Genomic DNA, 72,089 nt, shown 5'->3' with positions numbered 1-72,089 from the left:
CATCGATTCATGTATACCTGCCATTTGAAGGCTACATACAGTACCAGTCAAACATTTGACCTTCAACGGGCAGGCATAGATAAATCACTGTGAATGGGAAAGTGTGTCCAAACAAGAAATGGTGGGTAGACATATAGCAGCATGTCTTATTGAAACTAATAATTAAAATATGCTCTTATCTAGAACAAATTATAGTTAGTGCATACATTTTAAGAGAAAAGGTGGAACAACCACACAACTCAGTAGAAGTACAGCAAGTACACTCTACTTACAGTGGATATAAAAAGTCTACACACCCCTGTTAAAATGCCAGGTTTTTGTAATGTAAAAGAATAAGACAAAGATTAATCACGTCAGAACATTTTCCACCTTTAATGTGACCTATAACGTGAACAATTCAATTGAGAAACAAACTGAAATCTTTGAGGAAAAAATTATAAAAACTCACAATAACATGGCTGCATAAGTGTGCACACCCTTAAACTAATACTTTGTTGAAGCACCTTTTGATTTTATTACAGCACTCAGTCTTTTTGGGAAGAAGTCTATTAGCATGGCACCTCTTGACGTGGCAATATTTGCCCACTCTTCTTTGCAAAAGCGCTCCAAAGCTGTCAGATTGCGAGGACATCTCCTGTGCACAGCCATCTTCAGATCACCCAACAGGTGTTCAATTGGATTCAGGTCTGTGCTCTGCCTGGGCCATTCCAAAACATTAATCTTCTTCTAGTGAAACCATGCTTTTGTGGATTTAGATGTGTGCTTTTGGTCGTTGTTGTGCTGAAAGGTGAACTTTCTCTTGATCTTCAGCTTTCTAACCGATGCCTGAAGGTTTTGTGTCAAAATTGCCTGGTATTTGGTTGTTCATAATTCCCTCCACCCTGACTAAGGCCCCAGTTCCAGCTGAAGAAAAAACACCCCAAAGCATGATGCTGCCACCACCATGCTTCACTGTGGGTATGGTGTGCTTTGGGTGATGTGGAGTGTTGTTTTTGCACCAAACATACCTTTTAGAATTATGGCCAAAAAGTTCAACCTTGGTTTCATCAGACCATAACAAATTTTCCCACATGCTTTTGGGGGACTTCATGTTTGTTTTTGCAAACTTCAGCTGGGCGTGGATGTGTTTCTTTGTTAAGAAAAGGGTTCCGTCTTGCCACCCTATCCCATAGCCCATTCATATGAAGAATACGGGAGATTGTTGTCACATGTAGCACACAGCCAGTACTTGCCAGAAATTCCTGCAGTTCCTTTAATGTTGCTGTAGGCCTCTTGGAAGCCTCCCTGACCAGTTTTCTTCTTGTCTTTTAATCAATTTTGGAGGGACGTCCAGTTCTTGGTAATGTCACTGCTGTGCCATATTTTCTCCACTTGATGATGACTGTCTTCACTGTGTTCTATGGCATATCAAATTATTTGGAAATTATGGCATGTGTGTAATGACTTCTATTTAACATGAGTTTGAATGTGATTGGTTATTTTTGAACACAGCCACATCCCCAGTTATAAGAGGGTGTGCACACTTATGCAACCAGGTTATTGTAAGGTTTTTATTTTCATTTTCCCCCCTTGAAGATTTCAGTTTGTTTTTCTATTGAATTGTTCAATTTATAGGTCACATTAAGAGTGGAAAAATTTCTGACATTATTTATCTTTGTCTCATTCTTTTACGTCACAAAAACCTAGCATTTTCACAGAGGTGTGTAGACTTCTATCCACTGTAGCTAATAGTTATTGGCAGAAGCCAGTGCTGGGAAGAAGGCAATACAAATAATAAACATAGCATTCCTTTAACAAGGCAACAGAGGGAGTGGCTGAAGTGTTCTTTTAGGTTCGCTTTGATAGAGATTAAGGTATTTTCTGAAAAAGGGCAGAGACTCTTCCATCCTAGTCTCAAGGTGAGGTTCAAGAACAGAGAATACTTTTGAATTGGCAAATCGGGAGCTGGATGGCTACAAGCCCAGATGTGGCAAAACAAAGAGCCCAGATTGGAACGTAGGGTTTGAGTATTGCCTGAAGTTAAGGAGGGGAGCTCCTCTTGCTGCTCTGTAGGCAAAACCCATGGCCTTGAATCAGATGCAGTCTTCAACTGAAAGCCAGTGGAGTGAGAGTACGAGCTGGGTGACATGTGATAACTTGGGAAGTTCAATTTCTAGATGTGTGCGGAGAGCAAAAAGTTGTTGTCTTGCCAAAGTTCTTTGCACACTTGGAGGGGGACACTAGAGGTGACAACAATGATGGACATGTTGGGAAGTAGGAATGCCTTTCCGCTGAAAAAGAAAAGCTCTGTCTTGTCGAGTTGAGCTTGAGGTGCTGGGCCTTCATCCAAGTAGAGGCAAAATCTTTTTCATCTTTTACAATGGTTCTTTAATCCAGTGGCTGTAAATGTTATTAAAGAAAAAGCTGTACCCTTAGACTTCAAGTCTTGCTTGGTTGGAAATCCCTGTTTATAATGAAACTGAGCTAGCAATAATAGCAATAATAAATCACATCAGTTGGCATACCTAATAAGCAATGTTCAGCGCAAAACAAAACCGCAATAACTTAGCTTGCTTTCAACTCAAAATCAGCTAGCACATGTGAAAGATAGAGTGTGATAATTTTCTTTTCTTACTGCACTGATATTTGCACCCTCTGTTGTCATGTGAATTCCTCATGCATTCTAGCTACAGATGTTTCTACAGCACTACCCACATTTACTTTTGACCCCTAATTCCTTTCCAGAACTGTTAGCCAACTTTAGTGATTACAGCAAAATATTGCCAAGAGAGGCAAAATACTGTCAGCAAAGTACTGGAAACACACAAAATACTATAAATAATACACTTCATTAATAACAAAGTACTGTTATATACAATATGCTTATATCTAATTTTAAAAGGACCATTTGAGCATTATCATTTCTTGAGATACTACGCAATGGCACAGACAATTCAACCTAAATTAACTGGAAGCAATTTGTATAGGAATGGTAAAATAGCATGCAAAAAGTCTTGAGTGTGCATATGAGAAACAATCAATTAGTTAGCTAACATCTTTGCAAATATTTACAATTTACACTGTCTCTAGTGGTTCACGGCAAACAATATGGTAAAAGTCACTGCAGAGCTCACTCAGGTGCTACGCATAATGTGCGACAAATCTTGGCCCTGCTCTACTTCACCCTCTCTTCTAAAATATCAGAATCGGGTAGCCTCTATTCGCTACCTTTACACATACCCAACGCTTTACTTGGTTTAATGGTGCTGCTAGTAGTAGACAACATTCACTTTTGGCCGTTGTCATGTTGAAAGATTAATCTTGACCCCACCCACTGACTTCCCATAGCACAATGCTACATGTTAGGAATGGTGTTCTTAGGATGACATGCATGTCAGGATTGCACCAAACAAAGTGCTTGACATTGATGCCAGAACAGCTCTATTTTGGTCTCATCTGGCCGTAGAATTCCCTGGAATTGTTCTAATCCTACCCCTGTTTGGTGCTTTTGAATAACATAGTTCCGTATTGGTTTAGAATTTTCTTTTTACTTTGTGTAGTTTTTGTTAGGAACTGCACTAACCAACTATGGGACCAACTTTGGAAATGAAAGAGAGGAATGCTTCCACTCTACTCTTGACAATCATATATATTTTTTACATATCTGATTAGGAGCATTTGTGGTTTTATGAACTGTGTGGGTTCCCCACCTCCAGCTGCAACGTTTCTAATCCCATGTCTTCTGCCTGCCCAGCTCATGGAATTTCTGGTCTCTATTCATCTCTATTCATGCTGGATGTCAGTCCACCATGGCTAGTACATTTTGCAGAAAGGACAAAATTTGACTGCTTTAGAAGCTCTGCCTAGGTTAAAACAACTGAAGTAGCACACCTATGTCACTAATTAAGGGCTTAATGTTACAGCTCTAAAGTCTACCTTAAATGTTCTTCAAATGGTTCTTTGAGAAACCCTATTTTTAGAGTCTAGCTCTGGAATAGTTCCAGTACTTGGACCAGCTTGGTGTCCCAGGTGAATGGTTTGAGAACATCTGCTGTAGATGCTTTTCCTGGCTAAGTCATGCAATGAATTGCACGTGCAGTTCTGCATTAGAAACCTAATTGTTAAGATAACAGCAGATGCAATCACTTTCAGCTTCAATTACATCTTGTGCAAGTTAACAAACACATACTTAGATAGTTATCACCTACATCACAGGAATGATTATATAAATGCTAGCAAGCCAGTGAGCCAAGGTAAAACATAATAAAATAGAGCTAGATAAAGCCTTAAGAATAACTTGTTGAACAAAGCTAAAGCCCTCAGTCTTGCATGTTGTCATTGTATCACTCATTCACTGTAAAGTCTGTCAAGGTCCCAACATCAATGTTAGTTATCCAGGTATGGAGATTTCTGAGGCTGTGATGCATGTGGTGTTCGTTGCTTGAATGTGATGCTTGTTTACAGACAAAGAAATGGCTTGATATACTAGACAAGACTTGACATACTGCCATTTAAGTAGTTCTGTACATTAGAAACATTACTATTTTTGGAAGGCTGGGTTATGCGCTGTAGTTTTTGCGATGTTGAATAAGGTCGTCTATGCCAATTTGTCTGTATCTTTCTCTGTCAACTTTGTCATTGAATGCCACCAAGTGACCAAGGTAAAAAGTTGATTACCTTTCATCGTGGTACAGGACATGTTTGCTTGTGGCACTTCTTTTGATTGGGTACAATCTAATAATCACATAAATGTCATATAGTCCATAATCATTTCATACTATGGAACTAAGCCTATTTGCCATGTAACTTTGATGAACTATTACCTTCTATTACCTATTACTACCTTACTTACACTACTCAGGATATGGAAAAACATTCACTTCAGAAGACGCCTGTTGACTACCAACACATACACTCTCAAAATAATTCCAGTATCCCTCTGTGCACCTTCAATTTGATTAATGGAAATATACAGGGACAATTTGGAAGTAGTGAATCCAGAAGTATTTACATTGAGGTAGAAAGTTATCAATAACCGCACCACTACGGACATGGGATCTTTATCGCGACTGACTTAAGAGTTGTAATGTCAAGATGGAATTCTTTGAAATGCTTGATGACAGGAGACCGCTGACTGATTCTAGGAATGGATGACTTATGTTCGGTAATGCATTGGCGACAGCAAGTTTCCACTTAGTTTTCCCACATAGCCCAAAAAGACATTGTAATAAATTAATAACATGCAGTTAAGAAAAGGTGGATCTGCATCCAGCATTGACAGTTTTGGCCGTTTTGGCCGTTTTCATGCCTGTGTCATGAAAGTGAATACAGTTGTAGGGAGGTGTTCAACAGTGAGGGCGCCTCAGTCCCTGTCAATGGAGAATAGACACTATTCTCAAGCGTTAACAACTGCGCTGAGTTAAACTGAAAGAATACACAGATGCTGAAAGTGTGCAAATCTCTTAGATGAAAATATATTTGTGCTCAGGTCCATAAACAATGGTGTAAGATCACAACTGGGTTTACTCAGGAAGTCAGATACTGTTGCATACGCTTCTATATCCGAAAAGGAGAGAATATGTCAATGTACAGTATGTTATTATGGTGTAGACATACAGGTTTGGCTCTGTCAGAAAACAATGCCTTAACTTCCACAACTAACGGAGTGGCCAGCACAGTCACCGGATTTCAACCCTATTGAGTTGTGGGAGCAGCTTGGCCGTATGGTACGTAAGAAGTGCCCATCAAGCCAATCCAACTTGTGGGAGGTGCTTCAGGAAGCATGGGGTGAAATCTCTTCAGATTACATGAAGAAACTGAAAACTAGAATGTCAAAGGTGTGCAAGGCTGTAGTTGCTGCAAATGGAGGATTCTTTGATGAAAGCAAGGTTTGAAGGACACAATGATTATTTCAATGATTATTTAATATTATTATTATTATTTCATTTTGCTATATTTCCTATTGAAACTAATTTCATGTATGTTTTCATGGAAAACAAGGACATTTCTACGTGACCCCAAACTTTTGAACGGTAGTGTACTTTGAGACATCCTTGTGCAATATGCTGTGATTGTATAAGTTACTTATGTAGGAACTTTTACCAGACCTCTCAGTAACAATTTCGTTTTTATAATAATGTCCTAATGGTGTGTATGTCTGCTTGACTGTTCACTGTTAATGTCTCCCTGTCAGAAAACATTTTTCTTTCACCGTAGGAGTACAATCACACATGATGTCATTTTTAAAAATAAAGTGAGGTCTGGATGTTTTTTTGTAGAAAACAGATCCAGTAAGAAATAAATTGGCGGCAGGTCCTAAATCTTTTGGACCTGAGCTTGACCTGTGACAATCTCATGGTAGGAAAAATTACTTAGACTTAATAAATTTAAAGGGTAATCTCTCTGGATGTTTGACTATTTGAAAATAACATTAACAGAAATATATGTGTGTCCAGGCATAAATCATATTGTCGAAATTATTTGATTCTTTTGAAGTATCAATTTATCATTTAGGACCTAAAACATGTCAGACAGAAACTCCTGTCAAACCAATATTACATTATGTTTTAGTCCTTTAACAGGTGCTCCAATCCAGACTGACATACACGAGAAATTAGGGTGCAAACTGGGTCACAACTCTATCAGTTTACCAGAATATTAACCCCTTTATTTGATAACTTACGGAAACCTCAGGAAGCAACACACTGGGTTAAGCTGCACGAATACATCAACACTTGCATAAAGTGCTCAAATGCATAAACAATAGTATGAAATCGAAACTAGGTTTGCTCAGGAAGTTTGATACACAAGCCAAAGATCCTGGATATACAATGTACATCAGTGCCAGTAAAAGTGGGAGCACTACTGGCTGGTGTTCTGCTGTATCACAGCTCCACACTTCTAACACTTTGTTTCACAGTACACATCACGCATGTTTCAGACACAGCTGTTTATTGTTTGCAGTACAGTATTTTGTTTTGTCTGCTGGCAGAATGTGTTGATGTCTTTCAGAGGTCAACTGGGTGTCTTGCTGCTGTAGTGTAAGCATAGGTGGCTATGTATATGCACTAATTACACTTCACTGGCACATCACTGGCACTATTTTAGTACATTACTCACTGTACTAGCAGTGAACTGAAACAGAGTCACTTCCCTGCCATTCAGACTGATCAGTTTAAGAATAAGATGTGGGTTGGCTTTGGATTCAAAACTCTGGGTAAACGTACTGGGGTGGGTAGGGGGGATCCACAACGAGCATCCAGCTTTTTACAGCTGTCGTCCCTAGACTCACGTCTGGTGGCGTGGCTTCGGAGTGGTGCGTTCAGGATATTGGAAGCTGTGTAAACGGCCGGGTACCGTTTACTGAGAAAATACCATTTATTTTTGGATTCATTATGTTGGGTATAGTGTTCTCAGGACACAGGAGGCCAGGAACATAACCCCATCTCTCTCTTTTTGTTTCATGTGGTCTTGTCTGTCTTTTCCCTACAGCAGTGGGGTGTCCCTTTAGAGGGGTGGGTGGAGTAGGGCAGGGCCAAGGGTTGGTTCCCATTGTGTGTCACCTCAGGATAGTGGTGGTGTTTTACACCATACTATTTGTAGTATTCCCCATCAAATTAATTGTTGTGTTTTATATCTAACCATTTGTAGTGTTTTGCCTTGGATTATTTGCCCTGTCATTAATATATGATTTAGTGTGGAGTGATATTGTCAAAATAATTTGTCCTGCAGAGGGTGAGGGAGCTCATTAATGGAGAGTCTCTTCTGTGGCCATGTAGAGCAGTGAGATCTGAGTGTAGCTGTGGGTGGGAAGGAAATGGAATGTGTTTTATGAGTTTTATAGTGTCATTATTGAATTCAACTTTGTAATAAAACCTACCTGTGTGTACTTACCTGTCCTGGTTGCCTGTGCTGGGGTTGTGTGCAGGAGATTGCTGTGGTCTGTAGTGGTGGAGTAGTCAAGGCTTGTCCTATTAGTGGGCAGGCCTCTGACAGCAACATTTCAAGCTAGCGGTGAAGTGACCATAATGTATGTTCTGAACTCCATTACACCAAGTTGGAACAAAGTAACAGGGTTCCCTACTGCTGTCCTGCAGCAAAGGGAGAATCCTGATATGCAGTCTGTCTGGTCTAGATGAATAGGATCAACAGGAAAGGTCTCCCTTAATTTCACATTGACATACACCCACTGTGATTACAAACAACGGAAGGCTGAGTCATGACGATTGTATACGTTTTCGAACCTATCTGAACATTATCTTCTCTCATAATGGTATACCAAGGTATCAAGTCAGAATACAATTAATTGTTATATGACACAGACGCACATGCTCAAACCTGCAGGTAACTCTGTCAATTATAAAGGCATGTTATTTCTAGTCACTGGGCCAACACGTTACTGTGACCTGATTCTGGTTATTTACAGAAGGTCAAGACATGAGTGAGTTATAATGTGTCACTGCAGATGGAGCCACAGTGATCTGTACTTATCCTGGCTATGCTCTTATGTTAACAACCCCCTAGCTTTTTGTTTAAGAACTGGATATGCAGTAGGGCCCCCAGTCTCTTTTGTCCTACATTCATATGGCAGATTCATATGTTGTGGCCTGCTGTTGCCAAGCACCAGTATACAAGGCAATTTCTACATAAGAATAGGGGTTATTATAATGAGGGTTATTATAATGAGGTTTATTATAATGAGGGTAATAATGAGGGTTCATAGGGTGTCTGTAGTCAGAGTCTGCAGCATAATTGAAGTCCTGTATGGGGTGTAAAGTTGGCAAGTTATGCCTGGGTAAAATGTGAGGACATGGAACAAAGATTCTATGCTCTTAATAAAAGACCAATGTCTGGTAAGTAAATTGGGGAAATACTGTTTGATATTATAGAAGTCTATAACATTTTGGCAGCTGTCTCCCTTAAAGCAGACTGAAGATCTTATAGTTTACACAGTGACAGTGGCGCCTCCCCCATGACCATGCAACACATTATTCAACTTGCACTCACACTATAGGGAATCAGTAGAGGACACTTAGCCATTTTTAAAGCCAATTAAGTCTTGGCCATAGAAGAGTGACAGTTCATCAATTTTAGGTCCATTTTTATGTTTTGTCTCAGGGTGCACTGTGACAAGAAAATGTTATGCAGAAGAAAGCAGAATGTACTACATTCAGGAGCCAGAGGAACAAACTGTCAACACAGAGGGAAAAACAAAGAAGGATGTTTGTTTGAGGAAGATCACAGTATTTTTCACAGAAAGTTCAAAGCTGCAGGGGATGTGGAACTCACACTTTATCACAGCCCTGGGGTGGCATACCGTTATGTAACACGTTGGGTATGTTCCAAATAACAACATATTTCCTTATATAGTGTTCCTCTGACCCAATCAGAGTGGTGGTTTGGTAACAACACCGGTGCTACTGTAGTTCCCACAATGGTGCAACAACATCCGTGACATGGCTGCCATCCCATAATACAAACAAGAGGAGGTGGAGAGAGACGGGGGAGTAGGGGATGTGACTGCCGCTGTCCGGAGTGGTGGTCATGTACACAGCCGACCATGAGATGAGATGGCAATCTGGTCTCCCTCAGGCAAAGCAGATTAGAGCAGACACACAAGGGGACACACACACATGCGTGCACATAGCTACATACACATACACACACACAGACATCCATTCTAACCTTGTTGGGACAAAACCGATATTCCTACTTTCTCTAATGTTTCCTAACCCTTAACCTAAACTTAATCCCCGAAACATAACCCTAATGCCAGTCTTAACCCAAAACACCTAATATTACCTGTAACTCCTAGCACTTACACCATAAACGTCACACAGGGTCAAGTATTCCTGGGTTTACTGTTCTCAGGGGGATTTTTGTTCCCCACAAGTGAAAGTTAAAAAAAACAGACACGCTCACACACACGCTATCTCACAGACAGACACAGATCTCCATCTCTCTGTCCCCTCTAATCCTGTTTAGGTTGGTTCTTAGTTGTCATCCTCTGTTCAGCAGCGTCTTGGTCATAGCCAGGCCACAGGCCAGGGAAAGTGTACTTGCTGTTATCCTGTCCATCTACAGCGGATTTCCTGGGAGTCCAAGGGTAGGATCAGGGCAGGCAAAATGTGTTTGTCCTCTGGAGTCAGATCCAGTTCTGTTTGTGTATGCATGCACACGTATCATCGGGATCAGCCTGTTCATGAAATGGACACTTTCAGGAAACTAATACAATATATCGAAATAAAACTGCTTAGACGGTACACAGAGTGTGTCATATACATGTTTTAATTTCAGGTAGAGGTACTTGTATATTACAAATATAAGCATACAAGCAAACACATGAATGAAGTCTAGCATTTTTGATTATTTTTCAAATTAATTATGCATTTTCACTTTCAGTATTGTTGGTTACAGTGTTTTTGAGGTTAAAAAACAGGTGACATGACATAACCTTTCTTGATTCCAGTCTGTGCATAAAACAAAGAGTCATTTTGAAAAAAACATTTTGGTAACTATTGATATCCACTGTAAATAATCTGTAAGGTCATGTTATGTTGTGAAACGGGGTTGGAATTTCTGTCACTAACAAAAACACAACATCATTTGCAATGACTAAAAATATGAGATAAACTCCACTATTAAGAACGCCAGCATGCTGATGGCTGCTGTTATTCCTTGGGCAGTCCTATGCTCTCCCCTGTGTCAGCTCCAAAATGAGCTGTAGACCTCAGGGTGTCCGGCCCAAGGGTGCTTAAATAGGGCACAGACAAGGAAGCAGTTAATTGAAAACAGGTGAATTCAATTCTCCTCTTCTCTAGTCACTCGTCAGCCCGGGTTCTACGTGTCCCTAGGTTGTTGTCCCTTCAAAGAATCTAGACAATTTGTAAAGCCATATTAGAATGAAGTAAATACTTTGTAAAGTCAGGGTTATAACTATGTAAATAACATGTTTGAATCAAGATTTGAGTGGGATATCCATATTCATTTGATTTGTTTAGTACAGGAATAGGCTTCATCTGTGTCTGTGAAACTGGCTCATGGTTCTAAAGTTTGTATTGTTCCCTTTAAAGTCTGACAAATGGACAGAAATGTCTATTCATTGCCCATAATTTGTAATCCACAAGAAAATACATTTTTTCATTGCTGCAGGCCTTTTCTATTTTCCATATTCTATTTTGTGTGAACCTGGTTGAATTGAATCTATACATATCTAACCCTAACACCAGTCTATTTTAAGCCTTATTTTTTACAAGTTACCTTTACTGAGACTCTACTCTCAAACAGAAATGACTGGGATAATTGCAGAGAAGTCAGAAAGGGTCAATGAGGTCAATAAGTGGCTTGGCTAGGGCCCATCTGGAGCTTGTCATCTTCAACTTACAGGTGCAGAGTCAGTCAGTCAGTCAGTCAATTGGAAGTAGTAACCTGTCTGTCCCTCACCATCTCTCAATACTGTTTACCAACTCCAGGATTTCCATGTGAGTAGGAGACATCCTGCTTTGGCATAGACAAAGTTTTGCCTTGTCTGCCAGGGTCCAGACTCCTAAAATGATAGGGTTGTCAGACCAGCACACAGCTGTGATAGAAGACCACAGAAGAACTATAACGGCAACACAAGAATATTGTGGTAGTTAATAATTGAAAAATGTATCACGCTGACAATAACGTAGACCAGACAGAGACGAAGGAATGGAAGGAAACCTGTTCTCTTTTGCCTCTGGCTGGTCAAAACCTACAAATGATGGTTAAAACAAAGAATATAGATTACATATTTTACCACATCCATGTTTTGGCTGAGAGCCTTACTTGGCCTTCAGTGGACAGGCAGCAAGAATTGGGTGCTTGAGACTTGAGTCCCGTAGTTCACCCTGTTCCAAAATGTGCACTACCTCTCAGCAGGACCAAAATGGCTTTGGTCAAAATTAATACACTAGATACGGAATAGGTTTCCATTTGGGACTCCAGGAAACTGAGACCGGCTGGAGACGGAGAGACACACAATCCCTCCCATAGCCCACAGAAGAGACTGTAAAGCAGCTTTAGTTCAGAAGAGAGGTATTACCGGAGTAGAGGTTTTAGATGAGAGGTATTACCATACTCAACCAGTGGCCTCTAATTAGGACCCTCTCACTGCAAGGCAGTCATTGTCCCCGTATTTGGCATCTCAGTAACTCAGACAGTAGGGATTGGCTGGCTGAAGGGCCCATCAAGCTAACGATGGTGGCAGCCAAATTTAATTAGGCTTTAGCCCCTCCAAGCAAGGTATTAGAAAATGGTAATCAATGTCATTGGCAGACATAGAATGCTTACATTTTAATTGATAATTTTTTTGCTGCGGTAAATCCCATTCATTCACAAATCTCTGTGGGAGAATAAGATCATTGAATAAGAACTATTAATTATTTGAACAGTGTATTAATTACTAGTTAATGGTATCACGTTCATACTATCTGCTCAGCACACGTGGAAAAAATTTCACCATTTTATATTTTTACGACCCCTATAATCTCTTGATTAAATTTTTGTTTAGTCTGGAAAATACTGACTATTGAAACTGAAACAAATGAATTAATATGTATCTTGGCAAATAGGCTAATATTAGAAACATGATAGTCCACTTTGTGTGATATGTAACTGTCATACATCTCCAACCTGAGGTCAAAGGTTTGTATGTCTCCCAGTTCCACTATGGATGTTGTACCGATAGAATTAGGTAATGGCAACTTAAAGCGAGCACTCTATAGATGTGTAGATGAATGGATTAATTAGTTAATGGCAACTTAAAGCAAGCATTCTATAGATGTGTAGATGTATGCATTAATTAGTTAATGGTAACTTAAAGCGAGCATTCTATAGATGTGTAGATGTATGGATTAATTAGTTAATGGTAACTTAAAGCGAGCATTCTATAGATGGGTAGATGTATGGATTAATTAGTTAATGGTAACTTAAAGCGAGCATTCTATAGATGTGTAGATGTATGGATTAATTAGTTAATGGCAACTTAAAGCGAGCATTCTATAGATGTGCACTGTCACTTGCTGAGATTCAACCATCGCAGAATCAGAGAGCTAATCCTCCCTAACTTCTAACTGGCTCATTGAACCCTAATTCTCTACCCTTAGATATACAGCTCTGGAAAAAGTGAAGAGACCACTGCACCTTTTTCTTTCCTTTCCAAAAAAGTTGAAAAGGAAAGATTTGAGTGAGGAAAATAACCGTTCAATTTGCAGTGGTCTCTTAATATTAACCCTTCTGTTCCTCACTCAAAACCTTAATTTACAACTTTTTTTGGAAAGGAAAGAAAAAGGTGCAGTGGTCTACATTTTTTCCGGAGCTGTATGTTGCTAGCTAAGTGGGTGTCTGCTGTCCCCTGGTGGTAACTTAAAGAATAGAACTGGCAGATATGCTACTCTGCAGACATTTTACGTGGTGAGAGTACATTTGATTTGCATATACATTTTTGGTATGTGTATGGGATCTCTAAGGAAATTCCACCTCCAACTTTAGACTTCATATGCCTAGCTATAACCCAGTGGTTTTGAAAGCGTATGGGGGAAGATGATTCATTCCAACTAATTTCTGAACAAACAAGTCTTTGGTCAGGAAAAGGGACATTTCAATGGCCATCCCTTGGCCATTCTTCAAGAATTTCTAACTATTTAAGCTAATTTCCTGCACATTCTATACATTTTTCTCATGGGGCAGACAAAACACTTTTTGGAGGGGCCCCTGAGTGGAACTGTTTTCGCGGTAACTGCCTCACAGTAAAGCTGTGACATTGCAAGGTGTTATAATTTGGCCAAACAATGCCAGAGGGGCAAGATGTGCTTTGAAGGAAACCTGTTTCAATCCAGACTCTCTGGGCAAAAATATTTTTTTAGGGGAATACAAGCTATATTACGTTGTAAACTTGATTGTTGGAGAACTGCAGATAGCATCAGCTGTGCTGATTAATGCTGTTAAAATATATTGTATTACGGCCTGTAAACTTGCCATGGATCCCTTGCAAGGCCGTAATAACGCCAGTGCTTGCAGGAAGCGCTCATGGGGCCCAAGAGGCATAGAAACATTTTATATTAAATGATTTAGGAACCAGGAAGTTAGCTATTAGGGCATCACACCATTGCGACCATAGACATACAATATAATAATAAAAGATCGCTTCCAAAAGGGATGTGGAACCAATCTGACCGTTAAACACATGGGTGCACTATACATTTTAGAAAAGAAAGCCTATGGACTATGATTTCTTAATGTAGACCTAATGCATTGGCCAAGATCAGTTCATCTTGACCATATTAAATCTGTTGTGGGTATGGTTTGAAAAATACATATCAGACAGCTGACTCCTGCATTCCCTCCGAGAACCTCGAGAGATCTTAGAACTATCATAGAACTATCGATCTAACCAACCGAGTCACACAACCACAGAGGACCAGACACACACACACAAGACAGGCAGTACACTAACATGGAGAACTCAAATTAAAACACTCCAGAAATTTGAAAGGAAGGACTAATTCAAAGCTGTATTCAAAGTTTCAAAGATATAAAAACAAAGTTCACTTAAGAGTTACAAGTTGACTGAATTTTATTGGGGGAGGGGGAAACAAACTTTGCTGTGTTAACAAAAATTCACATAATTGCAACAACGCACTGAGCTAAATAAATAACGGTGCTCGGTATTTAATTTGAAACCATACATACCCCCTGGAATACACTGTTGTGAGTAACACTAGGCACCATTGCCTTTTTGCTCACAAATTGCCCTATTTTTCAATAGATGCTTGGGCTTTAGTTCGGCTAAAGCCGTAAGCATCCACTGCTGCCTCAGCAACATCACTCTTCAATGGAAATGCAAATAGAAACAGATGCAAAGCAAAACCTTTAGCTAATTACACAGCAACACTACTTACAGTGTCTGTGTCCCCAAGCGGTGGAGAAATTGTAGAGCACAGCATGTGCTGTTATACTTTCCAGACATAGCAAGTATTACAGCTGCCCGATTAGGCGGATGTCATTAAAAAAAGTGAGTATACATGTTTCTTGCAATCCAGGGATACCGTAGTCTTTCAACTTTCTACTTATAGAAAAAAAGGTTTGGCAATCTTTTTAGTCATCTTGAAGGACACTGCAGAAACATAGGTGAACAGGCAGACACATTGAAAAGTACAACATACCACTTAGTAGTGGATCTCTGGTACATTTACATATGGGCTGACTAGGTTATCATCCAAAGAGGTAAAATTGTGACAATGTCACGGGATTTTTTTTTAATAAATGCAAACAGGAATAAAAAGAAATTTGTAATCTGATTAATCTGTTAAAAAATTTAAATATAGAACATAACTAAGAGCAACTTTCTACAATAATTACAGTGAAGTGGATCATGATTCAACCCAATCAATAAGGCAAAATCCTGTTTCAGGTCTCTAAACATCAGCGTAGTAGAAATACGCTGTGTTGTTTGGCCCTCAGTGGTCTGACAATGTATTCAACTGAAAGCTCAAAGAGTGTTGTACTGTGTGTGTTCAAGACTGACTACATTGCAGAAACGCTTAAATCATTAATTTGGGCAAACTCAGTCGTCCTTCTTGTCAGAGGTGCTTTCTTCCTGGTTGTCTTTTGAATTAATGTGATTAGTGGAGGAGAGTTCTGACTCCACCCCCTGGAAGGCCTGGTACCGCTGAAGCTCCAGGTATGTAGTGAACAACTTTGCATACTCTGGGTGGTTCAGGGCAAAGGCCTGGAATTCCACTGAAGATGGAAAGGGAGAGAATTAGGATCAAAGACCAGAACTGACAGTATTTTGGAAATATTATCAATGCCCACTATAGGAGAGAGTGATATGGAGGACAGAATTAGAAATATATTGCAGTTTTTAGTAACAAGAAAAGCAATTCTGTAACATAAGAAAATGTTACATTTTCAAAATATAAATGTTACAGAAAATGTTACATAAGAAAATGACATTAATTATAATAAATATGAATTTAGAACTGATCTTTGAATTCTTTTAGTTAATATAATTACAATATTGAATGTAATTAAGTGCTTTATAATCAAATCCAAACATTAAACAAACAAGGATAATTGCAGGAATGAGGACCAAAAGCGACACCATGTTCAGCCTGCAACTTCACCACACACTAGCATCAATGAATGCCTATACCCACTATTTTGTAGTGGGCCACAGTGTTCATCAAGGTTTTCAATGAAGGGCCATTCCTGCCATTCCTAAGGTTTTGATTATTGGTTAAGTGAGTCAATGTTATAGAAGGTGGTTATGAAATGAATTATGGAGGGGTGGTATGAGACAGGAATCTGCCTGATATGACATGTGTGGATGGGCATGCTTCATGTATACACCACTGGCCAGATGCTTTCAAAACCTGGGTGAATGACTTCTTGGCAAAGAGATTTGGCCTTTTCGAAATAACATGGAATAACCAGATGGTGGCACTTCAGCAAACGATTTAAATGGCAAACTGTGCAAGGTCCATCTGACATAAAGTCAAGAAATTTGGTACAAAGTTCCTTCTCCTAAAAAGGAGCATATCTCCCTCAATTATCCATAATGCAATTTTCAATTAATATAGAAAGGTTGCTTAAATCAAACATTTTCAGAATACCTAAAACTGCATGATTGAGAATCAATCATTCACATGGGCCAATAAACTTTTACATGCACATGGTTGGGCCAATGCATATAAATCAGTTAAAGATTTTCCTATTTTAATAGAATTCGATACAGGTTGTGACCACACAGTGGTGCTATACAACACGTTTATCTAATCTGTTTGACTCGGATCTGAATGTTCGTAATCCATATTATATTACAGACACTAGTGGACATATTTTGACTAAATTTGGGTGGATTATGTGTCTTGCCATTGAGATCTGGCATTTACAAAAGTAACAATAATTGGTCTATTTTAATAAATTACACAATATCTCATTTGACAAAAGTTGGGCACTCCATCATTAGTGGGGGATGACATGTTTTCAATTGCCTTGTACCAAATAACAGTTAAAAAATAATAGCATAAAGAGGCTCCCAAGCAAGACACGTGTAAATTAAATCAAACATTGCAGCCTGTTCAGTGGTGTTGAATTAAGGGAAGCAGTCAATTGCCTGTTCATTCTGCTGGGGCTCCCTAGATTTTACTTTCATTAGGGCTGGTGTACTCACAGAAGGTTATGTAATCAGAGCTGTCTGTGTCAATCTCCTTGAACAATTTGGAAACATTGAGGTCACACACGCCCAGAGCAGAGCGAAGCAAGGAAGAGAACTCTTCAAGGGTGATTCGCTGGTCATTATCTATGTCAAACAACTGAAAAGAGAAAGAAACAGAATGTAGGAGTAAATAGAAATGTATTGATTAATGCCAATTTTAAATAATTCTGCCCTACAAAAACATTGCCCTATGAACATATGGCATCCCTAGCCCTAGACAACCACGAAATGCCGCTACAATGTTTCTATTCAAATCCAGTGTGTGTACACCCCACACATATGTGACAGGGTAGAATATGGAACAGGCAACTCATTCATTGTTCAAACCTGGAAAGCGGTACGGAGGACCTCCTCTGTGTTGGCTGGTCGACACAATATGGTCACACCGATTACATACTCTCTGAAGTCAATGGTGCCATCCCCATTCTAGAAAGAGACAGAGTGGCAGAGCAGTGTCAGGAAACCCGGCACATAGGAGGAAACAAACAACATTCGGTGCTGCACTATACATACGCTAAATGTCTTTTCAAGAAAACAAATATTTTTTGTACCCAATCTACGAACATATTGAACATTACGCTAAATAAATGCCTACGCAGCCAGTTTCAGTCACAGGTTTGAGTGTCGGAGAGTACAGACTGGACAATAGCTGTGGTCTTATTCACGAGCCGTCTCCAGAATAGCTCCCCTTGTGGAATTAAAAGGAATGGAACAGTATAAGTATAAGGAAGTCCTCCAGCCAAGCACGCACCAGTTCAAATGCTTCTAAACAGAGTAGGAGAGACCGAGTGCACTCTTCCGAGTTAACATTAGAGAGTCTGAACATAAGAAATAAGGGAGACTGAACCAAACTATATGTGACCGACTCTCACCCTGTCAAAGAGAGTAAAAAGCTCCTGCAGGGCGGGGTTGACTGGCAGCTTGAGGAAGCTGGCAAATTCCTGGATGTTGATGTGGCCTCCTTTACAGGAGCAGGCCATGGCTGCAAAGCCGTCCAGCTCCTTCTTCACGTTGTCCCACTTCAGGCTAAGAAAGACCGGGTAGTGAGGATGAAGGGCGTGACACAAGGACATACTCAGGGGAGGGGAGTGGGTATATTCACCAACTATTACCAATAGCCAAGAGTTGGTCAAAAAAAAAGTTGTAAAGCACAAATTACATCAGTTTGGGGTTTGGTCAGTGGATCCGACCGAACATCGCCAACAAATCAGAGCAGCAGAAGGAACCAGTCCTTACTTCAGTTTGTGGCTGATCTTAGTGAACTCCACGAGGCCAGCCTCCATGGGTAGAGTGAGCTCTCCAGCTGAGATCATCAACCGACAGTCCTCATATGTGTGGTCTGTCACAGGCACACCCAGGGACCTGAAGAGATGAGGAAGAATATTCCCTACTACAAAGCATAAATACAGACAGAAATCGTATAGGTACACATCAGACAGGACAAATACGAGGCGCTCACGTTTTGCCCTTTTCCAAACACACGCAAGTGCTGCGGTACCACAGTGTGTTGGTGGCGAATGTACATTTGTTTTTCAAATCATACCCTGAGGTAGCCTCTGACAGTGGGCTCACAGCTAGGGATTACATGTACTGTACCTCTAGAAACATACAGACATTAGAAGGTATTATTAAATGTTGTAACCTGCACACACTTACTGAGCCATAACATCTCGCACTGCCCTGGCAAAGAGCATGGGTCTTTTCCTCTCCTCCTCAGTGGGGACAATTGGAGGAAGGAACTGGAGCAGAGGGAAAATGTCAAAACAGTGAAAAACAAGGAAATGCTAATTATTTGGAAGGCCATTTAGTATAAAGGTGTTCATAACATTCCCATGAGACATAACACTTAGAGCATATACACACTCACCATACATAACACACTGGTACTGCTTATAAATGTGCTATGAAGACATTATGTCGGAGGCCTTCAAGTGTTTTTCTGTGTTGTCTGTTAATACTGACCTCAATCTCCACAGTGGTGTAGAGCTGACACAGAGTGAGCAGCAACAGAGTTCTCCTGAAACCCCCACACCACAAAACAACGTCAGATGAAGTCAAAGTGAAAAACACGGCTGCAATGTATAGCTGCTAAACTGAAAAACAAGTAATCGCTTAATGGTGATAATCTCTTTTCCCCAGAGTTTCAGGCAGATTATTGAGTAATAGGCGCAGCACACAGCTCCCTTAAATGTGGGCCATTTTCAGGTGCCTGACTATAAACCCATTAGGAGTAAACAACAGGAGAATGGGCACTGACTGTTGTAAACCATTGAGTGTACTGCTGACTTACGAGCCAAAGCCCTGCCATGTCCAGGTCACAGTGTCCAGTCTGTTGGGATATCTCATGACCACAGGCTGCACTGGGACCCCAGGGACAAAGGCACCTGGTGAGGGAGAGAGGGACAGAGTAAGAACCTACTGAACTCCAACACCAGCACTGACTAACAGTCTCACTTATTGAGAGCATCCTCACAACCCCTGTCTGTGAACAGACAGAACATACTAAACACAATGTTTTCAAATATCTCTGAAACTCTGCCACCAGACGGACAGCAAAATATTAACTTCTAACGTGTTGACTGAGTAATATAAATGTGTAAAAAAACTAAAATGACAGGTTATTGCTAAAACCCTCACATTAAATGAAATACCGGTGGTATTTACTCAGATAATGTTTTATAGCTGTCATTCTAGCTTTAAAAATAATATAATTTACATGTCATGAGGCCAGCAATAAATAAAGGCACAGGAAATAAGTAAAAATAACCATAGAAGTGTTGTTGCTTATAGTAGATTAATTTAGCTTCAGCCATTTCCGTTTGAAGTTCATTATCACAACGTGCGATCTATTCCATTCCACTACTGACACTGTTCTATTACAGGAAACCATAGCTACACAAAGGCCCCTGCACTCTGGATGCCATTGTAGTTTGCATCAGTCAACTGATAACACAAAGTACCTCATAGCATGCAAAATATTGTATGTACAATGACAGAATGAGGAGGTGGTGTCAAAAACAGAACCCCATAAAAGAATGAACACCATTCTCTCTGTTATTTATTAGGAACACCATACTAATACTGTGTTTGACCCCCTTTCGCCTTCAGAACTGCCTTAATTCTACGTGGCATTGATTCAACAAGGTGCTGAAAGCATTCTATAGAAATGTTGGCCCTTATTGATAGGATAGCATCTTGCAGTTGATGGAGATTTGTGGGATGCACATACAAGGCACGAAGCTCCCGTTCCACCACATCCCAAAGATGCTCTATTGGGTTGAGATCTGGTGACTGTGGGGACCATTTCAGTACAGTGAACTCATTGTCATGTTCAAGAAAGCAATTTGAAATGATTTGAGCTTTGTGACATGGTGTATTATCCTGCTGGAAGTAGCCATCAGAGGATGGGTACATGGTGGTCATAAAGGGATGGACATGGTCAGAAACAATGCTCAGGTAGGCCGTGGCATTTAAACGATGCCCAATTGGCACTAAGGGGCCTAAAGTGTGCCAAGAACATCCCCCACACCATTACACCAGCAGCCTGCACAGTGGTAACAAGGCATGATGGATCCATGTTCTCATTCTGTTCACGCCAAATTCTGACTCTACCATCTGAATGTCTCAACAGAAATCGAGACTCATCAGACCAGGCAACATTCTTCCAGTCTTCAACTGTCCAATTTTGGTGAGCTCGTGCAAATTGTAGCCTCTTTTTCCTATTTGTAGTGGAGATGAGTGGTACCCGGTGGGGTCTTCTACTGTTGTAGCCCATCCGCCTCAAGGTTGTGCGTGTTGTGGCTTCACAAATGCTTTGCTGCATACCTCGGTTGTAACGAGTGGTTATTTCAGTCAAAGTTGCTCTTCTATCAGCTTGAATCAGTCGGCCCATTCTCCTCTGACCTCTAGCATCAACAAGGCATTTTCGCCCACAGGACTGCCGCATACTGGATGTTTTTCCCTTTTCACACCATTCTTTGTAAACCCTAGAAATGGTTGTGTGTGAAAATCCCAGTAACTGAGCAGATTGTGAAATACTCAGACCGGCCCGTCTGGCACCAACAACCATGCCACGCTCAGAATTGCTTAAATCACCTTTCTTTCCCATTCTGACATTCAGTTTGGAGTTCAGGAGATTGTCTTGACCAGGACCACACCCCTAAATGCATTGACGCAACTGCCATGTGATTGGTTGATTAGATAATTGCATTAATGAGAAATTGAACAGGTGTTCCTAATAATCCTTTAGGTGAGTATAACATCTCCCTAAATAGGATATAATTTGTGTTAGGATTTTATTTTTTTCCCTGCCTTGCGTTCTGCTGAACAGTAGTAAGCCATTGGCTAAGCGTGAATGTGGGGCTAGTCCTTCCCTCACAATGCAATGTACATTGTACGTGTGAAAATATTAATACGCATGCTCAGAGTGTAATCAATGTAAATCACATGAATTTGATGCCAAGAGGGGCTGACAGCCAGTAGCCCCACTACAGTGTCATTTCGTATTTCAGACCTGATTGGCTGTACGGCTGTCTGACGCCAACATTAGTCGGCAAGAAGAGCGAGGACGGTAGATTGTCTTAGCTAGCTTGTTAGCTTCACAAACGCCAGATAACTTGAGAAAAGGAATAAAGTGGATTTCATACTCGAGCACCGGTTTAAACCCTTCATTTGGAGGAGAAACTTTAAGTAAAGCGACTTGGTGCCCATCAGCCACGGGATATTGTCATCACTCAAACTGCTGGTAAAAGTACTTTCAGGTTTAACGTGGAGTGGTTTTGGAAGAAAAAGTGGCTAATGGTTAGCATACAAAAGAATGCACTCTTCTGTTTTCTATGTCTGCTATTTGGTGGAGATGGTACTTGGTCGAGGACGGGTTATATAGATTTATATAGATTTATAACATCTTTCTGAGAGGATTGCAAAACATGAGAGCAACGGGGGTCATCTGGACAATGCTGTGAAATTGGGCTTACTTGGAAGGGTAAATGTCACAGCCCAAGTTGTCAGTGCATACAGACGCTCCATTGAGCAGCATTACAAACAGGTGGAGGAAAACAGGTACGTTCTCAGTCGGATCATAACATGTATTAAACTGTGTGGAAAATGTGAAACCGCACTGTGGGGGCACAACGAGTAGGTGGACTCCCTGAATCCTGGAATATTCAGATGCATTTGAGACTATGTGTGAGGGCGATTCGAGACTTCAGAGGCACTTTGATGCTCAGCCCATCTAGCACTGTACAAAACGAACTGTTAGACTGTATGAAGTGTACAGGGAGGAGATAGCCAAGCAAGTGGACGAGACATCATTTGTTGCCATACAGGCAGATGAGACAACTGATGTCTCCTGTAAATCACAAACGGTGGTTGTGTTGCGATACATGTTGCCTGACAATACAGTGACAGAGAGGTTTTTGGAGTTTGTGGAAGTCAAAGAAAAAACTGTACTCTGCCTCTCTAATAGCATCAAGGGTGTGCTGGAAACACTGAAGCAGGGAGAAAAGCTGATCACTCAGACTTATGATGGTGCGGCTGTAATGAGTGGAAACGTCTGAGTGGTACAGACGCTAATGGAAGAGACATACCCACATGCCCAATTTGTTCACAGCTGTGCTCACCAGCTGAACCTGAACTTGCAGCAACTTTGTTCAGCAAGGACAAGCATTCTGAAGGTGTTTTTTGCAGATTTAACTGCTTTTGCCACCTTTTTCTCTGGTGCTCCAAAAAGTGTTGCAGCACTTGCTGAGGCAACACAGAGACACATTCCAAGGCCACTCGCTGTACGATAGAACTTCAAAAGTAGAACTGTCAATGATGTATATGTGTATGGAGGACATATGCACACAACCAGGATGGGATGAGGCCACCATAAGTGAGGCATATGGCCGGTCAAAAAAACTCTGGGACTGTGCCTTTCCGCAGCTGCTGGAATTCTTTTTCTTCCTTATGCCAGAAGTTTATGTTTTATACAACACTCTGGAAAAAAGGAGCATCGATGCATCTGGGATTAGCAGTGCGCTCACCAGTTTCAAGGAGAATGTCCAGAATATGCGGAAGCAAACTGACGGACTGCCACGGCTTACGATGGAACAGACAAGCCAGGTTGATGAGTAACCAACACAGCGCCGGTGATGAAGGAGGCATGCGACACAGTCATCTCCCAGGGGGAGCAGAGGTTCACAAAGTGACCACCTGATTGCTGCCAAGCTGGTCGATAGCTCGCTCTTCCCACAATTTGTCCTGTCATTCCCTTCATCTGAGCTTGACTGTGTGGTGAAACTATGGCCTCTAGGAAACGAGGAAAAGCTGAAGTCTGAGCTGACCACTCTGTCCCGCCACATTGAGCTTCACACTGGTAAGACGGCCCTGTCTCTGTTAAGATCCATCCATGAGAACAACCTAGAGGAGGCTTTTGCTGAGGCCGTCACTCTGATAAAAAATTATGACGACATCTGAGTCAGAGAGGAACTTTTCCACCTTGAAGAGGGTAAAAACCTTCACTAGCAATACCATGGGACAGCCGCGACTCAACGCATTGGCCATGTTGTCCAATCGAAAGCCAGCTGATTCAACAGCTACATGACTTCATTCCCAAAGTCATCAAAAAGTTTGCCCAGAGGAAGAACCGCTGTGCCACTTTTCTCTTCAAGTGAGCCCTCAGCCTTGGTGAGTGAAAGCATATTTTATCATCCTGCCTTTGTGGTGCTGGTCCGTGCATTGGTCATATTTTTGTGCTGGATGGATTGATATAGATGGTGACGAGTGTCAGTGTGTCCATGCTTATCTATTAAGGTTGTTGTCTTAGAATGGATCTGTATCCCTAAAAAGTTGTCTTTCCACTTCGTTGTGGCCTTCAGTGGTGTTGAGCTCATTGCGGTTCGTGTATGGCCCTGTAGGCACATTTGTTCTGAGCTTGGTTGCATTCCTAATTTAGGTTTGTTAATGTGACAGTGGTAATTTTACATGTGTGAGAGAGAGGAGAGCAATGAAACAAAATGGTCTCTCCCTCCCTCTCTCCAGTATGTGTCTTTAAGTGTTTTGTGGAGCCACGCTGTTTGTTGAAGTGTTAAATAAACACATCAGTAGCAAGAGGGAGTTTGGTAGCTTTACTGGTATGTATCCTATATTTTGAAATGGTTTGTGCCCCACCAACCTTTTACATATTAAAACGTCCATACTGTCCATAAAAGACAGTATGGACATGGTGTACACATGACTGATCCCACAAGATTTCCATACCCTATCAACAGTACACTGTTGTTTGGTGTCAGTTGATACTTTGACTAAAGCACAATACAAGTGTCTTTACTTAAAAACAAACAACATATACAGGAAGTAAACATACCTTGTTTGAAAGTGATGAGGCAGGACCGATTAGTACAAGTTCCTTCAGGGAACACTAGAAGCTGGAATGCAAATTATTTAATTCAAATGTTTTGCTATGGCCCTACCACTCCATAGGAAACAAAGAAAAAAAACTAAAAGTCAAATATTATTATACATTTTTGTGACGTTTTTCATTACTCTGAAGAAAGCACTCAGACCTCATGCAAGACATGCAAGACAAGTTTTACATTAAGTGTTACCAATTAATTAACTCCATTTTCAGATTTTCTACATCTCCAGATACTTCATTGGTAAAATAATCTAGCAACGAATTAAGTTCAATCACAACACATCAAACACTTCCCCGGTCAAATTTTGCTTCTTGTGCGTACTTTCATTTCTGAGCAGTGCGCACAACCATCAATGCACGCTTCACTCGCCCCTATCAAAAATTAGGAATTATAACAATAGAAGATCCAAGTGGGTAATTTTGGCAGAAGCTTAAGTTAAAGTTGAAATATAAAAATGTTTAACATCCTTGACTCTTCCTAAAAAACGGTTTTAAAAGAGTTCGATTTTTTTTATTCTATTCTAAACAGGTTCATGAGGCCTTATCAGACTAGGGCTCAGGCTAGGTGATAGGGAACAGGGACGTCTGGGTTGCCATCCCCTCTAGAGAAACAAAAGTGTGTGTGTGATTGTGTTTTGACCGACCTGTGGCCAGCGGCCTCCTGACTTGGCTCTGCTTTCGATTTCCATTATTGTGTTCTTACGGGAGTCTGGGTCCTGTCTGGAGACCAACACCGGCTGGAGGCACCGTAAAAACCCTGAATAGAGGGAAAAGAAGCACATTAGATTTACGCTATAACCGATATTATATTTGCAAACCTCAGTAAGCATAAATACACACACAGAATCTAACAAACACATATTGGCCGTCCAGAAACATGTGGACTACGCCTAGCGAACTCAACAATAACCAGTGCGGAAACAGCCACTAGTAAAACTGGGAGTGGGAACTTTGCAAAGCAAGTGTTTCCAGGGGTTACAGTACCTAACCCCAGGTAACAAATGCCAGCTAGCTAAAGTAGCTGATGACAGCTGATGATAAACTCTAGGCTAATTGAGAATACATCCCTAAATTGTGAGATTTCTAATCTCAAAATTTGTTTGGATTTATAGCTAAATAACAAGCCTACATGCTTGGTGATGTACAGCCTTTTGTTTAAGTTCCATCCTCAATTAAATAGTTAGATCCCCGAAAGTGCCTAAAGTTAACTTGGTGCCACTCTGATCAAGTCGTAATTGGATGACAACCTTGGAGTGTTCATGGAGTGTATTTAGCACTTCAACAATATAAAAATGTCACTATCAAATACTTAAACTTCAGTACTTGGAATCATATTTGTATACTTTCACTTCCACTCATTTTCGAACTGGACATGAGTGGAAGTTAAAGAAGTTGTAACAATAACACAAATGATACTTACTGCCAAATATAGGAGTGTCGAGGTTCTCAGTGCGAGACACAGTGGAGGGGAGGCCTGCTACAATGCAGACTATTCCATCAAAGAAGGTGGAGTGTGGGGCCACAACCAGAATGGGGGCCTCTGCACTACTTGCCTGCTGGCCCTTCACCACCACCCTGAAGCCCATGAAGAAGTAGTAGGTCCTACCCAGAAATGCCATCACAGTCCTACACAGGAACCTATGGAAACAACAAACCAGATAAACAGGTTGATCTGCAGTATATTTGACTACATTGGGAATAGAAAGTCTCCACCACCTTTCAAAATGTTTTGTTGCCTTAAAGCCTGATATGATTGAAGTTATAGATATGAAGTGTGCAGTAGAGTCCTCTATGAACAACTGCTTTTATTAAGAACTAATGAAAATCACTACAATTGATCACAGAGTGAAGCCAATTTGCTTGATTTGTGATCTGGAAGGTTGTTGGTTATACTTCAGCAAGTTTGCAACTGCAATTCTAAGGGGGGTGTCCACTTATCCATACAGGGAATTTTACTGTTTGAATTTTAAAAAAGAGAATTTTCCTCCACCAGCTCAAGAAATCTGTCATTTACATTTACCAAGTTCTGCAGATCTGAAGACCATCAAGAGCATAACAGGTTTATTATGATTATTATTTTTCCGGCTGTATCACCACCGGGTGTGCCATCGTCTCCTTACAGCAATTATATGGCTCCCAAAGGGGTAGTGAGGTTAGCAAAAAGCACCACAGGGCTTTCCCCTCCAGGACATTTACTTCACATGGTAAAAAGCCATTCAAAAGCATCACCTCAGCAGCCACTTGAGCCATGGATTGTTCATACAGCAGACAGAGCTGGAAGGAGAATCCTCACCAGGATAGAGAGTAAAAAGAAAACTTTATACCCGGGACATCTGACTGTTTAACTATTATCTTCCCTTGACTCTGACACGCACCGTCAAAACCCTCACACAGACACTCATATACTTAAGACCTAGAAAATCTGTTAAAATGTCTGCCCAATTCCGTTTTTTCTTTCAGATTTTTTTTTTTTGGTGTTTCCGTTTTTAATATCACACCTCCACAAAAACCCCCAAGGAAGTAGCAGTAGGCATTAACCTAGAAAAATTACCTAGAATAATAAACTAGAATAACCTAGAATATTATTAACTTTGAAATCTGTGAAATTGTTAAAATTTACATTTTTTGTTATACATTTTTACCCTGGAAGTATGAGAATTGCAACTCATGTTTTATCACTCCAAAATGGTGGGGGTTTTTTTTGACAATGTCTCAAAACTGATTTATTGTTGATATTACTACAATGGAAATTACTGAGATAATTCAACAATGATCACAAATGGAACAATACCTAAAAAATATAGTTATCTTTGTATAAATGCAGCCTATCTATACTTAGATTTTTTTTTTACATACAGAGAGCTTTTGCAGAAACTTACAGCATATCTCACATCACTGAAGAAAGTTAAAACAATTCATTAAAGCAAGAAAGCAAAGGATTGGCTAGTACTTCATACACCAAGTGTACCTCATGAACTAGGCAGAACGCCTTACATTTTCTTGCCCCTCAGAATTGGAATAAGCAAACTGAGCTCAGGCTCAAATACCTTTAGCTCTTGAATATATTTAGAGCACTGGAGGTTTTGCTTGAAAAATCATGCGCTGACAACAACCTGGCACTAAACGCAAAGAAAACCAAGGAGCTCAATGTGGATTAGAGGAAGTCGAAAAGCTGCAGTCATGCCCCAGTTCTTATCAATGGCACAGAGGTGGAGTGTATGCCCAGCTTCAAATTCTTGGGTGTCCACATTTCCGAGGACCTCTCTTGGACCCTCAACACCTCAACCCTGGTCAAAACGGTGCAGCATCTTTATGAACTTTTTCCGCTGCACATTCAAGAGCATTCTGACAAACTGGGAAAATCACATTGTGGTCAGTGGCTGACCAGAAGGCCCTGAAACGGGTGGTGAAAACCACCCAGCACATCACTGGTGCCCAGCTTCCAGCCATCATAAACCTCTAGTGTAAGCGGTGTCTGCGCAGGGCACAGGGTCATCATGGACCCTTCACACCCATGCCACCAACAGTTTGACCTTCTACCATCAGGCAGGTGGTACAGGTCTCTTCGTTCCTGCAACAGCAGGCTCAGGAACAGTTTCTTTCCAGCTACTGTAACCCAGCTGAACTCTGTGACCCAACACTAAGCATACCTGCCCACCCACCACTTAGTACTGCCTCTCAGGGACCTTGTTGCACTACTCTCTTTGTATTACTGGACTCTGACAATGCTTTGCAAAGTTATTATTATCATCTCGGGAACCTCATTGCTGTTACCCCTGCATTTCAGTTGCACATGCTACCTTGCAACTTCAGTTTGCCTTCATTGCACATTTAGAATTTACATTTGTACTTGCATTTGCCTTCATTGCACATTTATACATCCCACTTATAACTTACATTGTTCTTAATTGTTTCACTTGTAAATTTACTGCACTTTTCTATTTGCACTTCTGGTAAGATGCTAACTGCATTTAATTGTAATGTACTTGTACAATGACAATAAAGTTGAATCTAATCTAATCTAATCTTGAAGAAAAAGGCATCTGGTTGTGAAGTAAGGATTGTGTTTTTTGCTTCATTGTTTATTGTGTTGCTATATAAAGTATTTAATTGATTTATTGAATAATGTATAAAATATTCTGTTTTATGTATATTGTGTACATGTCGTTATTAATAAAAGATTACTTGTTCTTAACATGTCTGTCTAAACTGATGCATATGCATTATAGAATCCACATACTGTATACTCCAGTTAGCTAAGTTGGTGCTGCATGTCATCAGCGGGTTACTGCTGACATCAATCAAGTAGAGCTACGTGTAAATATGAGACAGACTCAGCAGCTACAGTAGATATAGACTCCTACCCAAAGTGTGCTGTAATAAAATCAAAAGGTGCTTCAACAAAGTATTAGTTTAAGGGTGTGCACACTGATGCAACCAGGTTATTGTGAGTATTTCTTTTTTTTTCCTCAAAGATTTGTTTGTTTGTTTTTCAATTGAATTGTTCACGTTATAGGTCACATTAAAGGTGGGAAAGGTTCTGACATGATCTATCTTTGTCTCGTTCTTTTACATCACAAGAACCTGGCATTTTGACAGGGGTGTGTTTAGCTGTGGCTGGCTCATATTAACACAATCAAAATATGCAAAACATGGGGAGAAAAAGAGAGACAGGAAGAGAGTGATAGATAGTGAGGTGAGTTTGAGTCACAGTAAATGTGGTTTATTAGGTTTATGTATTGCTTCAAGCCTTGTGTAACTTATCTCTATGAAACCCTCTCTTCTAAGAAAACTATGATGAGATATTGTTTTTTTAGTCCAAAGCACTATTATAATACTACTTAGAAAACTACATAGGAAATCAGTGATGTAATAAGTCAAGGGGGAAGAAGACTTGTGTTTCCTGGTTGGTAGACCAATCTCCTTCCTGCATTTCACAGCATTTGAAAATTCTGCAGAAATATTGTTGGAACTTGTAATCACATATTAAACACATTCAAGATGTGTAATGAATGTATTATGGGTGTGTATGAAAAAACAGTTAGTAAACGAATGGTCAAAGGAGACAAATAGGTGAAACATTATTTTACATGGCAGATATGTCAGGAGTGACATGATGGTGTTTTACAGAGTATTTACCGTCTCCATCCAGTCATGGGCTCCACTGCTCCTTTGAGAGGGTGCATGAATGTTGTTATAACAGCTACACACCATGTAACCAAAACAACCAGAGTCAGAAAAATGGCACGGATAGGCACCAGGAAGATTCCCAAGAGTACACACTGTGAAGACAAAATACGAAAAGTAACACATTACACACAATATTGCTGGCTTATTCCAAATCTGTCAGATCACATCTATCTTACCAGCTACATCAAATGTGTTTACTCATAAATTTGTGATACACTGTCAATACCCATTGAGTTTTTTAGAACAAAACTTAAAAGCCTCATGAGCACACTTAATTGTTATTGCAAGGGTGGCAGATAAGCTGAGTGGTTAGAATGCTGGCCCAATGGCCAAAAGGTTGTTGGTTCAAATCCAATAGCGGTAAAAAGGTTGCTGGACAACAGCATCTGCTTAATTACTTGAATTCCTGCTATACGGTGCCATTTGGAACTCATAAATATTGGCAAAAAAGTATGTATTTTTGTGTTGACATGCTATCATAAAAAGTATATGTTTGACTGTCAGAAAAAACATATTGGTCAAACTCAGGCACTTAATCCAAATAATTAGATGTGGACTGTTCATACATGAACCATGCTGATAATTCCACCCTGTTAGGGACATACACATAACTTTCTGAAAGTGCTGACAAGGCATGTAAATGTGATTGGTTAATTCTGAACACAGCCACATCCCCAGTTATAAGAGGTTGTGCACACTTATGCCACCAGGTTATTGTAAGGATTTTATTTTTCATTTTCCCCCCTCAAAGATTTCAGTTGTTTTTCAATTGAATTGTTCACGTTACAGGTCACATTAAAGGTGGAAAACGTTCTGACATGATTTATCTTTGTCTCATTGTTTTACATCACAAGAACCTGACATTTTAACAGGGGTGTGTAGACTTTTTATATCTACTGTATATATTTTCAGATTTTTCTAGACATCAAGGTTCCCTTACTCTAACACATATTTATTTTGTTACAAAGAATTATGATACAAAGAATATTGAGTTAAATGAACCTGAACCTTATTTTTCCTGATAGAAGCGCAAAAAACTGAATTGGTCAAAGGAAATGGCATATGAAACAGACCCACTCTATTTCTACAAGTTACCATAAATATATCTATTAAACTTTTGTAGCAGTGTTAAAATATGCTTTAAAAAATACCAACCTGACAGGGTGAAATGAATCGTAACAGGGTGGAAAACAATAACAAGGTGGAAGTAAGACCAATAATGAAGAAAAGATTTAAACAATGCAATATATTTTATTAACTTTGAAATCTGTGAACTGGTTAAAGAAAAATATATCTAATAAGGATATCTTTCTCTATATATTTCATTTTATTTTTTTACATTTTTACAGTGGGTTTTTAAAATATAATGAAAACATGAGTCAAAGGTGAAACAACCTTGCTAGATGTTAAAATAAATTGAATTGGATTTGAGCAGCAGCACTCATTGGCGGTGCCATTCCCTGACACATGCATGTAACAATTAATATATTTGTTTTATATATTGATGCTATCTATTTACATTACAATCATAAATTATAAATATAACCAACGATCCTAACCTGATCCCTAACCCAACTAATTAGCATGAAACATGCATCTAAATATGTAAAATGTTGCAGCAGTTACATCAAAATATTAACGTTGTACACCTATGTTAACAATATATGTAGGCTTTAAGACACGGTGGAAACTATAACGTTGATATCGTTGTTTGCCTCTGAATATTGCAACTCTGAATATTAGAGCAGTTCCTTTCTTTAACAAACGACGCAACAACGATTGAAGGGATAAGTACATGATCGACTTTTCATTCTAGAAATCCACATGGTTTGGGGGAATTTCTAGAGGGTTAACAAATGCCTTCATTGTTTGTGTAGCACAATAACAAAGCATTACAAAAGGATTGCCAGGGTTTTCAAAGGCTTAGATTAGCTATGTACCTGTAGAAGGCTACAATCACACACACCACCAGACACGCATTGATCTGCAGAGCTAGGGGGGAAACTTAAAGCAGCGCGCTCTGGTAGGTTTAAATACCAGTACAGTTCAGGAACCGGTAAACTGCTTCATTAATAAATTAATTTAACATTTTATACTCACTTTGATAATATCAGGCTTGGTCAATTTCACCTCCTGTACAAAAGGATTAATGACAGCCGGGAGAAACAGGGACTGCTGTCTGGGAAGCGCAGATACTCTCTGGGAAGGCATTCTTCTCCGCGCGCGTCAAAAGCCTCAGAATTGTGGATCTTTCTCAATTACAAATTCGCCCACTTGAATATTGCAAATCCGGTTCCCATATTGCTCTCCGAATGCTGCAATAACATCATTCATGAAAACGGAAGACAGACAGCACCAGCGATCTCGCACTGCCTATCACTTTTAGGCCCCACCTACTGCACCGGCCGCACTCGAATGTTATAAGCCAATTGAGCAGCCGCGCACCTCAAAATCCTTAGGTAAAATTAAATGAAAAAACGATTTCGTAAACAAATCTACAACACTACATCAGAAAGGGTCCCGTTCAATATTGTAGTTAAAAACACGCATAGAAGATATATCAAATAACCTATACCTTCAGATTTTCATCCATGTCATTTTGGGAAGTTTGTCAGTTTTAAGGGATAAATCTCTTAGCTGGCAGGTTTTATCGTTAGCTATTTGAAATCGGATGTCTTAGGAAATGGTGTCTGCTTTTATAAACGGAAGTTGAAAAAGCTATAGGTTGTATTTAAAAAAAGCAGAAATGATTTTAAAGAACAAACAGTATAACACTACAACATAGCAGAAGGACTGCCAAGGTTTCACTGGCTTAGATTAGCTATGTACCAGTAGTCGGCCCTAATCACACACACCAGACGTGCGCTTAACTACAGAGCCAGAAAAAAAAAACACACCAGTGAGCTTGTTGGTTTGAGTATAAGTACCGTTACACATTTTATGCTGTCCCCAATGACACTCAAACCCACATCCTCTAGCTTTGTATGCCTCATGCTTTTACCAACAGAGTTAGAGTTGATTGGTCCTAAATATACAGATTTGATTATAATTAAATAACCAAGTTTCTGTCAGCCACCAGCAAAATCCATGCCCCCTTTTAAATGATAGGGACTGTTCCAAAAATGTCTAAATGTATAATGTTATTGTGTGTGTCTCTCTTTCACCAAAACATAGAATAGGTTTATTTAATTCTGGAGTAGATTTATATTCAATAAACAAGGGGATACAGTTTCTGTCAGCCATCCCCGAGATCTGTGCCCCCCTAGCAATTGAGAGGGATTGGTCCAAAACATGCTAAATTTAGGATGTGTTGTGTCTCTCACCAACACATTCAATAGGATCATTTAATTCTGGAGATCATGCTCATTAAAAAAACGAGCAGATACCATTTCTGTCAACCACAGGCAAAATCTTTGCCCCCTGGTAATTCAAAATGGAATAAAAAAGGGGACGTCATGTCTGTCAACAGCCGCCTAAAACCCTGCTGCCCAGTCAATCGAGAGTTATTTCTGTCATTGATCAATTAATTTAAAATGTTATACTCACTTTGACGATCTCAGGCATGGTCAATTTCACATCTTGTACAAAAGGATTAATGACTGCAAGGAGAAACAGGAATTGCTGTCTGCAAAATGCAAACACTCTCTGGGGAGGCATTCTTCTCACTCCACTCGCATCAAAAACTGTTGGAATTGTGGTTCTATCTCAATTACAACTTCGCTGATAAGAATATTGCACCATTTCTGTCAACCTCCTGCTAAATCTGTGCCCCCCACAAGGGATTGTTTAAAGAATTTTTACAATTACACTTGTATTGTGTCTCTCTCTCATCCAAGCATTCAATAGCTTTAATTCCTTCTGGAATACATTTTCAATCAATAAATAAGGGAGATTACATTTGCATGAATTAATAAAGTAATTATGCCTTGCTGATAAACTGTTATACTGTACAAAAACTCAAACCAAACATGCAAGGTCTTGGTCTCTAGTTTCATGAGCTAAAATGAAAGATTCCAGAAATGTTCCATTATACACTAAATGTTTTATTTTCACAGGCATTTCTACAGTATCTTTACATCCCTGTTAGTGAGCATTTCTCCTTTGCCAATGTAATCCATCCACCTGACAGCTCTGGTATACCTGCAGGATCGTCTAGGACTGACCACCCAAACAGGTGTTGAAATTGTAGGTCCACAAAACAAAAGTGAATCTGGATGTTTGTCCTTCTTACCAGGGTCTTGACCTGATGCCAGTTTGGCATCAACTTCCAGTTTTACCTCTGGCAAGCAGATGGCAGACAATGTCTTTGGCATTGTGTTGGCGATGCATTTTGCAGAAGTTATGGTTATCATATGGGCATTTATTTAATGGGTGGGAAAAAGCTACACAAAGAATACATTTAAATTTTATTGATGACAATTTAAATGCACAGAAATGCCGTGAGGAGATCCTGAGACCCATTGTCATGCTGTTCATCCACTGCTGTCGCCTCATGTTTCAACATGATAACGCAAGACTCCATCTACAGTTGTGCTCAAAGGTGTGCATACCTTTGGAGTTTTCTTTTTAAAGAAAACACAAGTGACCAGGCAAAACACGTCTTTAATTTCTTATGGGATTCACATTCAACTGTAGGTCATAACAGAATGGCACATTCATAAAATAAAACATGGCAACAAAGAATAAAATGAACTGACCCCTGTTCAAAAGTCTGCATGCCCTTAGTTCTTAATACTGTGTATTGCCCCCTTTAGCATCAATGATTGTTCAGGCTTTTGTAAAAGTTGTCTATGAAGCCGCAAATCTTGCAGGTGGTATAGCTGCCCATTTGTCTTGGCAAAAGGCCTCCAGGTCATGCAAAGTCTTTGGTCATCTTCACTGAACCGCACATTTGAGATCTTCCCAGAGTGGCTCAATGATATTAAGGTCAGGAGACTGTGATGGCCACTCCAGAACCTTCACCTTTTTCTGCTGTAACTCTGGAGGGTCAACTTGGCTTTGTGCTTAGGGTCATTGTCGTGCTGGAAAGTCCAAGAGCATCCCATGCGCTGCTTTCGTGCAGAAGAATGCAAATTGTCTGCCAGCATTTTTTGATAACATGCTGCAATCATCTTTCCATTAATTTTCACAAGATTCCCAGTGCCTTTACGGCTCACACACACCCAAAACATCTGTGAGCCACCAACATTCTTCACAGTGGGGATGGTATTCTTTTCACAATAGGCCTTGTTGACCCCTCTACAAACATAGCGCTTATGGTTGTGACCATAAAGCTCTATTTTGGTCTCGTCATCCCAAATTACAGTCTGCCACAAGTTGTGAGGTGTGACAAGGTGTTGTCGGGCATATTGTAACTCTGCTTTTTTTGTGGCATTGGCGCAGTAAAGGCTTCTTTCTGGCAACTCGAAGCATGCAGCTCATTTTTGTTCAAGTATTGTCATACTGTGCTCCTTGAAACAACCACACCGTCTTTTTCCGGAGCAGCCTGTATTTCTCCTAAGGTTACCTGTGGGTTTTTGTACTATATCCCAAACAATTCTTCTGTCAGTTTTGGCTGAAATCTTTCTTGGTCTACCTGACCATGATTTGGTATCAAGAGAACCCCCCCGAATGTTCCACTTCTTAATAAGTGATTGAACAGTACTGACTGGCATTTGCAAGGCTTTGGATATCTTTTTAAATCCTTGTCCATCTTTATAAAGTTCCATTACCTTGTTACGCAGGTCTTTTAACAGTTATTTTCTGCTCCTCATGGCTCAGTATCTAGCCTGCTCAGTGGATCCACATGAGAGCTAACAAACTCATAGGCTATTTATATACAGGCATGAATTGCAATTTAAAAAGCCACGGGTTTGGGAAATTCACCTTTAATTGCCATTTCCACCTGTGTGTGTCACCTTGTGTGTCTGTAACAAGGCCAAACATTCAAGGTTTTGTAAACTTTCGATCAGGGCAATTTGGGGGATTTCTGTTATCATTATGATTTAAAAAGGAGCCAAAAAACTGTGATAAATGCCTTCATATGATCACTATCCTTAAATAAAAGTTTCATAGGGCACAGTTAACATCGTTACCAACACTATGCAAAGTAGATTTGTGCTGAATGAGGCAAATGGTGGTTTTCTGATCGATCAATAACATCTTACACATGCTTTTGTATGGGCATACTTATATACTCACTGCATAGCTGTCATAGCGGTTGTCCCCCCAGGACCTCGGCCCAGTCACCCAGCTGACAGATCACATAGCAGGCACCTCCCAGGGCCTGGACCCAGTCGCTTTTTTCTGTAGTGTAACCATTAAACTTGTTTTACAGTGCTCAATATATGTCCCATATATGTAATGTGTTGTTCATTTTCCCTCCTTCAACTTTGGGACAATTATGGTATAACAGAGACATGTGAATATGAAAACGGAGTTGAGGGACAGAGTAGGGGTCCATTGGGCATTTAGCAAGAGTCTCATCAGTCTTGTTATTTCATTCAGGTTTAGTGGAATTTACTGTGATGAACCTTCCCCAGGAGTTTGTTAGTTCTACAGCAAATGTTGCCAGAAATGTCATATTCACATATTTTCAGTTAGAACGCACAAGTGGAATAAGTTACCGTATCTATCTGAAAACATAGTATACCCACAGTGCTCAGATAAAAAAAAAACACAACAGACCTTCATCTAGCCACACGATGTCACCAGTTAGTCAAATATGCTGTTTTATATTGACCACAATGAGGCAGTGTATATTAAAAGCCCTCAGACATTCTCATCAAAGACCTTGATACAGTAATGAGCTGTATATGAAATGTATTTGACATACAAATATTTCAGCCTATTTACAAATGATAAAAAATTAAGTGTTTCGAATCCTGAATTCTGACTTATGAGACTGAATGGGTATATCCTCCCCAACCTATTTACTGCTATATTTTACGGCTCAAACTCACAGAGCGGGGCTGCCAAGTGCTGAAGCAAGTAGCGTGTGAAAATTGCCTATCATCGGTTTCATCACTCACCATAGAGTTCCAAACTGCCTCTGGAAGCAACATCAGCACAAGAACTGTGTGTCAGGAGCTTCACGAAATGGGTTTCCATGGCCGACCCTCACGTCAACATGCACAATGCCAACGTCGGCTGGAGGTGTGTAAAGCACACCCCTCTAGACTCTGGAGCAGTGGAAACATGTTCTCTCAAGTTTGGTGGAAGAGGGATAGTGGTCTGGGGCTGTGTATTTGGGTTTGGGCTAGGCCCCTTAGTTCCAGTGAAGGGTAATCTTAATGCTACTGGATACAGGTACATTTTAGACATTTAGGGGCTTCTAACTTCGTGGCAACAGTTTGGGGAAGGCCCTTTGCTCTTCCAACATGATTGTGCCCCTGTGCACAAAGCCAGGTATATCAAGACATGGCTTGACGAGGTTGCTGTGGAGGAACTTGAGTGGCCTACACAGAGCCCTGAGCTCAACCCCACTGAACACCTTTGGGATGAATTGGAATAGGCCCAACATCTTGTCCAACATCAGTGCCTGACTCCACAAATGCTCTTTGGGCTGAATACACAAATTCCTACAGAGACACTCCAAAATCTTGTGAAAAGCCTTCCCAGACGAGTGGCGGCTGTTATAGCTGAGGCGGGCAACTCCATACTAATGCCCATGGTTTTGGAATGGGATGTCCAACAAGCTCATACAGTGAGGGCAAAATGTATTTGATCCCCTGCTGATCACTCTTAAACGGAGTGTTCCTAATCTCAGCTTGTTACCTTGTTACCTGATAGCTGTCCTCAGAAGCAATCAATTAATCAGATTCCAAACTCTCCACCATGGCTAAGATCAAAGAGCTGTCCAAGGATGTCAGGGACAAGATTGTAGACCTACACAAGGCTGGAATGGGCTACAAGACCATCGCCAAGCAGCTTGGTGAGAAGATTACAACAGTTGGTGCGATTATTTGCAAATGGAAGAAACATAAATGAACTGTCAATCTCCCTCGGTCTGGGGCTCCATGCAAGATTTCACCTCGTCGAGTTGCAATGATCATGAGAACGGTGAGGAATCAGCCCAGAACTACACAGGAGGATCTTGTCAATGATCTCAAGGCAGCTGGGACCACAGTCACCAAGAAAACGATTGGTAACACACTAAGCCGTGAAGGACTGAAATGTTCAGGCCCGCTGAAGTTTGCCAAAGAACATCTGAATGATTCAGAGGAGAACTGGGTGGAAGTGTTGTGTTCAGATGAGACCACAATCGAGCCCTTTGGCATCAACTCAACTCGCCGTATCTGGAGGATGAGGAATGCTGCTTATGACCCCAAAAACACCATCCCCACCGTCAAACATGGTGGTGGAAACATTATGCTTTGGGGGTGTTTTTCTGCTAAGGGGACAGGACAACTGCACTGCATCAAAGGGACGATTGACGGGGCCATGTACCATCAAATATTGGGTGAGAACATCCTTCCCTCGGCCAGGGCATTGAAAATGGGTTGTGGATGGTTATCCCTGCATGACAATGACCCAAATCACACGGCCAAGGCAACAAAGGAGTGGCTCAAGAAGAAGCAGATTACGGTCCTGGAGTGGTTTAGCCAGTCTCCAGACCTTAATCCCATAAAAAATCTGTGGAGGGATCTGAAGGTTCGAGGTGCCAAACATCAGCCTCGAAACCTTAATGACTTGGCGAAGATCTGCAAAGAGGAGTGGGACAAAATCCCTCCTGAGATGTGTGCAAACCTGGTAGCCAACTACAAGAAACGTCTGACCTCTGTGACTGCCAACAAGGGTTTTGCCACCAAGTACTAAGTCATGTTTTGCAGATGGATCAAATAATTATTTCACTCATTAAAATACACGTGCTTTTCTGGATTTTTTGTTTTGTTATTCTGTCTCTCATTGTTCAAATAAACCTACCATTAAAATTATAGACTGATAATTTCTTTGTCAGTGGGAAAATGTACAAAATCACCAGGGGATCAAATATAAGAGGTGACATTCAACGCAAATCCGGATTAAGTTTCTTTAAAAGGACCAATCAAGAGTAGGATATAAAAACATTTCCAAGGCACTGAAATTCCCCCCGTGAATTTTACGAAATTGAGAGAATATGACACAACTGTGAATTGAGGAACAGGGCGTCCTCAAAAAATGTGTGCCCCGTCGAGAAGGTCCCTATTCAGGGAGGCCGCCAAGAGGCCGAGAGTATGACAGCTCTTAAGGACTTACAGTCTTCCATGACTGAGTTGCAAGACACTGTGCCAGGGTATATGCAGGTTTCAGCAAAATAAATGTAAGACTTCGAATTTAATTTAAGACCAATTTCTCAACACTCCACACAAAAAAATACATAAGGACACCAATTCGACTGAAGATGTTGATGAGCACCAAAACAAGCAGCTGTTTAAGGTGCTTCCGTATCTGCATGCAACGACAGGGGAACATGACTGTAGCACTCATATACATTGTTAGAGTGGTACTTTATCTCCCATTAATGTTGTTTAATTCCCTCCGGTGGGTGGTCAATCGGTGTCCCCATCATGAACAAAATGGTTTACTTATCGCAATGCCAAAAAAGGGCTAGTGATCTCTGGTTCGGCCTTGTACTAATTATGTTAAACTAATAACTATAATAATTAATAAAATTATAATAGGCCTATAGCCTAATAATTAAAACAAGAATAATATTGCACACAGATAAGAAATCCAAATAATCTGCTTACCTAGCTGTAAGTGACTGTACCTAGTGATGGCCAAACGAGGCTTCATTAGCGTCATTGAAATTTACAAGCAAAAGAGTTAACAATCTAGTCTGTAAGAAAGAACCGAAAATAACAACATTGGAACGGACATCAAACATAAAATATACCGAGTAGTTTGTTAAATATATTGCTTTAAAAATGGTTGCTCTTATTTTGAAAAAGGAAATCTTCGTTAACGCTGCTAGCATAATATCCTGCTTCTAGAAGAACGGTAACGAAGCCTCGAATGGCCATCACGACCTGTACCCACAATTAGCGTAAAGCCTACTGCTAACAGTAACGTTACTGACTCTACTCTGCGAACTGTCGTCTGCGATACGCCCAAAACAGAACAGAGAAATACGGGGAGAGAAATCCCACGGTACCTGCGGGAGGCTTAACAGCCAATATCTACTATGTTGCTAGCTAAATTACCTAGCTTACCTAGTTATTTACCTCATAAACAACGGTGTTAGGAGAATAGCAGCCAACCGTCACGTGTCTTGCTGGCGTCTAACAATCTGACTGAAATCGTGGTTCCTCTGTGCCCCACCAGCGCTAAAATGCGTTCACAAACCACAATGCTTTATTTTCTATACGTTATCAGGGATCTGTTTGTTAAATCGAATGAAATACATTTTTAAGACTAAGCAAATGATACACATTGTTTTTTGGATGGCACGTGCAGTTTTCGCAGCGTTTTTACCTAAGGCTGATTTATGCTTCAATGCAGAGGCGTTGCTACGATCACAATACATTCGGGGCTCAGCCCCCCCCTACACCCCGTTACAGAAAGTAGCCTACCGATACATGATGAAAATTACGATGTACATGCCAGCGGTCTACACGTCTACATTTTCATAATGCGCGATCAGAATTATAGATGAATAGATAAGGGGTTCTTTTTTTGGTCAATTTGAGATCTGAGGCTTTTCATAAAAGATCCGGGGATAAAGCCTAGGCCTAACGACACCAATGTCAAACGAGTCTGCATCAACCCACAAACCCCAGTAAGTCCTAAAGTATGAGGCTTGAGAGAGCCGGGCTACTCTGGTTAGTGACCAACTGGTGTGTCAAAGCAAACAGAAAAACTTCTGGACTTTAGGGTAGAACACCAGTTTTTGGCACCATTGGAAACAAGGCATGAGTTCGGTGCAAGCCATCCTGAGAACACAATTCCTACCATGAAGCATTGTGGTGGCAGCATCACGCTACAAGGACGCTTCTCTGAATCAGGGCTTGGAATGCCAAAGCAAGGGGCTGGAAAGCCAAATAATTTTATTTATTGTATTAGTAATTGTAAGTGTTTTCCCCCCCACTTTTTTGTTGATCAGTGGCAAAAACAAATTAATGTTTCATTGCATGTTAAATATAAAAAGGATAAATTAATATATGAATATTAATTTAGTTTATGGTGCAGTAGATAGCCTTTCGATAAAAGTGTTGGGACAGTAATTGAACAGCTGCTGGTTTAAATCTCTGAGCTGACAAGGTAAAACGTGTTGTTGTACATCTGAACAAGTACGTCGCTCAAGGTGTCTGCTAAATAATTGAAATGTTAATATTTATTGACAGAAAAATGTAATGCTAGTAAGCTATAGAAAAGTAGAAACATCAACAGGTTTTCTTTTACAAATATATAAAATGTATTGACCATCCATCTTTATTCATTTACCAACAGAGAATGACAAAGTGCACAAAGCATTATAAAAACAACAACATATAAATCAAAACAAGATGACTTTAGTATCAAAACAACAATACAAAAAAGATTAAACAATACTTATGTGGTACATGTCATGATTCCATCATGCAACAACAAACCAGAGCAGGCAGCCTGTGCCTTTCACCTCCCTGTACCATTACAATAGACAAATCCTATAGCATTCCTCAATTTGGCCTCCATATTTGTGCGGTACCTCTGTATAAACCTATACAAAATGCTAGCCCTGTATGAAGAACAAGGTGTGCCTATAAGTACTCACTTTTGAAAACAGTCTGAACAGAATTTAGAACATTTTATATTAAATATAGGATTGTGCAAATAAATGTACATTTTCTGTACGCACAATTATTTATCCAGATACTGTGCAAATCCATCTTTTCAAATGTAGCCCTATTCCACATCTAAATTACTTAAATCTGTTTCCTTCTATTGCAATATCTTGCACTTTACACATTGCAGACACAGCAGTAAATAAAGCAGACATAAATTCTTCAGATGAAGCAATACTGCTCTAGCGAAACTACATTTGTAAAGGGAGAATATATTACAGTACAGCACTGCATGTCTCTATACAGTGCGGACATACCGGATGTCTGAGTTTTTAAGAACAAACAAAAGGGGTAAAGTAAAAAGAAATCTGTGTAAATCTGCATCAGCACAACACATAAACAGAAAATATCACACTGTAATTATTTTAACTCCTGTTGCCTATGTTCAGCCTATGGAGATTTTCCCAAGATGCTTCACAGGCTATATTCCCAGGCTAGGAGGCACGATATACTGGTAGGATAGGGGCTTGGAATCAGTCCGCTGAGAGCTTGCCCACAACATTGCTATGCTGAATAGCCATAACAATGTACACTGTGTCTGACATTGACACAGATGTGTGCATTGGCATGATAACAAGGTCTTCATGGGGTCAGGGGTCATGAAAGGGGAGATCCAATGGATATGTGTCTCACTTTTCCTTAGTGACATCCCAGCCAGTCCTTTGTAATCTCACCCAGTTTGACAATCTTCAGGCTGCTGTCATCCAGTTTGAAGTAGTGAGCACCTTTGAAGAAGTAGGTGTAATCTGAAAAGGAGACAAATGATCAAATATATCGGCTACACCTAATTTCACCACAAGGTCTTTCACACTGAAGGGAAACATTATAGCTAGTGCAGAACCTTCCCCTAGAAGTGCATTTCTTTGTAACAATATAGTCTCAGTTAGAGGAGGAGGAGTAATGTCACAGGCCTCCTCAGTAAAAACGTCCAATCAGGAATCAGTAGTGGACGAGCCAGGCGAATTAGCAAGAAAACAGTGGCACCTCTGTAAAGCAGCACAGTCTTGCTCTATCAAACAGTGTTTCCTTAGTAGGGAAATGCAGTGTGATGTACAGTATCTCACATAAGTGAGTACACCCCTCACATTTTTGCTAATATTTGTTTATATCATTTCATGTGACAACACTGAAGAAATGACACTTGGCTACAATGGAAAGTAGTGAGTGTACAGCTTGTATAGCTGTGTAAATTTGCTGTCCCCTCAAAATAACTCAACACACAGCCATTAATGTCTAAACCGCTGGCAACAAAAGTGAGCACACCCCTAAGTGAAAATGTCCAAATTGGGCCCAATTAGCAATTTTCTCACCCCGGTGTCATGTGACTTGTTATTGTTACAAGGTCTCAGGTGTGAAATGGGGAGCAGGTGTGTTAAATTTGGTGTTATCGCTCTCACACTCCCTCATACTGGTCACTAGAAGTTCAACGTGGCACCTCATGGCAAAGAACTCTCTGAGGATCTGAAAAAAAAGAATTGTTGCTTTACATAAAGATGGCCTAGGCTATAAGAAGATTGCCAAGATCCTGAAACTGAGCTGCAGCTCGGGAAATAGACGTATGAGTGCTGCCAGCATTGCTGCAGAGGTTGAAGGGGTGGGGGGTCAGCCTGTAAGTGCTCAGACCATATGCCACACGCTGCATCAAATTGGTCTGCATGGATGTCGTCTCAGAAGGAAGCCTCTTCTAAAGATGATGCACAAGAAAGCCCGCAAACAGTTTGCTGAAGAACATTACTGGAACCATGTCCTGTGGTCTGATGAGACCAAGATTAACTTATTTGGTTCAGATTGTGTCAAGTGTGTGTGGCGGCAACCAGGTGAGGAGTACAAAGACAAGTGTGTCTTTCCAACAGTCAAGCATGGTGGTGGGAGTGTCATGGTCTGGGGCTGCATGAGTACTGCCGGCACTGGGGAGCTACTGTTCATTGAGGGAACCATGAATGCCAACATGTACTCTGACATACTGAAGCAGAGCATGATCCCCTCCCTTCGAAGAGTGACCACTGCCTTGCTAAAGACGCTGAGGGTAAAGGTGATGGACTAGCCAAGCATGTCCCCAGACCTAAACCCTATTGAGCATCTGTGGGGCAACCTCAACCGGAAAGTGGAGAAGCGCAAGGTCTCTAACATCCACCAGCTCCGTGATGTCGTCATGGAGGAGTGGAAGAGGACTCCAGAGGCAACCTGTGAAGCTCTGGTGAACTCCATGCCCAAGAGGATTAAGGCAGTGCTGGAAAATAATGGTGGCCACACAAAATATTGACACTGGGCCCAATTTGGACAATTTCACTTAGGTGTACTCACTTTTGTTGCCAGTGGTTTAGACATTAATGGCTGTGTGTTGAGTTATTTTGATGGGACAGCAAATTTACACTGTTATACAAGCTGTATACTCACTTTCCATTTTAGCCAAGTGTCATTTCTTCAGTGTTGTCACATGAAAACATATAATCAAATATTAGCAAAAATGTGAGGGGTGTACTCACCTCTGTGAGATACTGTATATGTTTAAACTGCGGCACAAGTGAGGACCACCTCCTGTGCTTAAGTCTTCCCTGCTCTCTCCTCACGACCGCCTTCCTCTCCTCTCCCTCCGTTCTCCCTCTCCTATCCTTCTCCTCTCCCTCTAATCCTCATCCTGCCTCTCCTTATGTTACCCATGTTCACTCTCTCCTTCTCCTGTCTATCATTCTCCTGCCTCTCCTACAATTGCTCTATTATTGGTTTGTCCCCGGAGAGGTGCCCTGAGTAGAGGGGTGGGATAGCAGGGTTATGCTATTGTATATACTGTACCTGAGCTGGTGTTAAGTGTCAGTTTAATGACCTGGCTGGGTTGTCTTGGGTTCTAACTGGCAGGAATATCAAACTGTAGCCAGTGCTGCCATTACAGCTCAGAAAGAGGTGGTCCCTCCATGCTCAGCAAAATGTTACTCCCCTGTCTCATATCCAATACGTATCCCTCAACCCTCTTTCCCTCCATCCCTCTCGCTCCACGGTCTACTCTTGCTCCATCTGTCCCCAATAAAGACACATTTCCACTCCAAATGATAAACAGTATATATTTATTATACTGTATTTTGCTTACCAATGCCGTTCAGACTAAAGGCAGAGTCGATGTCATCTGGAATTCCGTTCCAGGAATCAGCGATGAGCTTTGGGAAGCCAGTGTCCATCTTCTTCTTCTCTTCATTGTACCTGAATGGAACATGAGGACATAGAAGCCATGATTTAAAATTTAAAAAGAGTAGAGTGGGCCATTTTGTTTGATAAATCACATCAACCTGAGTTTAGTTATGAGAGATTTAGCAACTGTTTGTATACAGTACAACAGAACACAAACAGCAACAGTGGCATCTGGAATGAAATGTGCTTGATACCATTCAACTAAATCCATTCCTGACATTTTTATTAGCAGTCTACTCCAACAATGTCCAACACTGTCATCAATCTATAATCTAGGTGACAGACAGACTGTTCTAACAGCCTAGTGGATGCTAAGAAACCTTATTAGTGCCAGACATGCCTCAGCATAAATGCACTCCAGTAACACACAGTGACAGAAGATTTTGAATTACAGTGAAGGGATTCAAATTGCATGGTTTTGTCATCATTACGAGTCTGGGTGGACCAGTAGGTGTTGTGTTGTGGTGACTCACCTCCAGAACTTGTCTCCAGCAAACAGGTATGTCTTCTTGCTCTTTCCAAAGGAGAAAGCTGCATCAATCTTCTTCAGGTCTGTTGGCAGGCCCATGGAAGAGATTCTCTTGGGGTAGCCTTTTTCTATCTGGTCGGCATTGAAGATCCACATCTCATTACCTGTTGGGACAATGATCATAGGAGTTGACAGGACAGCAGAAACAGATCTGGGATCAGGCAAACATATCCATAGGAAAGACTGGATAAATGATTTAGAATATGTTAGTCAAAGCTTTAGTAATTAAGTGCAGGATGAAAACCACAAATTGGCAGAGCATGCATCTTAAAGAAGCTATGTTTTGTAAGAGTTAATTTTCCTGTCTTATAGGAACTTCAGATCTTCTGAAGGAGAATGTTTTTCTTCTACTCAGCCATTAAAACCACATCACAGCTACGTACACCAAGTGTAAGTGACAAAAAAAAATCTCAAAGATGATTATATCAACTTGTGATTGTTAGGGTGTTGCCATGTCAGTGCATTTAATCCTCAGTGCAATAGCAACTTTGATAAAGGCATACATGTATGTCCAAACGTCTTAGTCCAATGTTGTTTATTTCTGTCAATACCTCCATCATTAAGTACAGTGGAAAAGATGATTTTCATTGGTAAAAATCTGAACATTTTCCATTTCAATTTTGAAAGCAAATTGTATAGAGACAATTCCTTGAAAATACATTATCAATACATTTTCCACTTCTCAAATAGAGTTTACAGTCTTGGTCAAAAGTATTGGCACCCTTGCACTTCATTCAAATAATGGACAATTTCTTCTAGAAAACATAAACTGGCACGCAGTTAAACAAAAGAAAGTATTTGAATATTTTACTTAATCTTAGCTTATTTGACAAAGATCCCAAAATTTTAGGATAATATTAATGGCACCATCTAGTAGTAAACTCCTACTCTGTAATTGGAACTCAACCATGGTGAGCTGCAGGTGCCTGCAATATGAAAATAACTCAATCAGTTTGAGCAGAGAAAAGCACTCATTCTCCTGTTTCTCGTCACTTTGCGTTTCACCATAAGCATGGGAAAAATAAAGCAAACCAGAATATTGTCTCAGGAGGTCCGACACAAGATAGTAGCCAAGCATGGACAATTGTCTCTCCACAGACCTTGATCTTGCTGTTTCCAGCATACATAGTGTTAAGAAGAAGAAGCCAATGCCACCCTAACCAACCTCTCTGGATGTAGTCACAAGAGAAAAATTGATGGAAGATCACAGCAAAGGATTGTTTGTATGGGGGAGAAAGTGCCTTGCTCAAACGCCACATATTCAAGTGGACCTTGAGATACAAGGTTCGGTAATGTTACTCCCACCATCCGTAAACAAATCAGTGAAAGGAGATTGTATGGTAGGAGACCCATTACTGAGAAAGAGAACTGAAAAAGCCAGACTGCAATTTGCTATGTGACTGACATCATGAAACCAGGACAATACCAACACATTTTGGAGCGCAATGCGTAGAAAGAAATTTGTGTCTCTGTCAAAGGTAATCGATTTTCCAGCAGGAAAATTTACCAAAACACATTTCAAAAAGCACCCAGAAAGGCTTAAAGATAAACTCTGAACTGTCCTGAAGTGGCCAGCATTGAGTCAGGACCTGTGGGGGGCAATCTGAAAACAGCAGAAGGTACCCTTCAAATCTGGGAGTCACGTCTCTGTCGTGTATTTACCGAGGGTACATAACTGCAGAGGGCACCGTATATACTCTTCCATTTATACAGTACCTGCAAAGAATACAGTCCTCTCCTCCAGGGGGTTCTCATAGGCGGCATCGATGGTGGCGGGGAGCTCCGGCCAGTAGGTAGCAACCAGCATGGGACCTGAGGGCTTGCCCCGAAAGTTGGTTGACCTGAATATAAACCTGAGAAAGAGGGGAGAGCGAAGGATCTCCTGGGTTATTTCTGAGCGAACAGAGGAAGCATGAGGAAAGAGACAGGGAGAGGGACAGTAGGAGGATGGAAAGAGAGAAGGTAGATATAAAGGGGAGAGGAAAAGCTGAGTGGAAAGAAGGGGAAGGCGAGAGGGGCAGTATTGAGTCAAGACTTTCAGCGGCCCAGGCAGTGGAGAATGGCCTAATTCATGAGCATCTGGTTCTCGTTAGGAGTGGGGTTGTCGACGCAAGCGGAACAAGATCCAATTTGAACTGACTTCCAACAGGCATGAGCAACAACAGCAGGACCAGCAATGCCCAAGGTCTTTTCCATTGACCTATTTCTCAAAAAGCCAAATGTTTTTAAGATAACGCTTGGCGATTAACCACTTTGAAAATGAGAACTGACAATGTCCAGTCTAACATAACAAGAAACAGTGCTAGTCTTAAGATCATCAGAGGAATCAATCCATTCTATGCTCTGTAATGTAAAACAAGCTCTGCTGACCCAAAAGGACACTACGGGAGAAGCGTTGGTCGTCACATGTGAGCTTGCTGTTAATAATCATGTGTGTCACAGCGAAGATTTCCCGTGCTTTTGTGGCCTTTGTTATGGATGCATTTGGATTCAACTTCCAACAGCCATTGTACTCATCCCATTGTTTGGGCCATATCTGCTGTCTGTCAACACTGTAGGCCCAAGCAGGGCCACAGCAGACACTTGGCTAAGGTTTGGTGCAGGGGATGTGCAATGGATTGAGAACCATATAATCTTCTGATAAAAACACATTCTAAGCTGGATCTACCGTTGTCCGTGACCTTTATACATTTCACAATCTTTCCGTTTCCTTGCCACTGTGTAAAAATAATAAAATATGCTGCGAGCAAAGCCAAAGGAATGCACACACACAGCAATCGAGTTAGCTTTCTAAGCACTCCTCTAAGTCTGAAGAGACAACTCCAGCAGTCTTGCTCCTAATCTTTGCTTACTCTCCCCCAGCCTCTCCCTGCTTGCCTCTCTTTCAGTCTCTCTTCCCCATCTATCCTCATTCACCCTGATAGCTAAACCATCTGCTGACCTAGAGCAAGCTGTGAATGACTGGGGACCATAGTCATCCCTCCACTGAAACCCGAGAAACAGCTAAACTGGCCTGTTGAGGAACAATATCAAGCAGCTATGTGTTTGCTATTGTATGTCCTCCATAACTCGCTCCAGATGGCACCCACTTGAACATAAAAAGATAGCCTCTTCATTTGTCATCATTTGTAGCACAGCCATGATGTTATGCTCTCTATTGTGGAATAGTCTTAGTGACTCTAGTCTAGTATTAGTCTGTCCTGAATGGTGTATTTTCTATCCTATTATCTGGTATCCTGGCGTCCTCAGGCATTCTAGTTCTCCTGTTTTTCTGTCTCTGGCACATTTAACCCAGCAGGACTTAAGTCAGTGGCAGTCTGCCCATTAGGGCGTTAACAGCTGTACCCCATTTGTGATTATAAAAGTAAATGTAAATGAATTTTTAAACAAAATTGATTTATAAATGCTGCAATTTACCACACTCATACGTGGGTGGTAAATGTGTTTACATTTTACGGTTTGAAAATTATATTTTAAAAAAATTCTGCTAACTGCTACTTTGTCAAGGGGCCGGCTGCAACAGTTAAACAAGCAGCAGCATCAGATTTCAAATTACTGAGTGCATCACACAGAGCACCTTAAACATAATCAACCTACGTATGGTCCAAGACCAGCCTTTCTAAATACTCTCCTGTGAAAAGTCAACTGACATTTACTCAAACAGCATCTTCTATAATCACTGTGAGTATTACCATTTTGGGCTGGAAATCTGTAGACACACTAAGTGACTAATGTAAAGTGCTAATGTTAAACGGCCATTTACAGCAGAAACTTGATAAATAAAATAAAATAAATGAACACTGTTAAAAGAAATAAACACAGGGGTAGTAACATTCTCTCTAGTCTAGCCATCAAGAAAACATTGTCCAAAGTAAAATGTTGTTTCATTGGCTGTCCTTCTGCCTTGTTAACCAAACACTAGATAGTATTTTACAGTAGTTTATTGCCCACAGAACTGCCATCAGCCTACTGCATGTCCTGGCTCATTGGCCAAGTGTGGATTCTAGTTGAGACTCTGAACTAAAGACAGTTTTACCGAGAGCCATGCAGGCTCAATGGCTGCAGTCTTTTTTCTGACCAAAAAAGCATACTGGTCGTGTTTTCTTTGGACAGCATTCCAACACAGCCATGACGGATATATATACACTAAAGCTCCATTAAAAACTCTTAGGGCAAAAATGAGAAGAAAGAAAGGTCAACTTATGAGAAGAAACATAGAACGGTGCGATGTCTGACACAATTTTGTAACTTGGATTGCCTGCAAGAGCTTATTGTTTGGGTTGAAACTGTTCATGAAGGAATTTGTCCGAGGCAGAATCCAGCTGTTGTGGTAAAATACTTTTGAGTCATGCAGAGTTGACACAAAACAAAACACAACACTCTCCGCACAGATAATGTAGAATTGAGAGACATGTACAACTGTAAAGTTGAGTGTGAGGTCTGCACTGTTCTAATTACTCTAACCACAGTTTAACATTAGGTCAATAAGTTACAATTTGTGTTTTTTGTGGACATATCTGTGGTAAAATGTAATAAAAACAAACAAAAAAAAGACGCTAACAAATCAAGATCAGATCAGAAGTAATAGAATCTCCAGCAATTCAATCACCTGTCCTTGAAGAAGAAGGTTTCTCCTCTGATCTGGGCCACAGCATCAAACACCACAGGTTGGTTACAGATATCCATGGGAGTGACTGGGCCCTGGGTGGGAGACAATGGCTTGTCTGTAGAACCACCTGAGGAGGAGAGGCTACGTGGTGAGCATTTAGTAGACAACAACCTTCAAGAACAACACATATATTTAATATCTGCTGGAAATACAGGTCAAATTACACTTCATTTGACCTATAGGCACCTACACAAGTATGTCAAAATACATTCTTAGCCTATGCATTTGCAGATATATGAAATCTATTATTTTGTGTCTGTGCATATACTGTATTATAGCTAATTCATTTATTTGTATTAGCAGTAGTTCATATTAATTGTATACCTATTAGTAGATGCAATTTCCAAAAACTGTCAATGCTATTATTATCATTTGATTGTTATCAGTAGATAGTAGTCCCTTTTCTTGTTACTAATTAAAAGTATTGTTTGTTTCTCTTCACTTGGACATTCTTGAAAACGAGAAGGTGCATCTCAAGAAAGTTCAACCAGCAAAATGAATAAAAATGTATATGCATTTGGAGTTCATAAGCTTTTCAACTTACCATAGAGCTCCTGGATGCCCTTGATATCGTCGTTGGACAGTCTGAAGTTCTTGGTGAAAGTATAGATTGGGGCCATCAGGGCCCCAGGGTCCTGGGAATGCTCCAACCCCAGGGCATGGCCAAACTCATGGGCAGCAACCAGGAACAAACTGTAGCCTGGAAAAAGCACAAATATGAGACTAATATCAACCCACAGACAAACGTAATAGGAAAACAGATGGTCATTTTCCCTTTAATCGGCGCACAGTGTGACTCAACGCATGAATGAATCCAACATTTTAAATATGAATAGAGGATCATGGTTATTTTACAGCCATGCTGCGAGAGCCCCACTTACAAAGACACATTGTCAAAGGTCCAGGGTTCCAACATACCTTGATCAGGACAAAAGCCCCACTTGCGGTCATCATCGTAGCTCTTGGTTGTGGCACACCACATCTTACCATCACTACGTCCAGATGCTGTGCAACCATCATAAGTGTCCCCCAAAAACGTGAAGGGGAACACACAGGGGGAACCCTCAGAATTTCCTCCTACTGTGGACATTGCTGCACAGACAAACAAATCACAAGATTCAGAACCCAATGAACTAGTGCTTGGGGAAGAATGACAGAACGCTTGTATAGATCCTCTACATTTAAACAAGTTTCTTAAAATAGTTCAGCCAGAATAGGAAATGTTGGCACATTTTTCATTACATAAATAAGGTATGAGATTTTCAAGTAATTAAAAATGTTGGGGGGCTTTTTACATTTTAAATACAATACAAGTTCATATTTCTTGCTTTGCGGAAAGAGTTTGGCAAGAACTTGATGAAGACACGACATCTGTAGTTACTCCGCCAGTGGTACCCTAAACGTACTCTTCCAGAAGCTGTGCTAGGCCATGTGTATTGCAACGACAGTGACACAAAACTGATTGTATATCTATATTATTTTTCATACAGGCTACAATTCTTATCCATTACTTCTTAAACGCAAGACAAGGCTACAGTGCATGCTTACATTCCCAACAAATTAATACCAGATGAAAAAATTAGCTACTCTCTTTCCCCTTGACTCTCTCCCTGACTCTTTCCCACCCAATCTCTCTCTTTAATTGTCTCTCCCTCTACATCAGCCCTTAAGCTAGCCCCACTGACACAATGGAAAATAACTCTGCCAACAGCCCGTTCTCAAAATAAGTTTAGACTCATTCAGTAACCTAGCTGTTGCAAGAATGGAAAACCCAGGTCTGAAAAATGTTAACATTCTCCTAGACCAATACACGGGATCATCAGGCCATCACACCCCCGGTTGTTTAGGGAATAATAGGGCTGGTACAGCCATTTCCTTCAACTCCCTCCCGCCCACAGCATTTTATACCACAACCAGCCCAGACCCACTGGCAATGAGTTCAATTCCTTCCCGCAAGAACTAGTCCCACACCTGACTGCAGACCAAAGTCACATGTTAGCCCCAGGCATAGCAGCCACACTTGGTGTGCCAGAACAAAGAAAGGATTAGATATCTATAAGTACCCATCCAAACAGTTTATTATGTCTAGTCATCATCTTCCAGTTTTGCTGTCATGCTGGGTGTTTGATCATTTGAATGCATCAGTGGTGGTTGTCGAACTCATACCTCAGCTTGACCTAAGGCTAACCATACCTTAGCTTGACCTAACGCTAACCATACCTTAGCCTGACCTAAGGCTAACCATACCTTAGCCTGACCTAAGGCTAAACATACCTTAGCCTGACCTAAGGCTAACTATATCTTAGCTTGACCTAAGGCTAACTATATCTCAGCTTGACATAAGGCTAACCATGCCTAAGCTTGACCTAAAGCGAACCATGCGTCTCACTTGGAGGATACAAGCAGATTTAATAAGTTGTCATTGGGGGTAATCACAGGACTTAACTTAACAATGCCTTCTAGATTAACACGTTTAAAATGGATGAGCCAGTACAGAAATAAAAGCGGCAGACAAACAGTTACAGTAAATGCATTAATATCATACACAGAATAAAGGATATATCATAATATTATCACATTATTATTAGCAAAATCTGCTCACCCAGACAGATCCAGACACACAGCAAGTTTCAACTGTCTGAGCCATGGCCTAATGCCACACACCCAGACTGGCAATCATCTTGAATCACATACAGTACCTAACTCAAGTTCAGGTTATCCATTCCTAACAATTCCTTGAATCAGCTTTTTCATAAAATAAGCAACATATACATATAAACGAAGCACTGTTTAATAATAACAAATTACACTCACCTAAAGGATTATTATTATTATTATTAGGAACACCATTCTAATACTGTGTTTGACCCCCTTTCGCCTTCAGAACTGCCTTAATTCTGCGTGGCATTGATTCAACAAGGTGCTGAAAGCATTCTTTAGAAATGTTGGCCCATATAGATAGGATAGCATCTTGCAGTTGATGGAGATTTGTGGGATGCACATCTAGGGCACGAAGCTCCCGTTCCACCACATCCCAAAGATGCTCTATTGGGTTGAGATCTGGTGACTGTGGGGGCCATTTCAGTACAGTGAACTCATTGTCATGTTCAAGAAAGCAATTTGAAAGGATTCGAGCTTTGTGACATGGTGCATTATCCTGCTGGAAGTAGCCATCAGAGGATGGGTACATGGTGGTCATAAAGGGATGGACATGGTCAGAAACAATGCTCAGGTAGGCCGTGGCATTTAAACGATGCCCAATTGGCACTAATGGACCTAAAGTGTGCCAAGAAAACATCCCCCACACCATTACACCACCACCAGCAGCCTGCACAGTGGTAACAAGGCATGATGGATCCATGTTCTCATTCTGTTTAAGCCAAATTCTGACTCTACCATCTGAATGTCTCAAGAGAAATCGAGACTCATCAGACCAGGCAACATTCTTCCAGTCTTCAACTGTCCAATTTTGGTGAGCTCGTGCAAATTGTAGCCTCTTTTTCCTATTTGTAGTGGAGATGAGTGGTACCCGGTGGGGTCTTTGCTGTTGTAGCCCATCCGCCTCAAGGTTGTGCGTGTTGTGGCTTCACCAATGCTTTGCTGCATACCTCGGTTGTTACGAATGGTTATTTCAGTCAAAGTTGCTCTTCTATCAGCTTGAATCAGTCGGCACATTCTCTTCTGACCTCTAGCATCAACAAGGCATTTTCGCCCACAGGACTGCCGCATACTGGATGTTTTTCACACCATTCTTTGTAATCCCTAGAAATGGTTGTGTGTGAAAATCCCAGTAACTGAGCAAATTGTGAAATACTCAGACCGGCCCGTCTGGCACCAACAACCATGCCACGCTCAGAATTGCTTAAATCACCTTTCTTTCCCATTCTGACATTCCGTTTGGAGTTCAGGAGATTGTCTTGACCAGGACCACACCCCTAAATGCATTGAAGCAACTGTCATGTGATTGGTTGATTAGATAATTGCATTAATGAGAAATTGAACAGGTGTTCCTAATAATCCTTTAGGTGAGTGAATATCATAATAATAAAGTTTTATAAACACCTAATACCGGAGTTATCAATTACATTATGCTAGGCTATGTGATGCTGGAGATCAATGTCATGGAAGACCAGTAACCTGTAAGCCTTATACATGCACCTACCTGTTTCAGGGCAGAATCCATAGGACTTGTCATTATCATAGTTCTCAGTTGTAGCACACCAGCGATAACCATCGTCGCGCCCTTGAGTGGTGCAACTCTCATACTTGTCCCCCTGGAAGGTGAAGGGAAACTTACAGGGCGCTCCATCCGCATTTCCACCCAGGGTGAACAACACTGTAACACAGGAACACAAGAATGGACTTATCTAAATAGATGTATCGAATAAGATAATTTCAAATTCATAAAAAGACAAAGCAGCCAAAACATTGTCCTAAATATTAAACAAGCAGTTATAACAGTAAACTTTTTATCCTTACATTCTTATTTATTTAAATGTGTCAACATGTTTTAGTTGTTAATGTTTTGGTGCCAATCTAATGAGAGTTGTGGAAGAGTAAATCGGACTGTTTTCTCTTGGATCATTTGGTCTATCCACAAAAAAGAAGTATAACATCAACAGATTACACATCAGGAGCTGACATGTACTTCCTGTGGCCAACTTCAGAAACTATTCACACATTACTTGTACTTAAAGGACTGCTAAATGCAAAGCTTAAACTGTTTAACTTGATGCAGGTATGAAAATGCATCTGGTTGTATCTGCTGCACAATAAATACAGCCATGTTGGTTCATATACTTACATTCATGGGGACAGAAACCGTATTTGCCATCGTCATCAAAGTTGTATGTGGTGGAGCACCAGAGGAATCCATCGTCACGGCCCTGAGAGGTACAGCTGTTGTACTCTGTCCCCATAAACATGAATGGGAACTTACAGAACTCACCATCTGCATTACCAAACTTCACCTTCACCACTGGAGAGGACAGACAGAGAGAAAGAGAGAATTAGTGGAATGCTGATTGTTTCTGGGATTATATCATGCCAGAATTAAATGAATGTCAATGATAAAAATGTATTTAAACTAAAATATTCCAGAGAGATTTTTTTTTTTTTACTGATTCACATAGTCATCCAAAAAAGAAACATGTGGCCCCCAATCACAACTAAGTACATTTTATAAATATATTATTATTAATAAATCATAAAACTTACACACACAAAAAGGACGCTATTGTGTTTGGCTTACCAAGCCTTTATATCACAGCATAAACTCTGAAAACTGTTCACAGACTCTCTAATTTACAAACTCATCCCTTTATCAGGGAGCAGCATCTAACTTACAGCCAATAAGGCGGTTGTCCCTCTCACTGGGTCCCAGTGTTACCTTGTTCCTCTCCCAGGGTCCCAGGGTTACCGTGTCCCTCTCCCAGGGTCGCCTTGTCCCTCTCCCAGGGTTACCTTGTCCCCCTCCCAGGGTCCCAGGGTTACCTTGTCCCTCTCCCAGGGTCCCAGGGTTACCTTGTCCCTCTCCCAGGGTTACCTTGTCCCTCTCCCAGGGTTACCTTGTCCCTCTCCCAGGGTCCCAGGGTTACCTTGTCCCTCTCCCAGGGTCCACTGTTCATCGTCATCAAAGTGGGAGTCTCCCCCGATGCCAGGACCAGGAGCGAAGGCGTGGGCCAGCAGACCATCTTTACCATCAAAGGGGTAGCCATCACCGTGTTCTGTGGAAAATAACACCATACCGTATTGTATTGATAACTTCATAACAGAGATCCTCTTCCCAGGAGGAAAGAGATTGCCATTGAAATGAAAGCATGAATTGATCCAGATATTGATCCAGTCAGGGAAGGGTTGAAATATTTTTTGATATGTCCTTAAAAACATAATTTTAAGTGCACACATCAGGAAGTTGGGTTAAGAAGATTTCAGACCAACCAACAGCTGGTTTTTAGAAGAAATGTGGTTATGGCATGAAACTCAGCCAGCTGTGAAACACTGCCCAAATGAGTATGGGCAACTATTTAAATTGATAAATCTATACAATACTGACAGTAATCTAGAACCTTATACAACTGTATAATGAGGATAAAAAGTAAACAATAAATGTAACTGTATATTGTTGTAACCAAGGCAGTTATATTGTATATCATTACTATATACCATTGAAACCAATGTATTTTTATTAAATATTGTTGATATCATTGTCTCTAAGGCATTTATATTGTATATCGTTTTGTTACATTGTTGTAACAAATGCATTTTTATTCAATATTGTTACCATTTATAGTTGTATCCAATTAATTTCCACTTTCCAATTATTTCTTAACAATTTTCCCAGATAGTAAAGTCCAAGAGAAAACATGTTTTGGAAAGGTTAATTGTATGAGCTGCTTTTGCTACTAGTACTTTTACTGTGGTGACCGGTCTGTGTCGTAATAATTATAGATCATGTTAGGTCAGTATTTGTGTGGAATGCAATTAAAGGTTCGTCTCCACCACATGTCAGTCGGAGACAGTAACTTGTATATGTCTGCTCTGCTACACAAACACTGTGAGACACAGGGGATTACTAATGCCAGACAAAGTGCAATAAGTCATACATAGGCCTACAGTACTATGATTACCAGCACTATGCAAAAGATAATCTAATAGCCTGCTGGGGACTAGATAGCCAGCTAGCTTTCCAGTAGATACTTTGGAAAATACTATGATGTGTAGTTTTCCCGAGAAATGATACATAATGTAACTGAACAAAATAGTAATGTGTATGATGGGGACCTGGCCGATAATTCATAGGTTTCCGTCACATGGTTGCTCAGACAGCCTGGTAGGCGACAATGTTTTACAACATTGCAGCTAACACTGGCAATTCTATGGAGCTACTGCACAAGCCGGTCACATTTTTTACTTTTACAGAACATGAGCATACATATCACCTTACAAAACATCATAAACAAGGGTATACAAACAAACTGCAAGCACCCGCTGCGTTATTTACATAATTAAAAACAGCGATATCCCTGACGGAGCTTTTGGGGATGTGTACATATACCTTGTGTAGAATACATCCCCTTACACTGCTACCTAAATGAAAGCATAAAAACTGAATTTTGTGACAAATGCACCGGTAATAATATATTTTTTTCCCGATGTCAGGTACACCATTCCTCTTGTTTAATTGACCCCCATTGACAGCCTAGGGAGCTATGGAGAAGGTTTGATTTGTGCGATTTTCTCCTAACTTTGTTATTAATTAAGCTAACACAAGAGATGTTTTGCTGGCCTCACTAACGTCAGTTAGGCCATTGGAGTTGGTTGCATCGATGCAGACGAAAACAGAACGCCAAGCGGGCGTTCCCATATGCCGCGATGTCACGTGAAAACTATCAATAGGGGGTTGTCTTTTTAGCTGTCGTTAACCAACTAGCTGAAAATACAATTTCCACAGACATTTAAGACACGCTTTTCGCTAACACGCTAGCTAACGTTTTTTTAAGTCACCAATAATGAAAAAAACACTTACAACTTCACCAAATGATAACACTGTAAAAATAAATATATTTCAAAACTGCTGTCGGATATGACAAATGTAGGGGGTTCTATGCTACAGTATCCAGCAGATTATGAACGTAAAACCGTTAAGTAATACAGTACCATTGCGGCCAAAGTTGATCATGATGTCAGCTTCTCCGTCCATGAGGCGAGTAAATTTGAGCGGGGTGACGTCACTCCACACTTTGAAGGCCCTGAAAAAGGCGTCATCAATAGTCCCCTCGTCCAGGTCAGGAGAGTGACCTAGGATCCTGAGCAGAGAAAAATGAGCGGTTAACTCAATGAACAATAACCCCTGGCTAAACGATGAATACACAATGTAATTTTACTAGTGATTGCACAGGCATGCTCCAATGAAAACATTTCCCTAGGTCAAATTGCTAAATACAAATCTTGTGCATCCCACTGATTTCTATGACCAGCAATAAAGCTGAGAACCTGAAATCCCCTTCTGGACTCACATTCAGTCCAGCTTATGACTCATGTGGTTAGAATGCGTAATGAGAGGCCAGCCCCTAACCTCTGCTATGTGAGTCGGTCTAAGCATTCTAAGCTGGAGCAAGTATAAACCATGTGTCTCTTGTTTTTTGCTTAACTTCTTCCAAACTCTTGTATTCTGTTTTCACCATGGCAAACTTGTGGTTACCAGGACACAGAAAGAATAACCTCAAATAAAACCTTTAAAAACACATTGTGCGGGAATACTGAAGATATCAAATTGTGGTTGCTGAGGTATTTATTTGCCAAAATAAACTACTGGGGTTGGAGGAGGGGTGTGCTCTTAGCCATTTCCTTTGCTCAGTAGTCTACAGGGCATTGCACATTTGCACAGCAACACAAGGAGCTATGTAGTGTTCACTCCTATTGCACCAATTCCCCTAAAGACTTTTTAGGGACAAAAAAGTATTGACCCCTGACCTGTAGGTGATGTCGTGTTTCTGCCACATGGGTTTCCTGTGGAAGAAGTTGTATTCTGCAACATCTGGAACGCCACAGCGGGGCTTCTTCATGATCTCCACTGTCTTGGGGTCGATCTCACCTGTCTCTTGCAGTGAGAAGAACTTTTGCATCTTCTTCAGTGTGTCCTTCAGCACCATGAGGTTACATCTGTCTTGTGGGCAGCCGTAAAACTTATTCAGATAGTGCTAACGAAGGGAAGAAAAGGGTATTCAGTGCATAAAATTATAGCCTGTATTCTGATGCCGTCCTTCATTGCCATACCTTTATTCATCCAGACATGACCTATCAGTAATGCATGTACCTTTTTATGCAGTACGTGTTCATAATAAGTATTAAATACTTTACAGGTCTTAAGTCTATACATTATGATTTTATGTTGTACTTTAGAAATCATTTACAATTTTGTGAAAAATCGAAATATATCATTACTCGACAAATAAAGATACTGCAGCAACGTAAAACAAATGAAACTTATTAAAATAATTAACCACATTAACTTCAGTGTTAGATTTATTTGTCTGTAAAAAACACACTTACCAGTGCCACCTCTTTGTCTGTTTTTGGACTACTATCGTCTCCGGGGAATTTGATAATGGGCGATGGGGCTGCAGAGGTTTTCTGGAGAAAAGTGATTAACTGTAGCAACAACACTCCGAGAAAAAGGTGTCGAGGACTCAAAACCGTTTGGATCCCCATCTTTGCCAAGTTGAAAATCGCAGGTCTGTACTTGGGGTCACGATGTTGGTACGCTTCTTGACTGGATATAGTTCTCTTAGACTCTTCTATTACTTTCTTTCCTCCTCAAGCAGGCATTCTGCACCTCAGCTTAGCGAACTCAGTTCTGCTTACACAAGCACTTTTTGATGTTCCTTTCTGCGGAAAGTCCAGGGTACAGTCTGCGCTGCCTACCCAATTTGGGGAGCTTCAATCCTGGAAAAAATGTAACCGGAGACGTAGGTGCGTTCAGGAGGGCTCAACGTTTAGTAACGTTCTGCTATTCATAGGGTATATAATAAACATGCCTCTCCGACCGGTAAAAGAAAGTTTTGCAACTGAATATAGCCTTTGTTCGTGTAGGGGTTACGTGTGCTTTGCCTCCGTCGCATTTGATCTCATGTGTTCCTTTTTTGCATGGAAACCCTTCTTTTTATCTTTTGCTTATACACTAGGTAATGCCAAGGCTCTGTTCAGAGCGTGGTAGGCTTTAGTAACACACCACCTAACTTTTGTAGCCGCCACCTAATCCTTTAATGGCAATACAGGTTTCCCAGACTCTCGTAGTGTCAAGTAATAACCGTTAACCAGAGTTGGGGAGTAACTGATTACAAATAATCCTTCACGTTACCAACTAATCCGTCACGTTACCAACTAAAATATTGTAATCGGATTACAGATACTTTTGAAAAAAGATATGATGACTTTTGGATTACTTCAATTGAAAAATAATATTTGCGCGAAATAATTATGACAAGTTCCATGTTTGATTTTTTTATATAATGTTTTTAAAAAATCGTTATTTGAACCAAAATAATAATCGCGCGCGCCTCAGTTGTTGGGTGTAATCATCATGAGCGCAAAAATGGGCGCGCTTAACCAGATTAGTGACCGATGAAGCGCTAGCCTCATTGGTAAAAACAGAGTGCATCTACGATAATATAAGCCTACCCATATAAAATGTGATTTAGTTATCCACTCGACGCATTTTTCTCAGAACAATGATAGGCCTACGTGGTGTTTATATATTTTTCAAGTTTCAAGGTCTATTTTGTCAAACACACCGAACAACACAGCCAGGAAGAGTTTCGAAGATTCGGCAACTATTTGTTTGATAGCTGTAACATGGCGTTACATTCAAGGTAAAACATTATAAGGAATTGATCACGACATTTGAGGAGAAAATGTGTTGGGAAGCACTTCGCCAAAGGATGATGATTTGCATTTGACGCAGCCACCTCAACTCCGTCCATACAGGTAGGCCATGTGATCCTGCTTTTGCTTTGCATCTCATAAAATTGTGGTTATCACTGGCTGCTGACCGCATTGAATTTAAGCTATGAGTGCAGGTGTACACTCACCTAAAGGATTATTAGAAACACCATGCTAATACTGTATTTGACCCCCTTTCGCCTTCAGAACTGCCTTAATTCTGCGTGGCATTGATTCAACAATCAATGCTGAAAGCATTCTTTAGAAATGTTGGCCCATATTGAGATTTGTGGAATGCACATCCAGGGCACGAAGCTCCCCTTCCACCACATCCCAAATATGCTCTATTGGGTTGAGATCTGGTGACTATGGGGGCCATTTCAGTACAGTGAACTCATTGTCATGTTCAAGAAACCAATTTGAAATGATTCGAGCTTTGTGACATGGTGCATTATCCTGCTGGAAGTAGCCATCAGAGGATGGGTACATGGTGGTCATAAAGGGATGGACATGGTCAGAAACAATGCTCAGGTAGGCCGTGGCATTTAAATGATGCCCAATTGGCACTAAGGGGCCTAAAGTGTGCCAAGAAAACATCCCCCACACCATTACACCACCACCACCAGCCTGCACAGTGGTAACAAGGCATGATGGATCCATGTTCTCATTCTGTTTATGCCTGATTCTGACTCTACCATCTGAATGTCTCAACAGAAATCGAGACTCATCAGACCAGGCAACATTCTTCCAGTCTTCAACTGTCCAATTTTGGTGATTTTTTCCTATTTGTAGTGGAGATGAGTGGTACCCGGTGGGGTCTTCTGCTGTTGTAGCCCATCCGCCTCAAGGTTGTGCATGTTGTGGCTTCACAAATGCTTTGCTGCATACCTCGGTTGTAACGAGTGGTTATTTCAGTCAAAGTTGCTCTTCTATCAGCTTGAATCAGTCGACCCTTTCTCCTCTGACCTCTAGCATCAACAAAGCATTTTCGCCCACAGGACTGCCGCATACTGGATGTTTTTCCCTTTTCACACCATTCTTTGCAAACCCTAGAAATTGTTGTGCGTGAAAATCCTAGTAACTGAGCAGATGTGAAATACTCAGACTGGCCCGTCTGGCGCCAACAACCATGCCACGCTCAGAATTGCTTAAATCACCTTTCTTTTCCATTCTGACATTCAGTTTGGAGTTCAGGAGATTGTCTTGACCAGGACCACACCCCTAAATGCATTGAAGCAACTGCCATGTGATTGGTTGATTAGATAATTGCATTAATGAGAAATTGAACAGGTGTTCCTAACAATCCTTTAGGTGAATGTATAATCACCGTTTGTTTCTTTGAAAATCCATCGCTGATGGCCCTAATCATCACAGGTTATGTTTACGTGGGTAAAATATATTTGTGGGCGGGTGTTCACGATGGCAATGTGCATTTGTGTGCCTGGGGCTTTTGCTACGTTTTGACAGTTTTTGTGTTTGTGGAGCAAAACTTCGGACTACTGCAGATTTAGTGAATGCAAATGTACACAAATTCAATTTTTAGCCAGTTATGTAAACTCTAACATTGATTGATCCTGCAACATGTGTTCAGTTGGTTATAGGCTATTCCTATTTGTTTTCTATTGCCTCTTAATATTAAAGTAATCTAAAAGTAATTCAAAGTAATCGGATTGCGTTATTGAGTTTGAGTAATCAAAAAGTTACGTTACGGATTGCAAATCAGGTGGACAGGTAATTTGTAACTGTAACTGATTTTATTTAAAAAGTAACCTACCCAACCCTGCCGTTAACTCACGTGACCTCACAGATAGGAAGAGCTGCTTATTTAGCGGACATTTGAACGTTTTGAGCTGGTGTAACTGTTTGCCCGACGACGTAGGCCTGGCTCCGAAGGCCAAGTTGGTTCAATAGAAATAGGTACGCTCTTTTCCTGCCATTAGTTATTTTTATGATAATCAAATGTTATTCTTAAACTTATTCTTAATTTTCTCAGTATTTTAGTATTAGGTTTTATTGTCATTATCTATTCAATGTTCGTACAATCGTTAGAAGTTGCCCTTCCATCCACGCATTCGGCCTATGACTGCCTATGACACAGAAATAGAAACGCATATGGCAAACCGTTTTAACATTCAGTGGCATTTCTAGAACATTTTACATGGGCTGACAGAAGGGTGGCAAATTTAAATTCCAGGGTGGCATATCATTCTATTAAATCCAGCAACTGACCGTGTAATGTACTTGCTAGTAAATGTCAAGCAAGAATGTGAATACATTTCACTTTCAAAACTACAGCAACTGGTCTCCTCAGTTCCAAAATACTTACAGAGTATTGTTAAAGAGGTGATGCAACACAGTGGTAAACCCCCAGGTGAAAGTGAATGGCTTAGAGCACTTGTGACATGACCTGAAGCTTGAAACCAGGCAATAGACAGATTAAATGGCCTACAATGTTTTATGGCAAAACCTCTATCATGTAATGTGAACAGGGCACCAGTTCAGTCAAGGAACTGAAAAGGTCATCTGATGCAGCACCTTCTCACCACAACACATTTCTTGATCAAATAGCTTTAGACAGCCTGGTGGTGTGTATACCTCTTTATGTTTTTTGTGACTACACTTGAAACTTTCAATGTTGTTGACATTTTCCAGATTTATCTGACCTTTATGACTTAAGTAATAATGGACTGTTGTTTCTCTTTGCTTATTTGAGCTGTTCTTGCTTTAATATGGACTGCTACAATACAGACAATGATGGTCTTCTGTATACCACCCTTATCAGGTCATAACTCAACTGATTGGTTCAAATGTGGAAAGAAATCAACAAATCAACTTTTGACAAGGCCCAATGAGTGTGCAAAGTTGTCAAGGCAAAGGATGGCTACCTTGAAGAATCTACAATATGAAATCTATTTTGATACGTTTAACACTTTTGATTAATACATGATTCCATGTGTTATTTCATAATTTTGATGTCATCACTACTTTTCTACAATGTGAACAATTGTAAAACTTAAGAAATACACCTGAATGAGTAGGTGTTTCGGAAGATTTGACTGGTACTGTATGCATATGGAATGCACTGTTTTCCCGAAATTCAATTTTGTCCACAGGTTTTGGTCTCTGTAGACAATGACCACCGCCAACCAAAAGATATAACGTAAGTCAAGCCTCTTTTCACAGCTGCTGTGCTGATCCTCTAACTGTTTAATTGTCTCCAAAATGTGCTTCTTGGAAAATCTATTAGAGAAAATAAAGGTTTTCAGTGGCAAAACTGATGTAAAATGATTCAACTTTGAAGACCACACAACAGTGTCTTTCCATGAGGATAGGACTAGGCCTATGTTGAAGCACTAGTCAAAACAAGCATCTTTAGACCAGTTGAAAAAGTTCCCCCTGCTGACCTTCCAGCACCACTTCCAGCAACATCTGGTCTCTCATCCAGGGACTAACCAGGACCAACACTCTTTTGTTTTAGAGGCAAACCGTCAGTGGGATACAGGGTGCTATGCTGCTGGCATCAGTTTGAAATCTATTGTTCTGTTCTACCTATGTAGTCATGTGGCTGGAGACTGCGGGACGTCTGTTTGGTAGACGTGTTGAATGGCTGAACAACTGCTGTGCCATTTTACTCTCTGTGGGACTTGACTTAGATTCTTCTATTAAATTAATTTGATCCCACCAGAGAAAGTCATAAGATATAATCCATTACAAAATTGAGTAAGGTAGCCTTAGAGGTGCAATATAAAGTCGAAGGCTGCCATCTGGTGGCCGTGCTATGTAAATACACCATTTATCCACAGAGCAGACAGGGCAGTGACGGTAAATGATCATTGTGGAAACGTTTAATTGAGGACTGTTAATACACACGAGGCAACATAAGCTGTTAGCTGTTATTATCTTGCTTGATAGAGGAATTATATTTACCTTCATTTTTTTTTCCATAGGCAACATAATCTTCTGTTGTATTGAACTATTAGGAGACTTACTTAGAACTTATAGGAGACTTACCTAGCCTTGGTGAATAACACAATGTTTGTGTTTCTAAAGCCAGATCCATGCACCGTTGATAATAATATTTGCTCAATACCTAATCTACTTCATTATCATCAGCTGAAGTGGGGTATATTAACTAGGAACTATAAAGAACCAGAAGGAAACTAATGAAATGAAAATTGGAAAAGTAACGGATCTGTTTTGAATTTGTTGAATAGACATTCATATTTTTCTATTTTGCAGTAATACTTACACCCAGGGCCTGTGGGTTTGCATCATTGCCCTCTGGTGGCTAAGCAAAGACATACATAATTTTTTCGTCAGTAGGTTATAAAGAGCCACACTGGGCCCAAGGCAGCACATAGGCTCAGGATTTCCTAACTCCCTCTGACATCTCTTTGTTTCTCCTATCATGGTGGATTACTCCTGACAGTGTTTAACTGTGAACTGACTCCTTAATAGAGAAAACTAAAATACTTTAACCGGAGATCTGACAGACAGACGTCTCAAGCTAGAAAACAGGATTTCTGGGGCATATCTCGCAAACCAATTTCCCATGCTTTTAGTCCAGCATACAGTTAATTTTTCATTCAGAGGCCTATTTATGGCTGAAGCAGAGCAAATGTAACATCCATTTGCCTACAATACCCTGAGCCTGTCACTTTGTAGCAGGGCTTTATTTCATGCACTGATACATGCTGCCATGTCTGCAGACTGACACAGTGACGTGCACACACGCACACGCACACGCACGCGCACACTCTGAGGAGACCCATTAAATGTACATGCCTTTCCCAAATAGAAATGCTGAGGCGTGTAAACTTAGGTTACAGCTAAGTGAATTTCTTTGTGCATATGAATGCAAATTTTGTATGGAAATTGGAATAAAGAGATTGAGATGATAAGATTTGATTTGCATGTAAATTGTTTCTTTTATTCTCTGTTTGTTGACTGCCACAGCTTCTTTAGACTGATGGCAGCGACTCTAAAATTGTCACACACCGTGTGTGTATTTTTTTCTTGTTTTGATTGCAAATGTCTGCGTGTTGATCCGCTCGTTTGTATTTATTCGTCGTCTCAATGGCTGACTTATACAGGGATAAACGTGATTGTAATAGTATATGTCACAGTCCTTCTGGCATTACAACACTGTACACTGTCCGCCACTAAATGTAAAACACAATCCGAAACATCCCACATATTATTTATTAATCGTCCAGCGGGGATTGTCGTTACGTTTCAAATATGTTCCGTTCAATTTGATATGCAATATGCTTCCTGTTCTCTGTTGTCTAGTTTCATGCCGTTTGTACATCCATGTCATTAATATGGGATTGGTGGCTTTCTCAGGGGTGCCCCTCTGTCTGTTCTGTGGCTAGGAATGAACCAATGTTGTGGAAATAGGTCACACACTTTTTATTCATTTCAGATTTATTTCATTCCTCTCTTTTGTCCCTCTGCACAGATGTGCTAAGTATGTGGTGAACAATATGTTTGAGACGACACATCACACAAAGAGCACTGTATGGGATAGCAATAAATATAAAATACAATTTATTGTATCAGCAACTAATTGTCATGATTATTTTGGGTCATGAGGTCCAGCAATATCAAGCCCAAACAACACACAGACGCTCGCGCGCGGGCGCACACACACGCACAGTCTTTTTGGTCCTAGAAATCATCCTAGAATAACTTCTAATGGATCATCAAACTTCTTTATTCTCTGAAAGTCTAGCAAGCAATCTGTAATCATAGTCCTTTACCCGCTGCCCTGCCATTCAAGTCTGTGTAGAGTGGTTCTGGCTGTTAGCGGGATAGTTGGGATAGAAACCTAGCATTGAGTTAAACAAACTGTATCTGGGATAGCGAAATCTCTTGCATGCCGTGTTCAAGTCTGTTGAGGAAATAATTCTCAGTTGTTAGGTTGACAGCAATTACTACTGGTGTTGAGAGGTTTATAATCAGTCTGCTAAGATTGTTTGTTTAATGTCCTCTGCAGAAATGATTAAGTGTCGAATATTGAGTAAACAAAACCCAACATCCTCCACCTGACCAATACATCTACTTAAGATAAGTGAATGTTGTTAAGCATTGTTGTACAGAAGAGTATGACATTATGTCATTCTGTACAAAACATTCTGATGATGAATTATAGAAGAGAAATCCATTATCTTTGACATATTTTATTTAGGAGTGAACTAAGATACTTAACTACTCTCTACAGGGTGATTACTGTTCACTGTTGTCTGACTGCTGTCTTCTCAACACCTGGGTTCAAATACTTTTCCAAGTCATCAATTTGAAACATTCCGAGTCCATATGTACATGTTTGAGTTTGCAGGTATCAAATAACTCATAGAGTAGTTCCTCAAATGTTTACCATTACCATCTTGCACACCATGCAGGCCAGAGCAAACGATTAAAAGCATTTGCATGATAACAAATAGTATTTGAACCAAAGTCTGCACATCTCAGATGCTGCCAACTGCCAAATTACAAATTGCTTGCTGCCTTTTGCCTGACTGACGTTTTGTATGTGAGACCAGGAGCCCAGACTAGAGAGCAATATTAGCAGAATTGTTTTATTTAACGACTTTCCTCATTCTGTTTCTTTTAGTGTTGCTCTGTAAACACTGATTCCATAACACATTCCATTATAGTGCTGGGATGAAGGGACATCCATCTTTCTCCCATGGCTCCTCTCCATCTCAATAATAGGTCAACAGCTGTATGTAAAAAATGTATCCGATTTTATTTGGCAGTTTTAAAGGTTAGCCACGGCGGCAATCCGAGATGCAATTGGAGGCTCAGGTCAGCGGTGAATCTCTATGGAGATGAGGAAGAGGCGGCTTTGATGAGAACAGCATGTAAATGATTTGTGTTTATAGGACATGGGGCAGGCCCTACGAAACGACCAGGCACAGAGTGCCTTACTGTCTGTGTCTGGTGCTCCACTCTGAGAGGAAGGATTGTCTCTGTCATTTGAACCTTGTCTACTACTCCAGAAATATGGGGATGGTAATTTATAGGCATACAAAGCTATACAAAGTAACGTTAATCAAGATTCCATGTGTTAGAGTTACTGATAATCACAAAAAAAACTAGATTAAATCGCACTTCCTCAAACTTTTCATGTTGGTGCATAAAGATACATAGAGATTCAGTATCTGTCACATTATGGCATCTGATTACACTGGCAGCTCCACTGAGACAGATATGCTGTTACGCTCTCTAGATATGTGGCAGCAGTGCATAAATATCCTGTGATTGAAAACGTAATGGAGTCTGTTAGTGAAAGGGCAACTCCCTCTTGGTGGTACATTGACTAACTGCAAAGAACATCTTTTTAATAGAAATGTATGGAAAAAAATCTATATCTCTCATGTATATAAGTATTCAGACCCTTTTCCATGACATTCCAAATTGAGCTCAGGTGCATCCTGTGTCATCCTTGAGTTGTCTCTAGAACTAGAATGTAATCCACCTGTGGAGAATTGTATTCATTGGACATGATTTAGGAAGGCACAACTCTATCCAAATAAGGTCATACACTTCATTGTGCGTGTCAGAGGAAAAACAAGAGCTCTCTGTAGACCCCTGAAACAGAATTGTGTCGAGGTGTAGATCTGAGGGCGGTTTAAAAAAAATCCTAAAGCGTTGAAAGTTCCCAGGAGTGCAGTGGGCTCCATCATTGTGAAATGGAAGACGTTTGGAACCATTTCCTTGTGCTGACTGTCTGGCCAATGTATTCGGGCAAGCAGGGACTTTTTCAGGGAGGTGACCAAGAACTGATGGGCAGAACAACGCTTTCTGAAACACTGAGACGATCGAAACATTTGTGTCAAAACCTAATGAAATGCTCAACATTTCATTATTTAATTATAAACATTTTATATTAAATATTCTCACAGACGTGTTTTCCCCAAAAATATTTTGTGGCCCAATGGTTTGGTTATTTTTCCCTTTCAAGAATAAAGTGACAAGTTGCAACTTATCACAGACGGAGTGTGCAGTGGTGCGAATTAGAGCATTGTCTCCCCACTGTGTAGTCGCGTGCATCCGAGCTGCTAGCTTGTCACAGAATGCACAGGGCTGTCTTCACTTTGGCCTACCGTGGCTCGCTGTGTACTCAGTCATATCGTCCATGAAATATTAAAATGTACTAGTAAGGATTTACCCTTTTTTCTATTGCCACTCTTTGGATATATTCATGAAATTATACTGATAAGTTAATTTGTCTTGCTCAGATGAGCTGTAAGTCTTGTCATATTTATAAGGCGTGTTAGAGATGATCTAAAAAAATCCTCCCTGCTCTCTGTTAGTCAATCAACATCCAGAATCTAAACCACGTTTTATATTAAAATATTAATATTGTCATTTTTGCTGTAAAAAAAATGAGCTTGTGATTGATACAAAGATGAAAGATGAAACTGGATGGCCGTCATTTTTCTGAAGGGTTTGCCTACATATATTCAATGAAAGATGATCATAAAGAACGGAGAGATGTGCAAGGACATTACTCAATGGTCTTGCAACCCAAACTGCTTGATGCAGCCAGATGCAATGCTATACTCATGGACATTAGCCTCTTCCCAGGTACAAGTCTGGATCTGACTAACTTCAAGATCTTTTGTAGATCACTAAAACTATGTACAGTGTCTTCTTTCTGTTTTCACTCAAATAAGTTCCCAGAAATCGATGGGTTTGAGCCATAGCACACACAGGTTAACTGTTAAACATTTGTGAGAGGTTTTGATTGCCTAAATGCTAATTATGTTTTTACACCAACATCAATACTCACATTTTCTTCTGCTGTATTGAAATGATCTGACTGTTACATGTTGCAAACATAGTGCAGAGACTGAGGTCAGTTTGAGTCATCAGGCTACTTTATTACCAGAAGAGAGTGAGGTGTGGCTGGGAAGAATGGAATAAAAGGAGTAGATCAAAGGGTGAAGCAAGATATGGGACATTTATGAAGAGTTCACAGTCTATTATACAAAAGGACAATACATCTTCACACATACATGTAAGCGCTTGATAAAGATGGTTTCTCCTATGCTTCAGACTTATTTAAAGCAATGATGCAGTTCAGTGGGGCAGATTGTACAAACACTCCCATTTGAGGCACATAACATTTAATTAATGTGCCACAAATGCTAATATATACTAGGTGAATAAAACAAAGCGTGGATTGCTGTCAAACCTCGCTTACAGGCTATGGAAAACAATCAGTCATCACTTCATTGAGATGTAGATTAGGCATCAGCATTTAATGTGAAGTAGTAAATGTATCTTTATGTCATCTCAATACAAGACAGATTAACTAAATAACCATAACCACTGCAAACACTGAATTGCTTTAAGTAAATGTAAAATATTCAAATGGTATTTATGGAATTTAATAGCTGTGCTCCACTACTTGCAATGCACAGGCAGGCTGGCAGACATAACTGTAGATGTTTTCAGTGGTTGGTCTGATTTGCCCCTAACAGAAGAAAATGAGTTGCTCTGAATTGTTTCTGGTTTTGGGTTTGCTTTATAATTTTTTTTGTGATTTACAATATCCTCTCACACACAGAAACTTACTGTACATAAGCAGCTAGGTGTCTTGCGCAAGGGGCACATCAAAGAAACAGGTGTTTCTAGTGATTACTATTTGTTAGAAGTGTGATGAGAAGAATTAAATGTAGTCAATTATTGGTCTTAAATTTTTACTAATTGCCTGTATATGTTTTGATGAGCACATCAATTGTTTTTTGTTTTTCAGAGCTTTCAATGTTTTTCCCAGAGTCCTATTACTTATCTCAGCTTGTCATTTTGCTAACTTCCTTCCTCAGAATATTTTCATATTTAATAAGAGCTTTGTGAATTTCAGATTTCTGAAATATTTAAAGTCACTCCAGTTGTTATGTTTGTATTGCAGTTGATCTCAGTGTGGTACAGTAGTAAATACCTGTATGAATGACTCTTACTGGAGGATTTGAAGGCACTTTAGAATGACATTATCTTGTCTATGTGAAGAAGTAGAGCAGATTACTGAGTCCAGTGTAGCAGAGGAGCTAGGATACATTGGAAACCGCCTTGCTCAAAGGCAGAATAACAGGTTTTCTAGGTCTCTGTCTCTCTTGTGGCTTGGTGGATAATCATTGAATAGGTTATAGCCTGTCTGTCTGTCTAGTCTAATGTGAGGTGTTCTCCAACAGTGTGTCCCTCAGGGCCGGGCATTCTTAATTCAGAAAATGCGAAATACAACCAGACAACCAGATTTAAACTGCTTTGGGCTTGCATACAGAAGAGGCAGAATTTGATTTGATCTGTATCTATGGCACCACCCGCTTTACATCAAACTGCACATTTCAACAGATGGCCTCAATGTGAGTTTTGAAATATTTTTTCTTCTTTTATTCTTTCAAGCTAAAATGTCTCTCACATACGAACTGGTTCAAACAAATCTCACTCTGTCACCTCATTGAACCTGCTTCCTGGAAAAAACATAATTCTTTTAAAGCTCAATATGGCATTATGGCATTATTATGGTTGTGTACCCCTGGTCACAAATTCCAGACTTAAGTGAATTTCCTATTCCCTGTCAATAACACCCAAAGTATCACCTCTGAAAGTAAGGGAGCATGATTTAATAAACCTGTCATTTTTTTTCTTTTTTCCTTTGACCTGGTGTCACCTTGTTAGTGCTGGGGAGTTGGATTACCTATGCTTTTCCACCATGTAACCTTTATAGCCTTCCACAGAAAAAAGAAACACTAGCTAGATCTCGTGTCACTTCCTGTTTGGGCCCAGACTATCCACACACCCTGCTCTCTCAGAATCGCCAACTGGAAAAGAAGTTGCCTCAGTCTCTCTCATTTTATTTAGCACTGTTTAGTCACGTGACTTTATAGTATTGCCTTTTGTCTTTCCTGATATAAGGGCAGTTTTCCTTATCACACACAGTGCATAGAGACTCCGCCCCAACCTGCACGGTGTGTTATGAACACTATGTTGTGTTCCCCTCCAGCGGGCGGAGGTGACTCCATGTATGAGCCATGTGTTCTGGTTATTGGAAGCCATGCCTCCTCCTATTGGTGTATTCTGTGATCTGGGACTGGGCCCTGTTGTAAAGGTCTGTAGGCCCCTCAGCTAACCAAGCACCGGATAGCACGCCACCTCTCGCTACTCTCCCTGCCCGATCGCCACGGATAATAGTTTACAGGAAATTGAAAAAGACCTTTGCCAGGAAGTCGAGGCCCATGGGTCTTTGGGGAGCGGTGGTAGTGTTGCTTTAGATTTACGGTATCACTTTTCTCTCTCACCAGGTAACACTGATGAGAGGGCCATTAACCAAGCTTGAGTTATGTCTGATGGGTGACAGGTTTGTGTGTTTGGGGGATTTGAATGTCTCAGATAAACTCGTTCGTAACTAGTGGGTCCAGACCAGATTGTGGTTCAGGAAGTTTTAAATGGGTCATGGTTGTCTTTCTAAAAATGAAAAAAATAGTACTTATAGTTAAAAGAGGACTAATGCTGGTTTTTGTACTAACCTCTGAAAACCATTGAGTGGCTCTAAGCATTATCTTTATATCCTTTTCTTTCCATTGCATGCTTTATAGTTGGGAGTAGGAACATTTGATTTCTATGTAAAATAACCAAAGGCACACAACAGACGGGCACAT

The 72,089-nt window shown here is 40.5% G+C and overlaps 2 protein-coding genes across 5 annotated transcripts; both read right to left on the bottom strand.

Moving 5' to 3' along the window:
* Positions 1-14,557: 14,557 nt before the first annotated feature.
* lpcat2 (lysophosphatidylcholine acyltransferase 2) lies at positions 14,558-40,094 on the bottom strand. Of its 4 annotated transcripts, XM_020051673.2 has the most exons (14): positions 39,995-40,083; positions 35,991-36,095; positions 29,760-29,902; positions 26,041-26,258; positions 25,265-25,377; positions 24,570-24,630; positions 19,512-19,605; positions 19,184-19,238; positions 18,878-18,960; positions 18,458-18,583; positions 18,094-18,247; positions 17,549-17,647; positions 17,177-17,318; positions 14,558-15,741 (listed from the first exon to the last, which is right to left on the bottom strand). In XM_020051673.2, the coding sequence occupies exons 3-14, from the start codon at positions 29,804-29,806 to the stop codon at positions 15,566-15,568; spliced, it is 1,368 nt and encodes a 455-aa protein (XP_019907232.2). In that variant the 5' UTR covers positions 29,807-29,902; positions 35,991-36,095; positions 39,995-40,083; the 3' UTR covers positions 14,558-15,565. The 4 variants fall into 4 exon arrangements, with proteins under 4 accessions (XP_019907232.2, XP_010890980.2, XP_019907235.2 ...); XM_010892678.4 differs by lacking the exon at positions 35,991-36,095 and having other exon boundaries at positions 39,995-40,094; XM_020051676.3 differs by lacking the exon at positions 35,991-36,095 and having other exon boundaries at positions 39,983-40,078.
* Positions 40,095-41,178: 1,084 nt separating this feature from the next.
* Positions 41,179-59,416, bottom strand: mmp2 (matrix metallopeptidase 2). The gene is made up of 13 exons (XM_010892676.4): positions 59,029-59,416; positions 58,450-58,676; positions 57,634-57,782; positions 55,572-55,700; positions 54,779-54,952; positions 54,137-54,310; positions 50,893-51,066; positions 50,519-50,674; positions 49,915-50,041; positions 47,022-47,158; positions 45,250-45,409; positions 44,679-44,788; positions 41,179-42,339 (listed from the first exon to the last, which is right to left on the bottom strand). The coding sequence occupies exons 1-13, from the start codon at positions 59,185-59,187 to the stop codon at positions 42,233-42,235; spliced, it is 1,983 nt and encodes a 660-aa protein (XP_010890978.1). The 5' UTR covers positions 59,188-59,416; the 3' UTR covers positions 41,179-42,232.
* Positions 59,417-72,089: the final 12,673 nt, after the last annotated feature.

The sequence above is a fragment of the Esox lucius genome, chromosome 2 (assembly GCF_011004845.1).
Source record: "Esox lucius isolate fEsoLuc1 chromosome 2, fEsoLuc1.pri, whole genome shotgun sequence".
NCBI classification, from domain to species: Eukaryota; Metazoa; Chordata; class Actinopteri; order Esociformes; family Esocidae; genus Esox; species Esox lucius.
This window is presented reverse-complemented; position numbering and strand designations above follow the sequence as displayed.

What these genes read in the sequence shown, in the direction of transcription:
- lpcat2 (XM_010892677.5), bottom strand. Translation starts at nt 32,021, where the DNA reads ATGCCTTCCCAGAGAGTATCTGCGCTTCCCAGACAGCAGTCCCTGTTT. An exon ending in CCAAGCCTGATATTATCAAA is followed by an intron (nt 29,903 to 31,910) that starts GTGAGTATAAAA and finishes TTGTCTTCACAG; the next exon opens with TGTGTACTCTTGGGAATCTT. An exon ending in AAGATCAGCCACAAACTGAA is followed by an intron (nt 18,248 to 18,457) that starts GTAAGGACTGGT and finishes GGTCTTTCTTAG; the next exon opens with CCTGAAGTGGGACAACGTGA.
- mmp2 (XM_010892676.4), bottom strand. Translation starts at nt 59,187, where the DNA reads ATGGGGATCCAAACGGTTTTGAGTCCTCGACACCTTTTTCTCGGAGTG. An exon ending in GACCCTGGGAGAGGGACAAG is followed by an intron (nt 54,953 to 55,571) that starts GTAACCCTGGGA and finishes TGTCCTCTCCAG; the next exon opens with TGGTGAAGGTGAAGTTTGGT. An exon ending in GAGGACTGTATTCTTTGCAG is followed by an intron (nt 45,410 to 47,021) that starts GTACTGTATAAA and finishes TTGTCCCAACAG; the next exon opens with GTAATGAGATGTGGATCTTC.